Raw genomic sequence first — 72,089 nt, 5'->3', positions numbered from 1 at the left:
ATGGACAGAAAATAACACCAAACGATCCGAAAAAAATACAGACCTTTAAAAACCTTTAAAAATTTGAGTTTTCGGACTATCCATAGAAAAATAAAATCCGGAAACCTCTAAAAGTCCAAATTGATTTAAAAAAAAGACAAGCAGAAGATACAATTATTAAAGAGGTACTAGTTGTCTATAGTTGAGACTGGATATGGTGCTTGTAGAAAAATGAATTTGACCCAGGCTCTTGAGTCTAATGGAATAACCCATTCAGTACTTATACAATTTAGTTCAGTTTTAGTCAGGCCACTGTTTCTTATTTCATACTTTCTTGTATCTGGTAAGGTACCAGAGCAGGGATCCTCAGCCAGTAGCTCATGAGCAACTTGTTGCTCAATTTTTAAAACATACAGCCCCCCTACTGCTTTTTCTACATAAAGAAGAATGAAAGCTCCAATCAAAGGGGAGGGGTGCCAAATGTTGGGGCACTCCCCAAGGATTTTAATGACCGGCTCAGGGTATCAGATAAGTCATTCTTGGGAGGTGCCATAACATTTGGCACTCCCCACCGATTGTAGCTATCATTCTCCTTTAATGGCCACTAAATAATACTGCCCCTGTATAGCTTGACATTGACCAAGCTGGTCTGCATTGTAACAATAATACCGAAGGGAGGCTAATTTTCTTTCATCTTGCTCCAAGGAGGAAAATATAAACAGAACTTTACCTATTGAATTCCACCTTTTGGCATTTTCTAAATATGAATTTGCTTATCTTGCAATTTTCTTGGTGGTCTTACTGATCTACTTGATTTCCTTATGTGGCAATATAATTATTAGTGCTGTGGTATTATTGGTGTCTCATCTGCACACTCCAATGTATTTCTTCCTGTGTAACCTGGCAATCCAAGACCTCATGTGTGTCTCTGCCATACTGCCTAAACTGTTGGTCATTACAGTTACAAGGGACACCACCATTTCATTCGCAGGCTGCATTCTGCAAGGTTTTGTCTTTGGTTCTTGTATTCTGGCAGAGTTCTTCCTACTGACATCCATGGCTTATGATCGCTACGTTGCCATCTGTAAAGCCCTGCAGTATCCTCTCATTGTGACCAAGAGCATATGTTTGCTAATGTCCAGCATTTCCTGGCTTATTGCCACCCTGAACTCTTTGATATTTGCCTGGTTAGTCTCTAATTTGCTGTTCTATTCTTCCCAAGAAGTCAATCATTTCTTCTGTGAGATGAAATCGGTGTTGATACATTCCCATAGTGACACTGGAAATATCAAGGCTGTTATATTCTGGGAAAGTGTATTATTAGGATTTATTCCATTTATACTGATATTGATCTCTTACATGTACATCATTTCTGCCATATTAAAGATCCACACTTCAGCAGGTAGGCTCAAAACCTTCTCCAGCTGCTCTTCTCATCTCACAATAGTCATTCTATTCTGTGGCACAACCATAAGCTTCTACGTGAGCCCAGAGACTGAGAACTCACAAGAGCAAAAGAAGATTCTTTCTCTGCTATACACTGCTCTGGTTCCAATGCTAAACCCACTTGTGTACAGTCTGAGGAACCAAGATGTTGGTAGAGCCATTAGAACATTCTTTCAAATGAAAGTTTAAAAAGACTAAAAATATCCTTCAACTTTTGGACTAGAAATTCAATATCCTATAATTGTACTTACTGGTTTTATAGTTCACCAGTATATTAACCAATGATAAACTTTTCCTGTGTGATAATTATTGTTGTGCTTATCTTATCTGTAATCTAAAATAAAATAACCTCTAAAATATACAGCCTCTGTATCAGGCCGAGGAAGGAGGTGGCTGCCTAAAAAAATTGCTGGGACCTCAATTAAGACAGGTAAAGGTCAAGATCATAAAAGAAGAGAGCCATAGAGTTAAAACTGGGCTGGGGATGAGAAGAGAAGGAAAGAGAGGAGAAAAAGGGTAAACAAAAAAAGCAGAGGTTAGGGGTGAAAAGTGGAATGTAGCATGGAGAATGCCTGGAGAAATTAGCAAGAGGGAATAGCAGAGCAGCTAATGATGTAATTTAAGAAAAATGACAAAAAATAAAGGAGGAATGTGTTAGGTGACAAAAAGAGGAAAGAAGAAAGACAAAAGTGATGGAAGAAATATTATGGGGACAATTTGTTAGAGAAGCTTGTAAGACAAGGAAATGTAGAAGGAAAAAAAGGACAGTAGGACAGAGAAGCAAAGAGACAATAAGAAAAAGGCAGACGGTAAAAGAAAAGGTTCAAGCCAAAACAACAACAGAAGGGAATCAAAGAAGAGTTAACTACACTCCAAATTAACTTTTATGCTGCTAATAAAGCCACTTTATTTCTGTGGGAAGATGTAAATCTGTTTCACTAATTTTTCAACTTTTTGTAAGATCGGAAATGTTTGGTTTGAGGTGGAGAGGTTCTTGAACCACAGGCCCAAAATACAGGTAAAACCTTCACCCAGTTTTCCCTATTACACATAAATCAAAGTGATGCTAAACTCCATCCAACCCCTTCTTAAAGCTATCTAATGTATCAGCCTGTACCACTGATTCAGGGAGAGAATTTCACAACTTCACAGCTCACTGTAAAAAACTCCTTTAGAATATTTAGCCGGAACTTTCTTCTAAACGGAATGGGTGACCCCGTGTCAGCAGGAAAGACCTACTGGTAAATACAGCATTAGAGAAATTATGATATGATCCCCTTATATATTCATACATAGTTATCATATCACCCCTTAAGCGCCACTTCTCCAGCGTGAACATCCCCAATTTGGCCAGTCTTTCCTCATAGCTAAGATTTTCAATACCTTTTACCAGCTTAGTTGCCCTTCTCTGTACCCTCTCTAATACAACAATGTCCTGTTTAAAAAAAAGTAAGGATGTTTTTATAAAAATAGGATTTGGGTTTCATTTGAAAATAACTTTTATAATACAGCTTTTCATGCCTGGGGGACAGATCCCCTTTAAGACACCTACTCCTACTTTACTGTACCTCCCTCACCAGAAAAAGATCTCATTCAAGAAAAGCAAAGCTCCTGACACTTGCAGAAATTATTTGGCTGGTACAGCGGCTATTAGTAGAGAGTGCAGACTGCAGCTTATAATACAAATACGGTTAAACCTTTAAGATTCATAAATGATGCAACCAGCAATAAGTAACGGAGCCACACAGTGAATAGATCTCAAACATATATTTACATGCTTCAAGGGTAAACTTAATGCCCAAATGGTCCAATGTGTACTTCTAAATCACAAAAAGTGGAATCAACATAATAAATGGGTATGTTAACCATATCTCCTATGGCCTAGATCAGTAGTTTCATTATTCCTCATATTTTTGTTGAAAATCTTTGAAAAATAACTTGAAAAATGTTACTACTGTACCTACTCTTTAACTACATGTTAATAATAATAATAGTATGACAAATGTAAATTGCTGATTATATTTGAAATTAGCTGAAATTGTTGCTCATTGACAAAATGCAAAAAAAGATTTCTTTGTGCAAAAAAAGTTTTCTTAATCGTGTTTTTAGCGACCCCACCTGCCAGTGGGAAAATGATTGTGAATGGTATCATTTGCAGCAGGTCACAATGCATGTGTAACCCTTTTCGACACCCCTTTGTCAGTGTTACACTCCACGTGTGGCGCTTACCTGATGACACAGGATAAACCTGAGCCACTCCGCAGTGGTATGGGGAGAGACTGGTACTTGGTACATACTAGCGCAGTGCCTCCACCTAGTGGGACCGGGAATGAACCTACGGGTGGCCCCACTAGGAATACAGTAATAACACACACAGTATTGGTTAAACTGAATAACGGTTTAACTAAAATAAATGGCCAACTAGTACATGCTGCACTCCTAACTGGTGGCAACAGGGCCTCACTAATTAACTTGCTAGCGCAATTTGTCTAGCTAACTAACAAAGCAAAGTCCTTTAATGCCTTTTAAAGGAATTATTCAGTGTAAAAATAAAAACTCGGTAAATAGATAGGCTGTGCAAAATAAAAAATGTTTCTAATATAGTTAGCCAAAAATGTAATGTATAAAGACTGGAGTGATTTGATGTATAACATGTCAGTCTGAACACTACTTCCTGCTTTTCAGCTCTCTTGGTTTACACTGGTTGGCTACCAGGCAGTAACCAATCGGAGACTTGGGGGGGCCACATGGGTCATTTCTGTTGCTTTTGAATCTGAGCTGAATGCTGAGGATCAATTACAAACTTACTGAACAGAAATGTACCATGTGGCCCCAAGTCGCTGACTAAAGGTGGCCATACACGGATAGATCCGCTCGTTTGGCGATGTCGCCAAACGAGCGGATCTCCCTCCGATATGCCCACCTTGAGGTGGGCAATATCGGGCTGATCCGATCATGGGCCCTAGGGCCCAACGATCGGATCCTTCACGTTCGCAAACGGGCGGTCGGATCGCGGGACCGCATCAACGAACAGATGCGGCCGCGATCCGACGGGATTTTTAACCCCATCCGATCGAGATCTGGCCGACTTTCGGCCAGATCTCGATCGGGGAAGCCCGTCGGGGGCCCCCATACACGGGCCAATAAGCTGCCGACTCGGTCTGTCGGCAGCTTTTATCGGCCCGTGTATGGCCACCTTTACTCAGAGTTAGAGAGCTGAAAAGCAGGAAGTTGGATTCTGGCTGTTTTATTAGACATCTGTTCACTCCAGCCTTTATATATTACATTTTTGGCTAACTAACTATATTAGAAACATTTTTTATTTTGCACAGCCTATCTATTTACACAGTTTTTATTTTCACACTGAACTGTTCCTTTAATATAAACAGTCTGTTTATCTTCAGCGCTCTTTAGGGTACTGTTCCTTTAAACAGGATACTCACACAAATCCTCTTTAGAGCTCTCTTCAGCACAGTCAGTCATACAGTGCAACTACCAGTTCCTTTGGATGCTCAGATAGGAATCTCCTGCTGTTTGTTCCTCCAGTCTGGATTCCTTTCACTCTCTCTGTCTCTCCAGGCACAGTATGTGGCTTCCCTGTGACAACCTGATCCAAATGAATTCTTTTGGTGCAGCCTCTCAGCTCTCTGGGCCCACCAGCAGCACTCTGGCCTCTTTCTCTGTTCACCATGAGGCTCTCTATGCCAGGCTCTCTTCTTTTGCCAGTCTCTGTGACTTCCTCTTCCTGCCAGTCATTCACTAGCTGCTGTGTCACTTCCTACTGCACTGAATAGCTGGTTGCTAGGTAACAGCTTACAGGACACAGACACAGACTCTGTGCTTCTGCCATTACAGGGATAAGAGCAAGGGGTTTGCACTAATTCCCTACACATGTATAAAACATCTTACTCTCAGTTCTTTAGGGTCAGGGCACACAGGCAGATTCGGGGAGATTAGTCGCACGGCAACAAATCTTAGTTTCATAGGGGCAACTAATCTCACCGAACTGCCTCCTCTGCCTTCCCGCTGGCTAAAATGAAAATAGCTGGCGGGATGGCACTCGGAGCGATTCGTTTTCCGAAGTCGCCCGAAATTGCCACACGAGGAAACTTCGGACGACTTTGGTAAACGAATCGCTCTGAGTGCCATCCCGCCAGCGATTTTCATTTTAGCCAGCGGGAAGGCAGGGCAGGCAGTCAGGGGGGGATTAGTCTACCCGAAGAAGAGGAGATTTGTCGCCGGGTGACTAATCTCTCGAAATCTGCCTGTGTGCCCTGACCCTTATTGTTGGATTCTCTGATTTCCCAAGACAGTGGCTTCCCTTGCTTTTATTTTTCCTCTCGGTTTATCTTTTGACTCTACCTGGAAACATTACTCTTATCATTCTGATATGGCAGAGCCCTTCATATTGACAATCAAATCCACCAAAGGAAAGTATAAGGCCTTCTCCACTTGTGCCTCCCACCTCACCGCGGTGTGCGTTTTCTATATTTTACTCTTTGATTTGTACCTGAGGCCAAAATCAGCAATTTTACTGAATGAGGGCAAAATACTAACAGTTCTTTATGTCTACATTATTCCTCTGTTAAATCCTGTCATTTACAGCTTCCGAAATAACAATGTTGTAGGGGCCCTGAGAAAATTATTCATGAAGGTAATGCAAAAATAATAGGTCTTTTTATAAAATTGATCAACAAAAAAATGTGCAATGTTGTATATATTTATGGGAGTCATTATCCAGAAACCCTTTATCCAAAAAGCTCTGCATTACGTAAAAGGATGTCTCCCAAAGACTCCATTTTATGCAAAAATACAAATTTCTTAAAAATGATTTCCTTTTTCTCTGTAATAATCAGTAGCAGTACCTTGTACTTGAACCAACACTAAGATATAATTAATCCTTATTGGAGGCAAAACAATCCTATTGGGTTTATTTCATGTTTAAATGATTTTTTAGTAGACTTAGGGGCAGATTTATCAAGGGTCAAATTTCGAGTTCATGGGAGTTATTTAAACTCAAATTAAATTTTTACAATTCCCCATTCGAATTTCGCAGTTTTGGCCATGATAAACTCAAAAATTTGAATTCAAAATTTTAAATTCGACCCTTGATAAATATGCCCCATAAAGTAAGAAGATTAAAATTACGGAAAGATCCATTATCCGGAAGATCCTAGATCCGAGCATTCTGGGTAACAGCTCCCATACCTTTATTAAGAAAATATTTTATCCTGTAGCTCCTGTTACATATGAAATATATGTCCCCTTATAAGCAACTTCTCAATTGGTCTTTATTCTTTATTTTTTTTTTAGTTTTTCAATGATTTGCCTTCTTCCTTTTGAATCTTTCCAGCTTTCAAATGGGGGTCACTGACCCCATCTAAAACAAATTGCTCTGTAAGGCTACACATTTATTGTTATTGCTTTTTATTACTCATCTCTCTATGCAGGCCTCTCCTATTCATATTCCAGTCTCTCATTCAAATCAGTGCATGGTTGCTCGGGTAATTTGAACCGTAGCAACCAGATTGCTGAAATGCAAGCCCAGAACTGCTGAATAAAAAAATTAAATAACTCAAAAAAACACAAATATTAGAAAATGAAAACCAAATGTAATTTGACTCAGAATATCACTCTCTACATCATACTTAAAGTTAATTCAAAGGTGAACAACCCGTTTAACTTTTAGGTGTAGATGCTTGCATATGCTGGAGACAGATTGTAGTAGAACTATACTTCTCAGGTATATTTCATTAAATGGGGCCAATGGTAACAAAATCCACATAGGAGTCTTGAGAGAATTATGCAGGAGATCAAGATATAATAGTTAGGCATATGCTCCAATACAGCTTCTAGCATTCAGGAATCTGCCCCACAGGGTCAATCAATGATCAAGGTCTGTACACTTGTTCCCTACTCTGGGTAATAGTGCACCCAGGATTCCAATTCTTACTAATCTACTCTGTGGAGGTTCAGACTGCTTGTCTAGCTAGCCCTACTTCTGTCTAGTTAGCCCTATTCTGTCACACCTAGGGGTTATTTATCAAAGGTCGAGTTGTGTTTTTCCCAAAAAAAACCTAGTTTTCAAGGGTAAAAAAAAAACCTAGGGTTTAAAAAAAAAACTTGAATTCTTCGAGATTATGTCCAAAGCTGCAAAAAGTTTTGATTCAAAAATACCCCATCTAAAACCTGTTGGGGTCATGTAGAAGTCAATGGCAGAGGTCCATTGAACCATTTGAAGATTTTACTAACCTTCATGATTTTAGTGGTTTGCGCTCCAAAACTTGATCAATTCGAGCTATTCAGGATTTTTCTCGCAGTAACTCAATCAATTAGAGTATTCGAGTTTTTCCCCCTGATTGCATTCATTTGAGTTTTTAACATTCAAGTTTTTTTCATAAATAAGCAAACATTTGAGTTGTGAGTTTATTCAAGGTAGGAAAAACATCACAAACTCGACCTTTGATAAATAACATCCCTAGTGTGACCTATACTTTGTTATAGGTCACACTATATCCTAACACTTACTAGGTTCTACTCTGGACCCACCTGCCTGCTCAGGTGAAATCCCTAAGAAATAGACCCAGAGCACATGTGTGCTCCAGCTTATACACTATAGAACAGTGGCACCCTCTGGACAGCTATGGAATTGCAAAGCTCACACTTTGACACAGGAAGGGGAACTCATTTCCCAACTACTCTAAGGACCCCCTTTAACTGTCTAGAAATAGACTAATCCCCTTCAGTCAGGGGATTACCTGACTAAAGGGCAACTATTTTACCAGTGCCCTACACCATCACTAGAAGATAAATGTAATACCTACAGTAATATTTGTGTTTTAACACTTTGTAGCATATACTACTGTAGTTGAGCTTTATTTATACCATTTATACATTTCCAAATGAGGGACAAGTAGTAAAGTAAAGTTAATGGTGTTTAATTCATGTTTCTGCCACGTGATGTGTTCCGAGGCGTACTTTCTGGCTCCTCATGTATTAATTCTCTTATCTATCCCTTTGTTTGGGGTACACTGAATTCATTCAAAATAAAACAAGCAGTGTTTTTCATGCATTCTTTGCTGTAAAGTAACAGTTACACAAGCAAAATGTTCACATGTAGAATATATCCCCTTCTCTCTCCTAATTGCAACAAGAATGTTACGGAGAAACATACCCACATGTATCATTTCAAACTGTGGGGTCTATTTATATAGTGTTGAGCTGGAGAAATTATCAGAATATTGCCAGTTTTTCCAGTTCTGAGTCTGTTCTGACTCCCAGCACAACTTGAACTTAACCAAAAAAGAACTACATTAACTCTGCCTGGTTGGGGTTAACAGTACAGGTAAGGGACCTGTTATCCAGAAAGTTTGTAATTTGGAATCCTACAAAATCATTAAAACATAAATTAATCATTAATTAAACCCTAGGATTGTTCTCTAATAAGGATTAATTTTGTCTTAGTTGGGATCTAGTATGAGGTACAGAGCGATAATTTCTGAAAATTTGAATTATTTGATTAAAATTAAGTCAATGAACAATGGCCTTCCCATAATAAGGAGCTTTCGGAACAACAGGTTAACAATTACAGAATGCCATACCTGTATTTGTTTCCTAAATAAGGACAGCAATAGCGCCACCTGCTGATCATTTTGGCCAATTGTCTACATTCAGGAAAAAAAGAAAAGAAAAGAAACATAGTGATCTAGACATAACCATTTTCTTTAACATCTTATTATTAAAGGGGAATTCCACAATAACATAAATTAAGCTTTTTGAAAAGTAAACATGATTTCAAAGCAACTTTGCAATACACATCAATTAAAAAATATGCAGACTGTTCATAACTTATAATGGTTTGGAACAGTTTCCTAATCCTAGCCCCCTGCTCTCCTGCTGATCTGTCTGACTACTTTGCTTAGCTGGCTGACTACTGGTACTTTGTATCAGCAGTCATCTGTCCTTAGCCTGCATCCTCCATACCCCACAATTGCCTGCACACGTGATTTTAATAAGGAACAGAACATCCCAGTGCAATGCATTGTGGGTTATGTAGTTCCTGCATGTTGTCTGTAAGCTGTGGAGAAGTTGTGAGAATTTGTTAGTCCCTCCTAATGCAGAAAGAGAAGAACTGTCAAACAGCTGGATTTTAGCATAGAAAATGGCATCTATTCATACTTTTTGAAAAGTATGGGTAAATTAGGGGTTTCTGTGTTATGTGGGCCTCTTTATCAAATTTTGGTTTGAAAGCTGGAGTTCCCCTTTAAAGTTTTAAAAGTGAAACAGGATTTAGGGCTCAGCTTTGTACATTGCACAGGATTACTGAATAGGTTGCCTCTTTCTGACTGAACTATAATAATTCTTAAAGGGGTTATATTGCTACTTTTTATTACTCCTCTTTCCATTCAGGCCTCTTCTATTCATATTCCAGTCTCTAATTAAAATCAATGCAAGGTTGCTAGGGGAATTTGGACCCTAGCGACCAGACTGCAGAAATTACAAACTGGAGAGCTGCTGAATAGGGATGTAGCAAACTGTTCGCCGGCGAACTAGTTCGCGCGAACTTCGACTGTTCGCGTCCGCCGCAATTTCGCGAACGTCGCGCGACGTTCACCAATAGGCGTTCGCGTCAAAATCGTTCGACCATTCGACCATTCGATCGCTAAAATCGAACGATTCCTTCGATCGTTCGAATCGAACGATTTTCGGATGTTCGAAGTTCGCAAACTGTTCGCATTTTTTGCCGGTGTTCGCGAACGGCGTTCGCGAACACATACTCGGCGGTTCGCTACATCCCTACTGCTGAATAAAAAGCTAAATAACTCAAAAACCACAAATAAAAAATTAAAACCAATCGCAAATTGTCTCAGAATATCACACTGTACATCATACAAAAAGTTAATTCCAAAGGTGACGATCCCTTTAATGGTAACAGAAACCCCTGGGGAATCTGCATTACAGGTCTAGGATCTGTTATCCGTAAACACGTTATCCAGAAAGTTCTGAATTACGGAAAGCCTGTCTCCCATCGACTCCATTTTATCCAAATAAACTAAATTTTTAAAATGATTTCCTTTTTCTCTGTAATAATAAAACACTGTGTACTTGATCCCAACTAAGATATAATTAATCCTTATTGGAAGCAAAACCAGCCTATTGGGTTTATTTAATGTTTAATTTTCTAGTAGACCTAAGGTATGAAGATTTAAATTATCCAAATTCCGTTATCCGGAAAACCTTAGGCCCGAGTTCTGGATAACAGGTCCCATACCTGTACTATATATTCTCCAAAAGACGCTGAGGCCATACTGCTTGAAACAGTTTAGGGATAAACAACTCCTATGCTAAAAACGCAATGACACCTTTCCTATAAAATTGTGTATTCTGCTTTAAGGGGGTTATTTACTAAACTCCAAATACTAAAATCACAAAAAAATTGTGAGATAAAATCGGACTTTGATAAATAATGTTCTTTTAATATTCTTGGTATCTGTGATTTTTTATTTCTCTTGTTTTAATAAACAATTCAAGATATCTACCAGCAGATGGGGCTGAGTTGCCTGGTAAATGATTGATTACAAATGTCACTGCGATACACAGAACGTACAGCCAGAGAGCACACAATGACCATGATACCAAATAACAGCACAACCCAGTCTCAGTCTGTATCAGGCTTTAGCTGAAGAAATCTGACATTACATTCAACTTAGAAGAGTGATTAGAATACGCAGCGCACACCTGGCTTTAATAGGAGAATACTTATTTCTGTGATTGGTAGTAACATATTTTTATATATTTATACATTTTATATTATATTTTTATATATTTTCTTATTTTTAACATCGCTGAGATAATGTCCTTCTCCATTGTGTAAACTGCACCAACTTATTCCTATAAAGTCACAGACAGGCAGGGTTGATGTGCTGAAATGGGAAGGGGTTGATGCCAGAACATCTCCAAAAAGGAGGGGCCCTGCTGTAAGTATAACCCCACACCTGGGGGCAGGTTTCTTGGCCCGAACCCTCCTGATCTGTGTGTAAATCTGTGTTTCCAGTAGGTTTGGCCAGGCCTGCCCATAGCTATAAAGACGACAGAGCAGACAGATAAAGTAATCCAGTAGCAACCAGAGGGAATTGAATAACAGATGCAAACTTTTCCTCAGTTCTAGTAACCTATAGCAACCAGTCTGCCGTTAAAGGACAGGGAAAGTTAAACTAAAGAAGTAGCTAAAAAGGTTGTACATTATGTTTTGGGCTTCTGTACCAGCCCAGGGCAACCACAGCCCTTTAGCAGTAAAGATCTGTGTCCAAAGATGCCCCAGTAGCTCCCCATCTTCTTTTCTGCTGATTCACTGCACATGCTCTGTGCTGCTGTCACTTACTGAGCTTAGGGACCCACTCACAATATACAGTACACATAGAATAGAAATGTCACAATATAAGGCTGATTAGTAATTAATACAGATAATTACTACATGGCAGCACAGAAACCAGTGCAATTAGCATTAGAATTTAATAATCAGCCCTGTAGCATCAGCTTATATTACAGACCAACCTCATTTTCTGCTGGATAATTAGTGACGAGCCCTAAGTTTAGCTTCTCAACAGCTGCTCAGAGCCCACTGAGCATGTGAGTGTCACAGACACTTTCCAAGATGGTGACCCCCTGTGACAAGTTTGAAGTCCTGGATCATTGCTGCTATTGACAAGCTGAAACTATAGGCTGGTCCAATAAATTCAGTATATAAAATATGCCATTTTTAGATCCATTCTGTTTAATTCTCCTCTAAAATATATTGATGATGTTGTAAGAACAATGAGAAACCTACCAATTTTCTTTATTTTAGATGGAAGGCCTATACTTGATGCATCTTCCTAAAACCTAGGTTATATATATATATATATATATAATATATATATATATATATATATATATATATATATATATATATATATATATATATATATATATATATATATGTATATATATATATATATATATACACCTGATGCAACAGGTCTCACTGGGGTGGGTTAGGGGGTCCGGGGCCCATTTTGAAAAAATGAAGTGCTGCATATTTTTTCCCACTGGCCATGGAAGATTTTTCCCTGACGATTAATTTCCTTTTTCTGTCATTGCCCTTAGGGTCACCACCATTGGACTCTGGAGCAGAGGGGGTACTCTGAATCGTGTCACTATTTGGAAGTCTGGTGGCAGATTCTGGGTTTGGCAGATGCCAGGAGAACACCAGCTGCCTGAATGTCAACGGTCCAATTTGGTGTAGGATGAATATTGATCTGACTGGGACTATTAGTGGTTAGAGCGAGGGCCCCTGGTTCCAGAGGAAACAAACATTAAAGGAGATTTAAACTTTTCAGTTGCTTAATATCTAAAACTTAATGTGCTTACATACCTAAGATTTGCTGTATTTAGGGGTCCAGAGTCTCACTCTCCCACCTGGGATGTTGATTTATGAAAATTTCAGCAAAAACTCTTAAGGTGGCCATACACGGGCAGATTACTGCTGCCGATATCAGTCCTTTAGACCCATTCGGCAGCTTATCTGCCCATGTGGGGACTCCCGATCGGGCAAGTTTGATTGTATTTTCTGCCATCCAGAACCGAATCGGCTAGTTGATGCAGTCCTGCGACCCGTCGGCGCCCATTCACATAATTGTAATCCAATCGTTCAGCCCCAGGGCAGAATGTTCGGATTCACCCGATATCGCCCAGCCGTTAGTGGGCATATCGGGTTAAGATCCGCTTGTTTGGTGAGTGTATGGCCACCTTAAGTCCCACCATTTGTTCCACTTGCTGCTGGCTAGAGTGCAGGGGCGTCACTCGGCAAACTACCCTGTAGAATAGGAACCAATCAGCAGCTACGCTGACCTGAACCTGAATCCCAACTCTGCTTGTGTGACTGCAGGGCTGTGATTGGCTGCCCCCTCCGACTGTGCTTCTGGCAGGGACCATTAAGACACACCCATCCCTCATTTGAAACACAGGGAGGAATTGTAGCAAATCTGTAGGGAGCGTCAATAAAGGGGCCATTTTTGAAGATATTTTTTAGTAAAACCAGCACCATATATTATCCATTATTGACTAAAATATTAAGGGTTTTTCACTTATCTCATACGTCTCCTTTAAGGCTGCAGCTTCAGCACAATAATGGCCCATGGATTAAGTGAGGGCCATAAAGAATGGGTTTGCTGAGATGTGAGAGGAAGAACCTGACTGTCCTGCGCAGAGCTCTGACCTCAACCCAACTGAAAGACTATGAATTGAATTGCAAATCCAACTGACCTTATCACCCACCATTACTTTTGTTCTTTATGCAAACTCCAAGGCACCCAGGAATAGCACCAATATACCTGGGTGCCTTGGAATTTGCATAAAGATTATGACTGGGTCTTGGCAACTCCCATCCAATTGAGCACCAGGTGAGATTTCATTGCTGAGTGCCATACAGAATTACAAGTCCACTACTTTTGCCCATATAATGTATTTTCTGCCAAGTGTCGGACTGGGACACCAGGGGTCGACCAAAAAAAACTTAGACCAGGGGCCCACTCTCAGCGCTGTTATTCTTCCTCTCCTCACTCAACCTCTATTTGCCTATTCTGTTTTCTTTACATACTATAATCTATTATTCCATCTATTTAGCCTCTTTGTTCTCATAGAAATAGAAAATGACCATGAAATAGGCCAAATATTTAGCAGCACAAGGGCCCACTGACACCTGGGCACACCGGGAGTTTTCCTGGTATCCTGGTGGGCCAGTCCAACACTGTTTCTGCCATTGAATTCCTTGCAATCACGTGAACTTCAAGCAAAATACTTTCATTTTTTTTTTAATTTGTGTAAACCTGACCACTTTTTGGTCCACAGAGTATTCTGAAAACCGCTGAGATGTGATTTAGGGCTACTGAGTCACTGTAAACAAAGTAAAAAGGATGATATGGGGTGTACACATAGGGAACTATAGCAGGGAGACTGCTGTGATCGTGTTTCAGTGTATCTGTAACTAATGGGCAATATTTATTGTTACCAAGGATTCCCCTGGAACTACACTAGGGTCACTGTTACCCTATTATTTTTATGTATCTGTATACCCCTGAATGGTCTCAGGTAATGTAGCACAGTCCTAAATCACAGAACCTGGAAAGAGGATTGGACAGAACACAACAGCATAGGAAACCTGGTGGATTAGGAGTGTGTGTGACTCTGGGTGTGGTCAGGCCAGATCAAGGGAGGGGCCTAAAAAGTCCAGCTTTTTGGTTTTGTGCTGTTGCTAGGTATTTATCTGTAACCTTGTTATGAGCCTGTGGGTCTCTTAGTGAGTGCCCTAAATATTAGGCACCCCCAAGTGATTGTATTGACTTACCTGAAGCCCCAGGCCGGTGCTCCTATCAGCAGAAAACGGCACCGGCACAGGGTTATACCAGTGAGCACCACGGAGCGGTTCTCTTACGGCTTCTTCTTTCTTCTCACGGCTGCGCATGCGCAGTAGAGCGAAAAGCTGAACTTTAACTAAAAAGGCGGCTATTTCATTCAACTTCGCATTCGTTTGCCCCTGGAAATTTGAAGAAAGACGAAGCCGGAAGAGGATGGCTCCGTGGTGCTCACTGGTATAACCCCGGGCCGGTGCAGTTTTTTTGCTGATAGGAGCACCAGCCCGGGGTTTCAGGTAAGTCAATACATTCACTTGGGGGTGCCTAACATTTGGCACTCCCAAGTGGAAGAAGACTTTCCTTCTCCTTTAATATTAGTCATGGGGAAGCTCAAGCTGTGTAATCATGCAGAATTGATGGGGGGGAACAATTTAGGGCACTCACTAAGAGACCTACAGGCTCATAACAAGGTTACAGATAAATACCTAGCAACGGCACAAAACCAAAAAGCTGGACTTTTTAAGCCCCTCCCCTGATCTGGCCTGACCACACCCAGAGTCACACACACACTCTCCTAATCCACCAGGCAGGCAGCCAGTGAGAGAAATGAGCACATTGGTTGAAAGCACAATAGTTTATTAGTGGATCCTGTGAAAAGAAATCAGAACACAACGTGTTTACAGGGAAAAGACACCAGACTTCCGCTGTAGGACATCAGAGAGAGCACATTTTCTTTCTAGATACATTTATTAGCATCAGCACAACATCTCCTGCACTCAGGAACACAACCACAAATCCCACAATGGGTTAAAAACAGATTGCATGGAACATCTACCTTGTGACGTCAGCACCCGGATCCCCTCTCCAAATCCTTCACCTCAGTAAACTGCAATGTTTGGAGCCGCCAGCCATACTGTTCTCACCTGCACATGGAACGGTGTTTCTTAGCCTTGGTCAATCATTCCCCAGTTCAAGGGAAACTTTACCATTACATTTAGTACCTTATGAACCAGACATGAGCTAAGTGTGGGCATTCAGCTGCTGCTGTACTACCGCTCACAGTATACAAAGCAACGGGAGAGTATATCAGAGTATATCAGTTTTGAGCGTCTTAAAATTACGCTTTCTAGTTCATATTAAAAGTTACATTTAAGGTCAACTTCCCCTTGAAGGCAGCATGACCTGCAGAAAAAGCTCTGCAACCACTGGTAAAGATGTCAACCCACAGACGATGACAGTTAGAAAATAGGGCACAATGTGGCAGGACAAGTGCTCAGGCTGAAGTTGTCTCGCGGACAGTTAGACAATTCTACAAGTAGAAGCGAGGGACTGATTGTTATAGGAATGGCCAGTTGTATAATGTCATAGTCCCACCTGTCTTCAGGGCAGGTCTGTGGTGTTGTCATTGCCATTTCCAACCGATGCGAGATGCTCCGCTAGCGTGTTACGGTCACAGCCACTGAATGACCTGGAGACAGCTGGACAATGCCCAATGCACGGTGCCTACTCCTAAATGTCTGTGTCTTTCTCTGGGAACCATTGTGATGCCTTTTCTTTCACGTCTTTAATTCATTACTAAATCCTAATCCATCCATTCCGATTCCTAGCCCTAATATCCTAATCACAATCTGCTTTATCCAGTTTAAGTGAGCAGTACCTAATCCGGTCTTCCACTCTGGTGCTAGACTCATCAACATTGCTCTGTTGGGCAAAAGGGGTGCCAGGGGATCCAGACAGAGAGGGGGAGGGGTTGGCAATAATGAACGGAGAGAAGGGGCACTGGGAAATATAGACCATGGGGGGGGGTCTTCAGTTCAGCGCAGTGAAATTCAGATTGCGTGTGTGTGATGTATACTTACATATATCACACACACACAGCAAACGATACACACAAAATACCCTTTGTATGTACTGCTCTGAATGTATAAGTGTGGGTTTTACCATGAGCACATAGTAACAGGCACACTTATACTATAAACACTAGAAAGTGGTGTTTATTCCTCTTGTGAAGTCTGTTGCAAAGTAGTCATCCCCATAGCTATAGAAAATGTGGAGAACTGGTAACCCTTCGGAATGATTCAAAGAAAGGAGAGGCTGGGGGGCAGTGTTAAATTAGTCTGGGATTAGCCGAGGCTGGTGATGTTGGCACGGCCCCCGGGGGGAGCAACGATACGTTGAGTAGTGCGACGAGGGATGTTGTCATCAACCTGGGCCCCTGGAAAAAGGAGTAAACAGTGAATTAATCAACAAAACCAATCACTGATTGAGGATAAGGATGAGTTATATTTACTGGGCACTGTACAGGTATAGGATCCCTTATCCGGAAACCAGATATCCAGAAAGCTCCGAATTACGGAATGGCTGTCTCCCATAGACTCCATTTTATACAAATAATCCAAATTTTTAAAAATGATTTCCTTTTTCTCTGTAATAATAAAACAGTATCTTGTACTTCATCCCAACTAAGATATAATTAATCCTTATTGGAAGCAAAACCAGCCTATTGGGTTTATTTAATGTTTAAATTAATTTCTAGTAGACCCAAATTACGGAAAGATCCGTTATCCGGAAAACCCCAGGTCCCGAGCATTCTGGATAACAGGTCCCATACCTGTATAATGTATTTTCCTGCTTTCTATCAAGTACGTCACAAAGGGACTTGTACCTGACAGGCTGAATCCAGATTGGTGCAGGTTCCGTATGGGTTGTGCTGGCTGTTTGGCTGGCGATGTCTTGGCAGAAGATGCTGGCGTTACAGCTTTGGGGGTAACGGAAACTTCACAGACAGGACCATCATACAGGCCACGGGGGACTCCTCGTAGCTCAGCAAGCTGGAAATATACAGTGTTATACATGGGTCAGACTGATCTGTAATTTACTGTTATTAAAGGGACTCTGTCATGCTTTTTATGATGTCGTTTTTATTTCTAAATTACACTGCAAATAATTCACTCTACAATATAAAATTGTATTCCTTAACCAGCAAATGTATTTTTTTTAGTTATAATAGTGGTGTGTCATTTTGTCTGGTCATGTGCTTTTAGAAAGAACCAGCACTTTAGGATGGAACTGCTTTCTGGCAGGCTGTTTCTCCTACTCAATGTAACTGAATGTGTCTCAGTGGGACCTGGATTTTACTACTGAGTGTTGTTCTTATATCTACCAGGCAGCTGTTATCTTGTGTTAGGGAGCTGTTATCTGGTTACCTTCCCATTGTTCTGTTGTTAGGCCTCTTCTTCAGGCGACTAATCTCCCTGAACTGCCTCCTTGCCATCTAGAATCGAAATCACCTGTAGGATGGCACTCGGAGAGCTTTGTTTTCCAAAGTCGCCCAAAGTTGCCTGACAAGGAACATTAGGGTGACTTCGGAAAACGAATCGCTCCGAGTGCCATCCCGCTGGCAATTTAGATTCTAGCCGGCGGGGAGGCAGTTCAGGGAGATTAGTTGCCCGAAGTAGAGGTGATTTGTCACCAGACGACTAATCTCCCCTAATCTCCATGTGTGTCTCTGTCCTAAAGAGTGACTGAAGTTTATCAGTCACATGACTGGGGGCAGCTTGGAAACTGACAATATGTCTAGCCCCATGTCAGATTTTAAAATAAAATATAAAAAAAATCTGCTTGCTCTTTTGAAAAATGGATTTCAGTGCAGAATTCTGCTGGAGCAGTACTATTAACTGATGCATTTTGAAAAAACATTTTTTCTCCCATGACAGTATCCCTTTAAGATTCTTCATGCAATGACATTGCAGCCCTTGGTCCTAATATGTTCCTTCTTCCCCCTTGTCTCACCCTGCTCCTGGCCTTGATCCTCTTGTACACGTAGTCTGGGAATGGTTTCCTTGGAATGTATCGCCCTGATCCCTCAGTAGCATGGAGGGTTCCCTCCTCGAGTACAATCTTTCCTTGGCTGATTACAACCAGGGGACTCCCGCGGCACTCCATGCCTTCAAAGATATTATACTCCACGTTCTGCATTGACACACAGAGCACAAGACAAATGTCAGTCAATCCAAACTACTAAGCCTAATATAGTTAGTTGTCCTGCCATAGAGACCGAAGAGTTACAGATCTTTTCCCGTCCTTCAGAAAGTGTGGGCCAGTTCAGCAAGCTCTTCCAGCACTTACACTATTGTGCGTCTTGGCTGAGATTGTCCTCAAGTTGTCTGGGTCCCAGATCACCAGGTCAGCATCGGATCCCACAGCAATGCGTCCTTTGCGCGGATACAGGTTGAAGATCTTTGCAGCATTTGTACTGGTGACAGCCACAAACTGGTTTTCATCCATCTTTCCAGTCACCTAAGTATAGGGCAAGAGCAGTGTAAGTACCACATTCTCTACCAAATACCACATTCTCCTCTAAGTGCCACCCTCCCCTAAGTGCCATGGCTATAGACCACACATTAAGCTCCTGACCTGGTCCCACAGGGGACACTATATCAATTCATTGGGTCTGAAGAGCATTATGGCAAGATCTGTGGTACAAATATATTTGTATTACAACTATATGAATATGACAATATTTTCATCACTTAAACTGTAAGCTCTAGGGCAGTGATCTCCAACCAGCAGCTCGTGAACAACATGTTGATCTCCAATAACTTGGATGTTGCTCCCAGTGGCCTCAAAGCAGGTGCTTATTTTTGAATTATTTTTAAATTATTTTTGAGGCAAGTTTTGGTTTCATAAAAACCAGGTGCACTGCCAAACAGAGCCTCAATGTAGGTTGACAATCCACATAGGTGTTACCAAATGGCCAATCACAGCACGTATTTAGCACCCCAAGAACATTTTTCATGCTTGTGTTGCTCCCCAACTACTTTTATTTCTGAATGTTGCTCAGGGGTTCAAAAGGTTGGAGATCCCTGCTCTAGGGGGTAGGGACTTTCTTCTGGGCCTGTTTTTATTTATAGCCATGTCTGGTCTCACCATCCATACTATTCATGTCAAAATGTCATATAACTTCACACATACGTTTAACCTTAATATGAAGTAAGGTTGGCCAGACTATCTGTTGGAGAACTTAAATCGAAAAGAAGGGGTCTGAATTTTCATTATACAGGCATGTGATCCGTTATCTGGAAAACTGCTATCCAGAAAGCTCCGATCTACAGGAAGGCCATCTCGTGTAGACTCCATTTTAAGCAGATTTTTTTTAAATGATTTTCTTTTTTGATAATAAAACAATTAAGATATAATGAATCCTTATTGGAAGCAAAACCAGCCTATTGGGTTTATTTAATGTTTAAATGTTTTTTAGTAGACAAAGTATGGAAAAATTATGGGAATTCCCAGGGCCCAAGCATTCTGGATAACAGGTCCCATACCTGTATGTATCTCTCCAAATGTTGGTAGAACATGGCTAGTTGCTTATTAATATAGCAGCTGAGGCTAACAATAAGTCACAGTAATCCATGTTATTTAAACCATGACCCCCAAATTCATCTTGCCACTCTAACGCACCACAGCTCGGTCCCACACAATGCTCATCCTTTCTTCAGCTCCATTCGTTCCCTCTGGGATTAGCACAAAATTGTCTTTTCCAACAGCTTTCTGAGCTGTGTTAAAGGTGCAGTGTGCACTGCCGCACACCTGCAGGTCACCACTAGGAGAAAGAGACAGGAAAACCAATTTATTCTTTCCGTGTGTGCGGTATCATTTCTCCCAGCAGTAGGTGTCACTGGCTTGGAAGCTGCTTTTCTTTTTAGTAAACACCCTGCGCACACCGTTGGAGTTCTTATTACACCCATCAGTAACATGACTTGGTACAGTCAACTACTTACCAGGACAGCAAAGAGTTTAGAAAATCTGGGGTGCTGGGATCTGGGCTGAGAGGTGGAGAGGTAACAAACGCTGCAGCTTTCGCCCAGTTTTTGCTCCAATAGTGTGAACCATCTGTTCCCAGACTGGCTGTGATTGGTTCTCCGTAAACCACCGCACCTACAGGAATAACTGTGCTTTAGCTGGGGGCCTTATAATCATACCTTGAATGCATTCATTGTTTGCTCTTTTTTATCTAAAAGGGATGCATATCATTTCATTTTACGATGCAAAAACGTGGAGAGCTCAACCTGATCCCAACACACTTGTTGTCAGTGTAGGGTGCTAATCCGGAAGACCCTTCCCTCGCATAAGGGTCAGTGGGTAAATGCAAAAGCCTCAAGGCTTGATAAAGGACCCGGAGGGGTCCGAAACGTTGCCCCTTTGTGATGTATACTTTGGGCTTCAAATAAATCACTGTATGGACACAATCACAATTTACAGGTGTGCATCCGAATTTCTTTTGCATTTATAATTTCATTTTAATGAGTGTCAAGAGTTGGAATTCTGATTTCTTCCAAACCCAAAGTCTGTCATTCACCTTTCTTCCTGGCCTGAGCGATGACCTCAGCAGAACTCTTGCTCATCACCTTGGTGACATACAAGGGGCAGTTGGTCTGGTTGGAGATGGTGATAGAACGATTCACAGCCTCTGCTTCCACCTGCACATGGAATAAAGACCAATAACTTCATGTACTGAAATCACAGCATCATTTCACAAGTTATTCTGGTCCTGGAAAGCCAAAACAAGCTTACTTCTTCTGGTCGGCTCAAAACATGTCCTTCTGGGCCAGTGATTCCTTGTTCCAGAATCCTAAGTTGCTCCTGAAATACACATTATATACATTTATAAAATTAGGAGCCAGAATTCCATCTGCTCCTGAGCATCTACTCAATAATCTACAAGGGGCAAATGATATAACTAAAACAGTTTACTGCTGCCCATTGTAGACAAGGTGTCGCACAATACAGCATGATCAAAGACAAGCTAATGCACAAAGGGTTAAAGATAGCCAACCGGAAACTTAAATATTTACTGTGCTTTTAAGGTGCCCCAGGGCTGGGAGATAAATGTAATAAGAACACAAAGGTACCTGCAGGTCTAGTAACCTCCAGCACCCAATTAGATGTTTGCTTTAAAACAGTAACTGCTGCAAGTTGATTGGTTGCTAATAGAGCTGGAACAAATTCTGCACCTTTTATTACATCATACACCTGATAGTGACACTTACTGACTGCATGTCATCAAACACCTGAGAAAAAAGGAAGTAAAAACAATTGTTTCCACGTTTTCCTTCCCCACCCCTAGTTTGCATATGCAAATTAGGATTTGGGTTCGGTATTTGGCCGAATCTTTCACAAAGGATTCAGTGCATCCCTACTAATATGTGCTGCTTATTGTGGGGCCCAAAAACAGTGGACAGCTGCACCCTATGTCTAAATGTCCGTCTAAATAACTGGAATCCAAATTACTCAGTCACCAGCCTTACAACAGCAATAACTTGTGAATTTTAATATAATATACAGTGTATATATATATATATATATATATATATATATATATATATATATATACATATATATATATATATATATATATATATATATATTTACATATAAATACTTTCCTTGATGACTGGGTACTAAGGGTTACTGCACTGGTTCAAACTTTCCCAAAATTACTAAATGCCAGGAATTTAGGGTACAAGTTCTGAACCCAATAAAACACATACCTCTGCAATAACATCCCCATTTTCCGCATGGACCTCTGCAATGGCACCAATGTCACGGATCACACTGAATACCTCGTAAATCTGGAAATAAGCAGAAAGAGTTGAGTTTTGTCATAAAACTGGTATTACTCCATATAATAGTATCTGTAATGTCTAGCTCCTTAGGTTAAATCTCTCCCTCTGTTGCTGGACTACACTCTCCATGCCATTGTAGAGCTGAATTGCCTGTTTAAAGGGGTGGCTCACCTTTACGTTAACTTTTAGTATGTTGTAGAATGGCTAATTGTAAGCTACTTTTCATTTGGTCTTCATTATTTATTTGTTATCATTTTTGATTTATGTGCATTCTTCTTTTGACTCTTTCCAGCTTTCAAATGGGGGTCACTGACCTCATCAAAATAAAACTGCTCTGTAAGGCTACACATTTATTGTTAGTGCTACTTTTTATTTCTCGTCTCTTTATTCGGGCTCTCTCCTATTTATAATCCAGTGCTTGGTTGCTAGGGTAATTTGGACCTTAGCAACCTGATTGCTGAAATTGCAAACTAAATAAAATGCTAAATAATTCAAAAACCACAAATAATAAAAAATAAAAACCAATTACAAGTTGTCTCAGAATATCACTCTCTCTGTATCATACTAAAAGTTATTGTAAAGGTGAACAACCTGTTAGTGGCTATTTGCCTCCCTGGCAAAACTGTCACCTGGGCTGCCAGACCAGATACAGCAACATTAAACTTTAACCTTAAATTTTGGGAAAACTTTAAAAAATAAAAGAACAATCTAAAAACAAATGAACTGAAAAAAGTGTTTAGAAGGTGAACAACCACTTTAACAATATTTATAACCTCTGCACATGCTGTTTGGCAGGGGGAAGCTATTATTCTTGCGTTCATATATATACCCACCGGTGGCGAGCATTCATTTAAATAAAGAATGTGCAGAGCAGAAGAGTGCAGCTGCTTTACGTGTAAAGGATGTGACAGCTGCTATGGGAACAAACTGTCGTCTCCTTGCAGCCTGCACCTGCGCCACAATTCCCATGGTGCACTAAAACGCCAGCCTTTCTGGTTGGAAAGCTATGTCCGTCTCTCTCAGTCAATCCCCCAAGGCTGATGGGAAAGGGAGTCAAGGAGACAATATATAGATTCCTCTATCACAGCATTTAAAGGAGAAGGAAAGCTACCAAAGCAGTTTATGGCCAATAGATTAGCCACAATAGTGCAAGCTATAACACTATATTTTTTCTGCAGAATGCTTTACCATACCTGAGTAAACAGCTCTAGAAGTTCTCTCTGTTTGTTTAGGATAGCAGCTGCCATATTAGCTTGGTGTGGCATCACTTTCTGCCTGAGCCTCATAGCTCTATGCTCAGATTACAGCAGGGAGGGGGAGATAGGAGCAAACTGAGCATGCTCAAGCCCTGCCCTGGAGGGTTCAGCTGAAAACAGGAAGTCTGATACAGAAGCCCATGAGTACACAATAAAAGGAAAGAAATGTGGTGTTTCTTTTGACAGAGGACTTACAGCAGCATTACTTTGAGGGCTTACTGGTATATATATATAGACCTTTCTGATAAAGCTTACTTAAATTTAGCCTTTCCTTCTCCTTTAATGCCTCCTCAAGCAAGGTGTTAAATACAGGGCTTGCCCCTCAACACCCCGCACCTTCCACTTGGTAAGCAAATCTCCACCCAGACCTAGAGCTTGCACCTATGACTTGTGAATGATATAATGAATAATGTGTCCCAAGGCTAAAAGAAAAAGTTTATAGTCAGTATAATAATTGAATCCAATATAACAAGACTTATTGTTCAGTATATAAATAAAACCTGGTAAATAGATAGGATGTGCAAAATAAAAAATGTATCTAAAAAAAATGTATAAAGGCTGGAGTGGTTGGATGTCTAACATAATAGCCAGAACACTACTTCCTGCTTTTTTAGCTCTCTTGGTTTACACTGACTAGTTACCCTGGTTACCAGGTAGTAACCAATCAGAGACTTGAGGGGGGCAGATGGGTCATAAAGCAGGAAGTAGTGCTCTGTTATGTTATGTTAGACACCCAGTCACTCCAGCCTTTATACATTACATTTTTGGCTAACTAACTATATTAGAAACATTTTTTTATTTTGCACAGCCGGTCTATTTACCCAGTTTTTATTTTCACACTGAACTGTTCCTTTAAAAGCAAAAACAAGTAGATGGCATATTTTGTTATGGAATTCAGGATTTAGCTTTAGCAACTCTGAACCCAAATCCATATTTTTACCAGGTGTGCCCTTAATGTTACTTCTAGGCACGGATTTCTCTGTCCATAATCAGAGGGTCCAAACACTCCTCCTACTATAAATACAGAACAGAAAGTGTGCAATATTACCTGTGAGTCGGTGAGCTGGTATTGGTCCTTATAGGCCATGTAAACCAGGAAGGAGTTCACTCCTACAAGAAAAACAGATAAGAATGAGGAACATTATACAATTCAGCTCTATGCCTAAACAGAAATATACATTCCCTGGTGCCTCATTAGTTGTGTACAGGTCGAGTTTCCCTCTACCCACACCCAACCCAAACCCCTGCCAACCTAAATTTGCCTGTGCCCGACCTACCCCAACGTCACAAAAGGGGCGGGGCAGGCGCAAGTCTATAAATTCAAGAAAAGGAAGCAGTGTGAGGTCACCAGCAGGTAGAGCGGAAGGGAGCACTCAACCCGAAGATTTTTTTGCAGTAGCCAGCCTAAACCCGCCCGACCCACAGGTAGAACATTAGAAGAATATATAAGCATACAAGGGGATGGGACAGATGGCAGGTTGCAATTCAGAAACCCCTGGTATCTAAGGGCAATGCATAAAAATGCCTAACCTGGTGTGAGGAGCATAAAAGCTGATTCCCTGAGCTTTGGAAAAATGTGTTATATAAAAAGTTATTTTCCTTATTTATCCGAAGAATACCTTCCATCTAAAGTCTCCATTGACAGATGTTTAGCGTGTTGGTGGATCCATAATTAGGGGGCATATTTATCAAGGGTCGAATTTAGTCAAAATTAGAATTCAAAAAGACCAACTGAAATGGGACGAATAGGTCTGTTTTCGATCTAATAGGTCCCTATTCGGCAGCATTCGGATCAAAGGAATAGCGCATTCGATCGAATTAGATTCGAAGTTTTTCCCCAAAAAAACTTTGATTTTTCAAAGTCCACCAATTGACTCCAAATAGGTTCTAGGAGGTCCCCCATAGGCTAAAACAACAATTCGGCAGGTTTAAGATGGCGAATGGTCGAAGTAGAATTTTTAAAAAGACAGTACATGATAAATTTCGATATTCTAATTTTCTAATTTATTTCAAATTCGAATCGCATTTGTACTATTCCATACTCGAAATACACAAAAAATAGCTCAAAATTCGAACATTTTTCATTCGATAATTCACCTCGACCTTTGATAAATCTGCCCCTAGGTCTCATGATTGTTCTCCATGGTCGTTTATCAGTCAAGGAATACAAGGAATAAAAGGCTTAACTTGATGGACGTGTGTCTTTTTTAACCTAACTTACTATGTAAGGCCATTTTACCGAACAGGTGCACCTTATTGTAGAAAAATACTATCCCCTCGTTATGTTCACATATTGAGAGATTAAACTCCCCTATATATGCAACTGGCATGCAGTCAATATTAGTTAGGAAGAATGGGAACCCCCAGGTGATAATGCAACTGAAGCAGAAATACGCCCAACTGTTCTTTTCATAATAGAATAGGCGGGTATATTTCAATATTCTGTTCCATAATTCTTTGCTACTTAGCAGCTCCTCACCATGATCCTTTACAAGAGCCTCCATCTCCTCTTGAACACCCTTGTGCCATTCAGTGATATCTACATGCAAGGAGTAGTCACAGCACGATTTGGCATCTGCCCATTCCCGCCACTGATCAAAGGCGCTGAGCAGGCTGGAGCCAGGTTCGGGCACAACGTGATCAACTGTCAGCATCAAAGGAAAAAAAAGAAAGATGAATCAGGCCATAGGGTTCCATTGATCCAACACATTCTCACGGAAGAGGTTTGGGCAGGGAGACAGCAAAAGAATGCTCACTTCTGATTGGATGCAGATGTATTACAGGCTAATTTTCAAGTTACAGAATTAATCAACAAAATATAATGAAATATTTACATTTAGCCAAATCACACTGATCCGGCTTCCAAACCAAAATTTGATAAAGAGGCCCACATAACACATAAACCCCAAAAGTATTAAAAAAAATGCCATTTTCTATGCTGAAATCCAGCTGGTTAACAGTTCTCCTCATTCTGCATCATTTTAAATCCTGGCAGGGAAGGACGGACTTAAACACTGATGTTACAAATTGTAACAACTTCTCCACAGCTTACAGACAGCATGCAGGAACTACATAACCCACAATGCATTGCTCTGTGATGTTCCGTTCCTTATTGAAATCACTTGTGCAGGGAATTGTGGGGTTTGGATGATGCAGGCTGAGGACAGATGATACAAAGTAACAGTAGTCAGCCAGCTCAGCAAAGTAGTCAGACAGATGAGCAGGAGAGCGGGGGGCTAGGCTTAGGGAACTGTTCCAAACCATTAAAAATCAGGAAAATTCTGCATAGTTTTTAATTGATGTATATTGCAAAGTTGCCTGAAATTATGTTTACTTCTCAAAAAGCTTAAGTTAAGTTTTGTGGAGTTCCCCTTCAAGGGATGCAGAAAGGACTGGTGATACTTGTGGGGGAATGATGGGAAGCATTAAAGGGGTTGTTCACCTTTAAATCAACTTTTAGTATGATGTAGAGAATGATATTCCGAGACAATTTGCAATTGGTTTTCATTATTTATTATTTGTGGTTTTTGAGTTATTTAGCTTTAAATTCAGCAGCTCACCAGTTTGTAATTACAGCAATATGGGTCCACATTACCCTAGCAACCATGAATTGATTTGAATAAGAGACTGGAATATGAATAGGAGAGGCCTGAATAGAAAGAGAAGTAATAAAAAGTAGCAATAACTGTTAATTTGTAGCCTTACAGAGCACTTGTTTTTTAGATGGGGGTCAGTGACCCCCATCTGAAAGCTGAAAAGAGTATTAAGAAGAATGCAAATAATGTAAAAACTATAAAAATTGACAACCAATTTAAAAGTTGCTTAGAATTAGCCGTTCTATAACATACTCATTTTAGTAAGTTAATTTAAAGGTGAACCTCCCTTTAACATACTGAATGAAGTACAGTCTGCATAAACTGTCCCTCAAGGGACCTGTTTTTGATGCCAACCCCCCATCTATCTGCCCCTTCTTACTGATCATAGTGGTGCCCCCTGCCAGTGCTGCCTTGGTTCCCTGGAGGAAATCATCAGAAGACACCATGCCGTTGCACGGTTTTTGGAAGCAAGTATGGACGTCAATTCCGCCCGGAACCACCATCCTGCCATGAGCTTCGATGGTCTTCACTCCTCCCGGCACAATCAGATTTTCACCGATCTGCCTAGAACAGAACCCCACATATATATAGGTGAGAAACACGGTCCCCAAACACACAGAGATCTTATACAACTGAGGGGATATCATGCAGAGAGAAAGAGTCAGCATAAGTTTACCATGGAGGGTACAATGGCAATTTTCCAATGATCATACAGACAACTAATCAGTCGAACATTCTACATCAATCTAAAAAATGTAGATTGAATATTATCTTGGAAAAGCTACACACAGAAGTCACCATCCTGTTAAAGGGGAATCAATGTAATCTTAGCCAAGTCAAGTCATTCACATTAATTTTCTATTTTTAATGGTTTATGAGATATTTGCAGTTTTAGACTGCTAGGCTTTCAGCTCAGCAGCTCCCTATGTACCGCCTGCTTATTCAGATAACCCTCTGAAAGCAAACTGCCGTGTCTGAAAGCCTGGTAGTAGCCGTCCAAAACTAACTATCTCATAATAATCATAGCAAGCTTTCAGAATGTTTCAGTTCCTTTTTGTGTAGTTCTAAGAAAATATTGCATCTATGTGCTTGATTTCTTTTTAGAGTTTAGATTCCCTTTAATAAAAAAATAAACAGTCTTTATTTCCAGCACTTGATGTTTGAGATTCGTGCAATTACCGATCCAAATCCTAATTTGCATTTCCTTGTTTTGTGACAAAAAGTCACGTGATTTCCCTCCCGCCCCTAATTTGCATATGCAAATTGGGATTTGGTTCGGCTGGGCAGAAGGATTCGGCCGAATCCTGACAAAAAAAAGGCAGAATTCCTGAATGGAATCCTGGATTCCGCGCATCCCTAGTTTGAGATCTTAGATCTTGGGGACTTTTTGCATGTTTTTATTTATTTATTTTTTTAAATTAACATTGCACTGATATACGTCACAAAGCATGTATCTCCCAAGTAATAAATCAAACTACAGAATGGGTCCCGGGGCTGACAGATTTGTGCTGGCAAGATATACAGACTGATGGAATGCCTGAGGAGTGCCTGCTGGAATGCAGGGTGAGCAGTTCTGCAGCAATACCGAAGGAGGGAGTAAGAGCAATTTAATCATTCGATTTCCAGCCAGATATGTTACTGTGTCTCTGTGCCCATGCCTGCATCTCTAGTTCTGTAATAATTAACTACTGGTTTATGGGTTTTGCTGTACAAATCACACATTTTGGCAATGTTCTGAATTCCTCTGTACTTTCTGTTGTTCTCTAACTGAAGATAACTTGTAGTGTACAGATTGCACTGGCAGTGCAGTGGTAGTTCAGCAAGCACATCCGCAGCAGTGATTCAGCACTCACAGGACTTGCTTAAAAATCCTTTTTATTTTGCAAAATCAACTGAATCAAACGCATCAGTTTTACTTGTGCACGGCGACAGCAAATCATATTTTCACTGCTTTACAACGCTCATTCTTAGGTGTTACTGTTGCTTTAAATTTGCCCGTGTATGGCTATCATAAAGCTGGCCAAACATGTGCAGATATAATTGTATGAGACAATGTACAACGGGCTCCAAATTATCATCCCGACAAGGAAACTTCGGAAAACGCAATCTAGGGTTGCCACCTTTTCTGGAAAAAAATACTGGCCTTCTTATTTATTTACCTTTTTTCCCTATTAATAACATTGGGATTAACCATAATTTTTACCGGCCAGGTGGCAACCCTAGTACCATCCTGCCGGCAATTTACATTCTAGCCGGCTGAAGGCAGTTCGAGGAGATTAGTCGCCCGGGCGACTAATCTCCCTGAATCTGAGCGTGTGCCCTGACCCTGAACGGGCAGAACAATGTCTGATTTTTCCTACTTTAATCCTACAGTTTAAAGGAACAGCACAGTGTGAAAATAAAAACTGGGTAAATAGATAGGCTGTGCAAAATATAAAATGTTTCTGATATAGTTTGTTAGCCAGAAATGTAATGTATAAAGGCTGGAGTGACTGGATGTATAACATAATAGCCAGAACACTACTTCTTGCTTTTCAGCTCCCTAACTCTGAGTTAGTCAGCGACTTGAAGGGGGGCCACATGGTACATTTCTGTTCAGTGAGTTTGCAATTGATCCTCAGCATTCAGCTCAGATTCAAAAGCAACAGATATGATCCATGTGCCCCCCCCCCCAAGTCTCTGATTGGTTACTGCCTGGTAACCAGGGTAATCACTCAGTGTAAACCAAGAGAGCTGAAAAGCAGGAAGTAGTGTTCTGGCTATTATGTTTCACATCCAGTCACTCCAGTCTTTATATATTACATTTCTGGCTAACTCACTATTATTAGAAACATTTTTTATTTTGCACAGCCTATCTATTTACCCAGTTTTTATACTGAACAATTCCTTTAAATCTGAATGTTAGTTTTAGATCGATATCGCCGTATGACAAATAAAATCATGAGCGCTGCAGGACGTAACAGAGGTAGACTTGTGAAATAAGTTGCATTCTCTCTTTTTCCTTGTCATTTAAGGCAGATAGTCCATGCGGTGTAAGTTATTGGAAAAGCACCTAAAAACTCCACTTCCACAATTTACCAGCCCAAAAATGCCCAAGTACTCCTGCCAGGAGAAAGTGCCACATTTTGGTTTCGGAGTTTAGCAGGTTGTTCTATTCAGCTCTCACTGATAACAGCCTTCCTTCAGCAGAACTGAATGTAACCCTGTAATTGCTAAATGCCAGTGATAATCCTCTTTCTTTTCTTCCCTGAAGGATTAAGACAGGTGTTCTTCTGAGCTGACTCATATACCCTGCTTGGTTACACAACCATTCAGGTGCACACTTTGGGGCAGATTTATCAAGGGTTTGAAGTGAATTCCAGGGAATTTTCGAAGTAAAAAAATTCGAAATTCGAAGTAATTTTTTGGATACTTCGACCATCTAATAGGATACTACGACTTCAAATTTGATTCGAAGTAAAATAGTTTGAATATATGATAATCGAAGTACTATCTCTTTAAAAAAAAATTTGACTTCAATAGTTCGCAAAATGAAACCTGCCGAAGTGCTATGTTAGCCTATGGGGACTTTCTAAGGCATTTTTCTATGTCTTTACACATCAAAGTAAAATCGTTCGATCGTACGGTAAAATCGTTTGAATCGTTCGATTTTACTTCGATCGTTCGATGGCTAAATTAGGTGAAAAATCTTTCGACTTCGACATTCAAAGTATTTTAATTCGATGGTCGAATTTCGAAGTATTTTTTACTTCGAAATTCGACCCTTGATAAATCTGCTCCATAATGTTGACAATTAACATTCTTCTATTTACAATTTAATCCAATCCCAGCATCCCCTAACAGCCTATAATCCTGACTATAAGCATACAAGCCACTGGGAGTGGAAGTGCCATGCCCCCCCCAGTGGGTTCTGTATGACATAAGCAAATAGAGGGCGAACCATTAATGTGTATGTAGTGTTTGTGTTCCTGAGGGGTAACTTCTAATGTATCTGCCCTGTGCTTCTCGCTGTGTGGCTGCAGCTGGATTCTCTGCATGTGACAGCTGTCGGTGCAATAAGTGTGACACTCCTCTCTCATTATATCTGTGCATAATACACATATGAACTTTGCTATCACTTTGCAAATATGTAATGCCGCATGCTGGTCACACAAACAACTTAATTCTTATTGAGCAGAGCTGATTTATACCTTAATGAATATCTATAACAAAATATTAGAATGTTAACCAAGTCGCAAACAAAGGTGTATTCCAAGTAAAGAGGTAGTTCAATGCCAGGCAAAGATATTGCACTGTTGGAAACATCTATTTGTGCATGCATGTGTGAGGAATATATGCTGGGGAGATATATATATATATATATATATATATATATATATACTCCATCTGCTTGTCAGTTCTTAGGTCAGTAGGTGCAGGTGGGGAATAAGCACATATGGCATACTACACTGGAATAAGTATATGGTATACATATATTCCCCCAGGGACACTGCCTCGCAGATCTGACCTTCTTTCTAAGCTACAATGCCAGGTAAATATTCACTAGACCTTCAGCCACGTCAATAAGGAGCCTGCAAAAAAAGCAAAACCAGTGCAGCTACTTCTCCCTGAGAACGATACTTCTTCAGCCAATTTGTAGTAACCTTTTCTGTGTCACATTCATTTATAAAATAAAAACATTAGTACAGGTATGGGATCTCTCATCCAGAAACCTGATATTCAGAGAGCTCCAAAATACAGGAGCCATAGAGTTTGTTTTATGAAAATATAATTTTTTAATTACCGGTATGAGACATATAATTCAGAATGGTATGAGACTTATTATCTAGAATGGTATGAGACCTATTATCCAGAATGCTTGGGGCCTGGGGTTTTTTCGTATAAGGGGTCTTTCAGTACTTCGGGTCCCCATACTTAGGGGCAGATTTACATAGGGTCGAATACCGAGGGTTAATTAACCCTCGATACTCGACTGCCGAATGTAAATCCTTCGACTTTGAATATCGAAGTTGAAGGATTTACCGCAAATAGTTTGATCGAACGCAAATAGTTTGATCTAATCTAGAAAACCCAGGTCCTAAGGATTCCAGATTATAGATCGAATGCCTGTACGGGATACATACATCAAGAGGAGGGAACTGGGGAAACCAAACATGAATGTTGCTGGTCTTATTATTTTATTGTACTGGTTTGGCATTTGCATTACTATTTATTATGCTGCTACCATAGGGGCTTATTCCCACATACAAACTGGGTGTCAGGCTCTGCTTTATATGTAAAGTCTAATGAACTGCAGCACACTGATAAGGTGAATAAACTTTGCATCAGGGTGAATTTATTGGCTCAAACGAAAAGTATACAAAGGAAGGTGACATTATAGGGCCTTACTTGGCCCTTTATCAAGGCTCTGCTTTATATTGCACTGCCCAACACCCAGCTCAATGCCCACATTGAAGGAACCATACTCCTGATGTACTTACTTGATCAATCCATCCTCCATGTAAATGTCAGCATGAAATGACTGGTCATCGTTAACGATTTTTCCACCTTTAATGAGTAGCCGATCGCTCTGAAAGATAAGGTAAGGCATTTGTTCCATTACTGGTTCCATTACTGCCTATAAAACAGTTCACTGAAATGCAATTCCTAAATCCCTTTGACAGCTGAAGGCTAACAGTGGACAGTGTTGCTGAGCAAAAACTGAAATAATTAAAAACAAAAACATATATCTATATAATCCATCCAAAAGTCGGCACTCTCAAAAATCAAAATAACTTGCCTGGGTTCAGTATCAAAAATCAAAGTAATAGTCCACCGCACTCACAGGTCTTAAGTATTTTTTTTTAAATTTAATTTATTATCATATTGGCGGCTGACGTTTCGGACTAGACCAAAACGTCAGCCGCCAATATGATAATAAATTAAATTTTTAAAAAAATATTTAAGACCTGTGAGTGCGGTTTCTATCCGATGGATATATATATATATATATATATATATATATATATATATATATATATATATATATATATATATATATATATATATATATGGAATAATGTACACTGTATTGTAATGTATTGTAAAATATAAACACAGTGGAGATCCATTACAATATAAAAGTAAGAAGTAAAGGCTGAATGCTTTTATAAAGGCCTTATTTTACAACACGATGTACATTATTTTTTATACTAAATCACGTGACAGAAATGACATCACTAAGTACCGATTATAACTGGTGACATCACTAATCACCATTTCTAAGGATATACAGTAGTTTACAGGGTAATTATGGTTTTTAAAAGAGGAATACATCTCTTGCACTACAGCCAAATAGTCCCAGATGATGTGCATCATTATACCAAATTAAAATCAACAGTAAAGTGTTTGTAGGACAGAGAGTACACCACTAAAAAATTCTCTGTATCCGTTTATTTTGCCATTTAGTCGCAAACAGAAAACCCAGATGCCCAAACTGCATAACCATGTGCTAGGCTGACTGAAAACGCCAACGGTATGTCCCATTTGCACCAAGTGTGCTTATTAACCACCATCTCTAGGCATAGTCGAATGAGCAATAGCCTCATTAGGCATCGGATACTATTGAGACTAGGGATGCACCGAATCCACTATTTTGGATTCGGCCAAACCCCCGAATCATTTGCGAAAGATTCGGCAAATACCGAACCGAATCCGAGGGGTGGGAAGGGGAAAACATTATTTACTTCCTTGTTTTCTGACAAAAAGTCATGCGATTTCCCTCCTCGCCCCTAATTTGCATATGCAAATTAGGATTCTGATTCGGTTCAGCTGGGCAGAAGGATTCAGTCGAATCCGAATCATGCTGAAAAAGGCAGAATCCTGGCCGAATCCCGAACCGAATCCTGGATTCGGTGCATCCCTAATTGAGACCCACATGTATGAAGCGGTTCTTTGCTTTTATCACATAGATTTTAGGATATTCATGTTTCTTGTGTATTGTATACCTATAAAAAGATAGAAAGTCAATAAGGTGCTAGTATAGTACAGTACGTGTATTGTTCCTATTCAGTTCAATGAAGTGTGTTTGGCTCTTGGCCTGGGTGTTTATCAGCATCACAGCAGCATTGGTACATTGTTATTGCAGGAGACAGTCACACACACATCTTTAATCCATTCACGACAAAGCATACTCTGAATTACAAGCATTCCACAAAGTGCAGCACTCTTATGGCTAGACTAAATTGGGTGTCACCCAAAAAACCCTGTGGCCCACAGCACTCCCCACTGATAGCAATAAGAAATGGTCCACGGCCAGTGGTAGGTGTTTTGATCGCTATAAAACTTGATAAAGCCTTGTCAAATGCCTCTTCTAGCTAAAGTGTTTGCTAGCCAGAGCTGATGTACACTTCCACATGTATAGCAGCTCCATGAAATGTAAACTCTGCTAATCTAAATGATGCTTTAGCGCCTTCATTTCCCACAGGATTCCTCCCCACCTGAGCCAGTCCAAACACCAGTGCATTGCTGCACAGTAAGGATTTCCAGTCAGCATACATATGAGGGTGGTAAAAACTGATATATTTTTAGTATTAAGTGTGACAGTCAATTATTAGGCCTCCGTGTACTGTAGAACGAGTGTCATTACTGGACACAGGCAATGAGCCTCCACTCACTAGCATTGTCCCTTAGCCACAAAGACTCGTTTTAGTTGTTAATGAAGGAAACAAATACAGGGAAATAAGAAAGGGAGATTTGTCAGGAATGTGGCTAATGACCCTAAATAGAATTAGCCTATTGGTTCCTTGGATTTCTCACAGCACCTCAGAGCATCAAAAGAAATCCCACCGTTTTTTTACTGTAAATGTGGGAGAAAATACAGAAACCAAGCAATGTTTTTCACTTATATGTATCCATCTGTGATCCCTTCATATGTGTTTTATCAACATCCCCCCACCCCCACATACATTCAGCTTGGTCTAGTCCAGTAACAGCCAATCAGACGTTTGTTACTACTGCTACCAGCTCCAAGCTAGAAAGGCTAAATGCTGATTGGTTGCTAAGGAGGCTCAACGTCACTGCTACTGCATGAACACAAAATGGAGACCTGACAGCTGTAAAAAAAAAACACTGCTCTTTATTTTTCTCCTCCTGTCTCCATTATGTGATGATGCAATAGCAGTGATGTTGACACTCCTGACAATCTCATGCAATATCAGGGTGCAAAACTAGTCTACAAAAGTGCCCAACTAAACCAACTATTGTTTACTATTTGCCCATGTCCACTCGCAGTACATTTATATAATCCATTTCTGTGACATGGCCATACTGAAGATAAACGGACAGGTTTCAGTACATTTCCCCTGATTTTATTGATGCAAAATCCTTTGGGGAAACAGCAGGTTTACGTATACCTTCCACTGAAATCTGCATATCTGCAAACAAAGTGACTCATGGGCCGTCTGCACAAAGAATCCTTGAGAATGACAATAGATAGGACTATACGAGAATGGCCACTGGCTGTAATTGGACTTCTGACATTTTGACAAAATGGGGTACAATTCAAAGCAAACTATCTTTAGACTAAAACAAATGTATTACAAAACAAACCCCTACAGGCATTTTTTCAACTGTAATTTCTCTGAAATTACACTCCCTATCACAGTGCACCCCAAGTTTAGAATTTTGTGTAAGGGTTGGTGGTAGGGTTAACTCATAGCCCATATTTTATCTGCCTGACCAGTAAAACTGATGCTTGTTATCATTAAAACAACAGGAACACCTACAAATTAAAAGTAATTGTACTGTTGCTCTGCACTATTGTTGTGCGGGCCGACCCGATACCCGCAGGTCGGATCGACCTCGCAGTGCTCCTCGCGGGTGGCCACCTTCAAATGCCGGCATCCGACTTCCGGTTTAATAGTCTCGTGTCTGCTCGCCCCGCCCCTTTTGTGACGTCAGTGTGACGTCATCGGCGGGTCGGCGCTGGTCTATAAAATAGAAATGTTGCATTTTTACACAAAATGTGGCAACCCTATTTGGTGGTGGCAGTTATGTTTGGCTCAGGTCTCAGCAGCAATTAAAGGAAAACTATACCCCCAAAATGAATACTTAAGCAACAGATAGTTTATATCAAATAAAGTGGCATATGAAAGAATCTTACCAAGCAGGAATATATATTTGAGTAAAAACTGGCCTTTTACATCTCTTGCCTTGAACCACAATTTTGTGATGGTCTGTGTGCTGCCTCAGAGATCACCTGACCAGAAATACTACAGCTCTAACTGTAACAGGAAGAAGTGTGGAAGCAAAAGACAGAACGCTGTCTGTTAATTGGTTCATGAGACCTAACATGTATGGTTTGTTTGTGTGCACAGTGAATCGTACGATCCCAGGAGGTGGCCCTTATTTTTTAAAATGGAAGTTTTCTATTTAGGATTACCCAATGGCACATACTACTAAAAAAGGTATATTGTTATGAAAATGGTTTATTAACATGAAGCAGGATTTTACATATGAGCTGTTTTATGCAGTATTTTTTTATGGAGACCAACATTGTTTGGGGGGTATAGTTTTCCTTTAACGAGAAAAGGCATGGGCTCTGGAGAGTGGCTTGTGGTCCTGACCCAATTTGAATCCACTATGCATCTCTATGGAAATTATGTGGTTGGGGAGGCAGCATTACAGACTTTTCCCTGCCTGAAGGGATTAGTTCCCCTTGAAACTTCTTATCCAACAGCTTTTGGGTTGTTTTGAAAATTTTCTGCTTTGAAATGTATCCCATACTTCTGCCCGTGAATTTACAGAATGCTGAAGGATTCTCACACACGCCAATGCTAAACAGAGACAGACTATTACAATTATACAAATGGAATTATCTATTTAGAGACAGCAGTTGAGGGGCTCATCTACTAAAGAGCACTAGTGCAGTTACCCACAGCAACTGATCAGAAATTAGTTTTGATCAATATACTGCAAGTTAGAAAATGAAAGCAACTATTTATTTGGTGAATATAGGAAACTGCACTGTTACTGCACATATGTTATTACATCATCCCCCTCCCCAGGGTTCTGGTACTAGTAAGTGAAACCAATGCCAAGATGATATTTGGGCCTTGGTCTGAAGGATTCACAGTGTGCTGTACAGTCAGAGTTGCCAGGGCCTAGCCGGGGTGTGGGCTTCCTGCAGGACAGCCAGAGCCGGGCAAAGAGAAGGGACACTGTGTGCCAGCTCTTCAAAAGCAACAGTATTTTGTGTGTGAGTCACATGTGGAACATTAACCCACTGTCTGGTTGCCCCTAGATACCAACACACAAACAAAAGAATGAGGGACTAAGCCGGTTTGGGAATACTGAGTAGGATACATCTAATAATTTCAGGGGGAGCCTTCCCAGGGATGGGATTTTGGTTTTATTGTCTCAGAACTGGTGCCCATCCCTATGAACTTAGAAATGCATGTACAAGACACCGGAGCACAAATGCATAAGGCATATAACATGTACCCCACTATTAAAACAGATTTCTGCTAATTATTAGAAATATACATAATTATAAGCAATTTTCCATTAAACATTTTAACGGGTTTAAAATTAGTTAAAAAATGTACAGTAGAACGTTTTTCAGGGGACCAGGAAAATAATGGTGTAAAATTCGGAAAGGAGGGAAATGCATTATGCGTTCTACATTGGTTGGATCCAAAAAAAACACAATGTAAAATGGGGGAAAACTTGAAATCAGAGGATGTAAAATTGAGGTTTCATTTTAATTGCTATTGCAAGTGGTATCTATCTGCAAATGTATATTCTCTGCTGCAGCGGCCCCCCTTTTTTGCCTCAGGCATCGGTGTAAAGCAGTAATTATTTTCCAAGGACCAGGGGGCATCAACTGCGAGCATCTCTTAAATTTCGAACATGCAGCATCAAATTCGGCCATGCCACATCAAATTTTGTGCATGAAGTGTCAAATTCGGGCGTGTGGTTCAAGTTTGTCCGCGGCCAGGTGGTTGGGGACCCCTACTCTGCTGGGTCTGACTCTTGAAACAATGTAGCTGAAGTCTCCCCAATAGGCCTCTGTCTATAGTTCCACTTTATTTTCATCAAATGCTTTTTGTTAAAGGGGTGGTTTACCTTTAAGTAAACTTCTAGTATGTAATAGAATGGCCAGTTCTAGGCAACTTTTCCATTGGTTATCATTATTTATTTATTATAGTTTTATAATTATTTGCCTTTTTCTTCTGACTCTTTCCAGCTTTCAAATGGGCGTCGCTGACCTCCATCTAAAAAGCAACGGCTCTGTAAGGCTACACATTTATGGTTAGTGATAATTTATATTTCTCATCTTTCTAGTAAGGTCCTCTGCTATTCATATTCAAATCAATGTGTGGTTGCTACGGTAACATGGAACCTAGCAACCAGATTGCTGACATTGCAAACTGGAGAGCTGCTGAATAAAAAGATAAATAACTCAAAAACCACAGGTAATAAAAAATGAAAACCAATTGCAAATTGTCTCAGAATATCACTCTCTGCATCATACTTAAAAGTTGATGAAGGTGAACAACCCCTTTAACAGCCCTCTGTAAATCCCAATCAGCTGCATAAATACTACCCTTCTGGCTGGACTCCCAACAGAACCATCTGCACAGATCAGTGTTTGAAAGGAGCAACGCAGTGGAATGCACAATACACATAAGCACTGAGTTAAACTAACATCGGACTGCCAAGACCTCCATATGAGGCTATGTGGACTTGTGGTACCACTAGAATAGGCATGTCCAATGCCAAGTTACTAACACTGAAAACAATTGATGATGGGTCTGAAGATGCCCTTTCTGGTTGAAGCTTGAAATTGGTAGGTAATTTATCCATATGGTAAGACCATCCTATATGCCTTTGTTGCACATATTAAAGGGGACCTGTCGCCCTAAGAAATAATTCCAAATTATTTTTTATCAGGCTAGTTGAGCAAAATAAAACTTATTTACACTACATTTATTATTTAAATTTTGTTTCCTTCAGTCTTGGAATTACACAATCACAGCACAAAGGTAGGAGCCATTTTGTGGACACTGTTATTTAGACAAGTTGTGTAAAACCCTGAAATCTTGTGTCTGCGCCCAAATGGGGGACCTAATTACCTCAGGCATAGAGGCGGGGCAGGTAATATTTGATTGACAGCTCAGATATTTAAACACATTTAAACCAGGTATGGATGCTTTAGTGAAAAAAATTATGTGGGGTCCATGTTTAATTTGCAAAGACTTTTATTATACAGCTTTTTATGTGTAGGTGACAGGTCCACTTTAATGGATGCTGACATGAGTAAATTAGAATGTGCCATATGGGGGTGATTTCTCCATATGCTCCTAAAAAAAATCTCCACCGCCTCCAATTCAGCATACAAAGTACATACCCCACTCATATTAGACACTATTCTTCCATGACAGGGCCAACATTTTACCTTAAAAAATGCCAGAGAGCACCAACCAAACATTCACTAGCACTTCTTTGGGCGGAAAAATATAAGATAATTAACACTCCAGCAGTGACCATAGTCTGTGTGCAGCAGCTACAAGAAGGTCTAGGAGCACTGTTAGAGCAAGCAGCTATTTGGCCCGTGGCATAGGAAAATAAACACAATCACAATAATATTCCAAACAGATTTTAGGAACCGGCCAGAATTCCCAAGGAGCTCTGGAAATTCCAGTAGAACAAAGCAGCCAATGTTCTAGTTATATAAGTTCTAGATCTGGAATGTCCAGCCTGAAGCCTCCCTGCTGTTGTCAAAATTCAGTTCCGACTTTTTGATAATCATCCGTGTTCTAGAATAATTCTACAGTAATCAAGCAAAACCCTGGGACACATGGTGGATTTTGAATGCCAATAGCTCAGCTAAGATTCAGAATGGGAAACTGCCATTATTTTGCAATACACCATGAATACTACATTACCCTTTTAATGGTTATATTTTCTGTTTGGGTAGATGGGAAGTCTGCCTGAGGGCTCACTCACAATCTACAAATACAACGCATTACTTTCAATGACTGAAACCACACCTCAGGCTATTATTAAATAAAGGCATATTTTATTTGTAACATTCGTGGCCTCGTTATGGACAATACCTATGGGAATAATCGCAATCTGTTCCAATGCAGTGGTTTTAAATGTTTAATAGTCTCAAGACCTCATCTGAGCTCCAACATTTGGAAAGCAAATAAGAATTTACCCCAAATCTGAATCACGTGTGACCCCCTTACAGTCACTGCTTTGGGCTACCTGGGTTGGGGAGCATTAGAAAAATACAAGTGCATAGGTATTCTACAATCTTCCCTTTTGTTCAGATTCTCATATGCCTCCTGCACTGCCAGTTCCAACAGCCGGCACGCCAACAAACAGAACGTGATATACTACAAACAACCAGAACCCACACTGATTATTGACGGATTCCCAGCGCAAACAGACTGCTTCTTACTACAGAACCAATGAACTGTAATTAAAAGCACTTCATAGAGCTGCGAGACCCCCCTCCCATTGCTCATTGGGAATCAAGGCACATAGCTACAGCCAGCGGCAAACTGCTTTATTCTAACTCCCTATTAGAAACTATTTTTATCTTATAATTCTAATTGTGCACGGCATAAAATCTGCCAGTTTAGGGGGAAATGTATGCATGTTTCTCCTTTAAATCAACCTTTTGTATGATTTAGAGTGTGATATTCTGAGACAATATGCACTTGGTTTTCATTTTTTATTTGTGGTTTTTGAGTTATTTTGCTTTCTATCCAGCAGCTTTTCAGTTTGCAGTTTCAGCAGTCTGGCTGCTAGGGTCCAAATCGCCCTAGCAACCATACAATGATTTAAATAAGAGACTGGAATATGAATAGGAGAGGCCTCAATAGAAAGATTAATAATAAAACTAGCAACAGCAATAAATGTGTAGCCTTACAGAGCATTTGTTTTTTTAGATGGGGGTCAGTGACCCCCATTTGAAAGCTGGAAAGAGTCAGAAGAAAAAGGAAAAAAATATATATAAAAAAATAAATGAAGACCAATTGAAAAGTTAATTAGAACTGGCCATCCTCTAACATACTAAAATTTAACTCAAAGAAGAACCACATCTTTTAAAGGGTGCCATACAAGGCACCAACCTTTTAAAGAAGCTGTCTGTACCCTATTTTAAAGGTAAGAGACCCTGTATCTGATACACTAGTAAATCAGTTTAAAGTATGCAGGATAAAAAAAGTATTTCTATAGCAGAGGTCTCCATTCTCCTCATCAGAGAAATTAGTATTGCCTTTCTAAAAATGTTAATATTAATACACAGGTAGATTTTCTGTCCAACATGTTCTATCAGAGTCTGGGCAAACTTATGACAAGTGTGAGTAGTCGTTCTAAGTCTGGCATGTCAGTACTGTTCTCTTGCACACGTCAAATACATAAAGGAAAGGCTCTATCATAAAGTATATTTACTGTCTGCACTGTAGCAGCAACACCTGCTCTGCTTCAGTTTGCTGTATAATCTAACGGCTATAAATATATATTATTTGTGTATTACCTCACAGCTTTACAACCACCTTATCAAACAACAATCCCCACCATTTGGGAAGTGCCTTATGACTTTTCAGACTCATAAAACCTACAGGCTGCTATTGCTTTCATGTGGCATTCTGCACTGAGATCAATGGAACCAATCCTCTCAGCAGATAACAGTCACATGCTCAAAACGGGCATGGCGGTGGGGATCGGTGGAAGAAAGGCAAAATATTTGAAGTTACACTCATACTGTAGGGTGAAATTACATTTTTATTAGTGATGTGCGGGTCGAGAAAAACTCGACCCACGCGAGGCTTCCCCCCTCTATTTATAGACCCCCAAGTGTGAGCCTACAAAACAGGAAGCAGTCTCAGGTCCTCAAGAGGAACAGCTAGTTCGGCCTGAACCCGCCCGAGCCCTGGGTAAACCCACACATCACTGATTTGCATCTATTCTAGTCCTATATAATAAAGTTGAAGTGTCTCTGCGTCCAGTCCCTGTGTCCGTGGGATTGCGCTACTGCGCATGTGCCCCATGGACCGTCTCTGGCGAATTTTTAAGTTGAAGTGTCTCTGCGTCCAGTGCGTTACCACAACAAAATGGCGCCCAAGCCCACCATAAGGCGACGAACTCAGTTCTACCATCACAATTCAAAAATAAACAGCCGGCACTAAATAGGGCGGCGCTACGTGCAACACACCCTGCCCACATCAACGGCCAGAGCATTAAACCCGCCACGCCAACAGCGCCCACCCACTGCCTCTTCCATGAACTATGGAGGCTGAACCCCATCTCCATCTCCTGATTGGTCGAAATGTCTTGAAGGGTGGCGCTCACAGTAATAGGTGGGGACGTAGTAAATCATTGTGTCAGGACCATGCGTGTCCATACCTACTTACGAAGCTGCAGTTGACGGCCCGCGCAGGTTGGGAGGTGGAGAGTATAGAATTTGTAAGCATAAAGTAGCCAATGAGAGCGGAGGACGCTTTTGGAGGCGGGGAATAGGGGGTTAGAGACTGTAGTTGCTCGGTGAGAGATTGTGAACATCCAGTCACTGCACTTCCTTCCCTGAACGGTCTCTGGCGAATTTTTTTTAGATAATAAAGTTGAAGTGTCTCTGCGTCCAGTCCCTGTGTCCGTGGGATTGCGCTACTGCGCATGTGCCCCACGGACCGTCTCTGGCGAATTTTTATTAGACTAGAACAATTCTGTTTTTATAAATGTTTGACTACATATGTTCTAGCGCCCGTTAATTTAACGGGCTTAATGTCTAGTTAAGTATAAAGTGGAACTTCCACTGTATGATGAGCTTTCCAAACAAGCAGATCTTTTCTAACATTATGCAACTTACCAGGCTGATCTGAACTTGACAGGCCTTAAGAACTAATTTAAAAGCAAGCCAGTACAGGTACGGGATCCATTATCCAGAAATCTGTTATCCAGAAAGCTTGAGTTACGGAAAGGTTGCCTCCCACAGGCTCCATTTTAGCCAAATAATCCAAATTTTTAAAAAATATAATAATAAAATATTACCTTGCACTTGATCCAAACTGATATATAATTATTCCTTTTTGGACGCAAAGCCAGCCTATTGGGTTTATTTAATGTTTACATGATTTTCTAGTAGATTTATGGTATGAAGAACGAAATTACGGAAAGATCCATTATCTGGAAAACCCCAGGTCCCGAGCATTCTGGATAAGAGGTCCCATACCTGTCTATCTAATTCTGTTTCCACTCACTAACAAGCAGCCTGGCTTACCAGCCTATTACTGCCAGTGGCTGCAATAATGATCTTCTATCCTTTCAAAAATGCCACCTGTATATATACATACAGTGTGTGTGTATGTATATATATATATATATATATAGATATATATATATATATATATATAATCCATGGAGGAGCCGGCACTCTCGTCACTATGTGCAAACGTGACTGGGTGCAGTGTCCAAATTAAGTACATTTAACTCACAGAAAGGACTGCACTCTCAGGACTTACTTGAAAATAAAAAATGTTTTATTAAAAGTCTTTTAATAAAACATTTTTTATTTTCAAGTAAGTCCTGAGAGTGCAGACCATTCTGTGAGTTATATATATATATATATATATAATGCACAGTGATGTCTGAATAAAAACACTATTGTTTGATTAAATTGGAGTGCTGGTCCATCTTCGACTGTTCTACAATACTCATTTGACCAAGCACCCGTTAAGAGATTGAAGTGGTCAGAGTGCAGGTACTTTTGGACATATTTTATATATATATATATATATATATATATATATATATATATATATATATATATATATATATATATATATATATATATATATATATATATATAATGTCCATATAGTGAGCGCACTCTTTCCGGATTTAAGATATAGAGATGGGTGCGTTGGACAAATCTTGTAATACATCAAACAGAATGGAATGCACAACCATTAGTATGCAGAAACCTGGGTGTTAGTCAGAGAAGTATGTAGACAAAATGCAGGGATTGACAGCACTCCGAAGAAATACATCAAGTCAATAGTTCAAATTAAAGTGTAGATTTATTGGACCAATAAATCTCCACTTTCATTTGAACTATTGACTTGATATATTTCCTCGGAGTGCTGTCAATCCCTGCATTTTATATATATATATATACTGTCCAAATAGGTAATGTGCACACTGGGATCCTTTGTACAATTTAAAATATAAATTTTATAAAATACAATAGACTCTTTTAACATGTATTTAATACAATTTATATATAATTATATTTTTCCTTACCTTTTTGATTTTATATATATATATATATATATATATATATATATATATATATATATATATATATATATATATATATATATATATATATAATGCAGAAGGATCCCTCTGGAATTATCCCCAAGAGTTCAAATTCACTCAATAACAAATAAGTGGCTATTGCATCGGTTAAGGCTAAGGGCACACTAGGCGATAGCGCCGCGATTTGACTCGCGGCGACTTTTCGCCGCGACTTTTAATCCGCAATCGCTGGGGAAACTTTGGCGCTGGCGTCTATGGGGAATCGCGTCAAATCGCCAGCGTAAAAACACACGCGGCGATCTTTTTTCTATTGTCGCTCGAAATCGCCTAGCGAGGCGATTTCGAGCGACAATAGAAAAAAGATCGCCGCGTGTGTTTTTACGCTCGCGATTCCCCATAGACGCCAGCGCAAAAGTTTCCACAGCGATTGCGGATTAAAAGTCGCGGCGAAAAGTCGCCGCGAGTCAAATCGCGGCGCTATCGCCTAGTGTGCCCTTAGCCTTAGCTCACATGGTTATTTGTTAACAGCAGAGGCTGGATTGTATTCCACCCAGCATGTCGCAATACATCGGCAATAACTTTCCCTGCTGGCCTAAGTGACAAAATAAACAGATTTCATTCCAGACTGTTAAAACATGAACCTGATATGTTTTCTAATCTCAGAACCTGTGGAACGGTTCATTCCTACTGTTCCATTGGTTGGGGCCAACAGGAAAGGGTGTTTAGCTCCTTTTTAATTTCAATATAAATGTTTCTTTTAATGCTGACCTTCTAAATCCCTGATCTCATAAACTGTAATGTGTTTATTAAGACCTTTTTTTGTTACAGCAACCAAAAGTCTGACAAACTTGCTTTTTACAGAGAGGGTCATTTACTAAAGCTGGGCTCATTTACTAACAATGCAATGGGGGGATTGAGCCCTGAGCAGTAACCCATAGCAACCCATTCTCATTTAGCTTTATCAGTCGGCTAAGGAACAATAATGAAAGGGAATGTCTGCTTGGTCTCTAAGAGTTACTGCACAATCTCTGTAAATCCCTGCATGATATGTGCTATATAATTATATCATTTAAAATATATTTATAATAATTATTAAGCAGTGGTCCCCAAAATATGAGGCTGGCTGAAGGACTGGCTGGGGGAGGAGGGTTTATCTTGAAGGGCAATTAGGATGAGATTTGGGGAGAATGACTGCTTGCTCACCTACTGTATATAGTCTCACAATCTAAGCATGATGTGAGTGGAATTTAGGATATTTTTTGGTTGGACCTATGGCTTATAAAGAGGGGGCCTCACTGCAGGTTTAACCACCAAGGGAGGCAAAAAAAAGTAGGGATGCACCGAATCAGGATTTGGTTCGGGATTCTGCCTGACCGAACCGAATCCTAATTTGCATATGCAAATAAGGGACAGGGAGGGAAATCGCATGACTTTTTGTCACAAAACAAGGAAGTAAAAAATGTTTACCCTTTCCATCCCTAATTTACATATGCAATGATTCGGTATTCGGCCTAATCTTTCGATTTGGCTGAATCCAAAATAGTGATTCGATGCATCCCTAAAAAAAAGTCCAGCAAGCTCTGCAATACCGGTGTATTGGGGCTAGGAGGTGCACCCTAATAAAAACACAGGCTGCCACTGTAATGTTCCTGTGGATATATCATGTTCATATGCAGCAAATAGATATGTACAGAACTGAGACCAACTCATAATTGGGTTGCTGGGATTCTGCTCATAAAGATGCGGCTGCAGCACCGAGGGAAGACGAGTCTCTCATCCTTCCAGCTCCCATCAGGTGGCAGCAGTTGCCATGGAAACAAGACTTCAATGCATTGTATCAAGAGTCCTGTCCTAAACTGTTCCCAATCTAATGCCCTGTTGCTCACACCCTTCCACCCCTCCCCTAATCCAGATACAATGGCAGTGTGTGTGTGTGTGTCCGTTATCAGTGTAAGTGTCCGTCTACTAGACAGGGTACCCAATGTGTATTTAGCACTGACTGACTGACTGACTGACTGACTGACTGACTGACTGACTGACTGACGTGCAGGGAACAGTTGCAGCTTTCTGTGATAGGCCAGAAGGATGTCGATGTGTCTCAGACTAATTGGGTGTGTGTTTCAGAGCAAGGAGCAGTGTGTGTCAGTGATAGGGTGGCAGCTGGGTGTCCAAAGATAGGGTTGTACACAGACAAAGCACTGTGTCCCTGCTACAGGATGGACATCACATCAATAACAATGTACATATATATTTATATAGAGCACTCTGAACAAAGCAGCTGATATAGATGGAGCAAGTACATCTTGATCATGAGGGCTGCACAATGGAGAGATGCTTTATGGCGTGTGTGAGCTGTAGAGCAGTGAGTGCCTGACACAGACAGAACAATGCCCTTGGGTGTAAGCTGATTTATGGGGGGTCTGTGACAAAAATAGTGGGTGCCTGGGACTGTATAACAGGATAGAGAGAGCTGCACACAGATAAAACAAGTGGGGGTCATTTGTAAACACTGGGCAAATGTGCACTGGGGCAGTAACCCATAGCAACCAATCAGTGATTAGCTTTTTTCAATTGCAGGTAGAACACTGAAAGCAATCATCTGTCATGGGTTTCTGCCAAGGAGCAAATTTGCCGGTGTTTATAAATGAGCCCCAGTGTGTGCTTGGGAGATGGGCAAAGCAAAGTGTATTTGTGAATGCTGGGTGCAGCACTATGGGTGTATAGGCACACACATACCATAGGCACGCATATAGCATAGGCACGCATATACCATAACACACATATACCATAGGCACACACATACCATAGGCATACACATACCATAGGCACGCATATAGCATAGGCACACATACCATAGGCACGCATATAGCATAGGCACGCATATAGCATAGGCACGCATATAGCATAGGCACGCATATACCATAGGCACGCATATAGCATAGGCACACATACCATAGGCACGCATATAGCATAGGCACACACATACCATAGGCACGCATACAGCATAGGCACGCATATACCATAGGCACACACATACCATAGGCACACACATACCATAGACAAGCATATACCATAGGCACACATATACCATAGGAACGCATATACCATAGGCACACATATAGCATAGGCACGCATATAGCATAGGCACGCAGATACTATGGGCACACACATACCATAGGCACGCAGATACTATGGGCACGCAGATGCCATAGGCTTGCATATACCATAGGCATAAAGATACCATAGGCACGCATATACCACAGGCATGCAGATATTAGGCACACATATTTTAGACACACAGATATTATAGGCACGCATATACCATAGGTATGCAGATATAAGGCACACATATACCATAAACATGCATATACCATAGGCACAAAGATATTAGGCAAGCATACACCATAGGCACGCAGATATCATGTGAACACAGATACCATAAGCACGCAGATATTATAAGAACACAGATATTATAGGCACGCAGATGGCATAACACTGTATGCTGGGGATATGATGGCAGAGGCAGGTACAGCAATGTGAGGCATAGCAGTGTGTGTCAGTGCCATTCCTCATTTGTCTGTTCCCACCTCCCGTGTGTATGTACATTTGTGTCTCACTAACCCCATCTGTTCCTCTGCAGAAAAGAAAGATCAACCATTTCATGGGAAATGACACGGAATTCTCTTGCTACACACTGCGCTGTAGAGAAGAGCTTGGCACACATTTATACAACTGTTACGTAACAATCAGCAGCGACAGCGGACAGTAAAAATGGAGGCTACTCTCACGCGCAATAGCGGCGGAGCGTTCGTGCCTGATTTAAATGAAGAAACAGCAATTAGTGTTAATAACACAGCAAGTGACACACAGGGGCGGATGGGAGCTGATACATGTTGCTACTGCTGGCAATGGTTTTTATTGTTTCCAGTGGGGGCAGAATGGATGTGTGGCCCCACGGAGAACAACAACAACAACAACAACAAAAAAGCTGTTTCTGGCCAGATACATAGATCAGCTTCTCTGCATGGAGCCCAGACAACTGGTCCAGCCACATAAGCCCCTACTATAGGCTTGGCACACTACTATACACGGGCATCACCCATGCAATTATCCTGTATTACCCTACACACATTCCCAATATGATCTGAAATCTCCAACTGCTTGCCCACCCCATACTGTAGAACTACAACTCCCAGAATCCCCTGACAGCCACATGTTGGACACAGCTGTCATAACCTGACACATCCATTGAATATAAATATATATATATATATTATATATATATATATATATATATATATATATATAGGAGAGCTGGGTTATATATATATATATATATATATATATATATATACACTGTAACCTCTAGTGACATAAGAGCTCTGCCTGGTGCACATCAGCTGCAGTACATCCTCCTCCTCCCACTACACTACATACTACTACATATACTACTTACACTACTACTACTAGTACAACACGCTTCCCTATATTGTGCCTAATCAGGACATTTTCCTAATCAACAACACTTTACGGGGAGAAGGGTTCCCCTAAATAGTGGTACGTCACAAGGACACACCTACAGCTGAGCATCAGCCACAGACTCCCCAGCAGCACCGTTAGCACCCGAGCTGTACCCCACCATCCCCGCCCCCATAATCCCCGGGGGACACGTGACTGAGCTCGGGCGCAGGTTACAGGACTGGCAGAGCCCGAGCAAGTGCAGCAAATCTGACACTTCGGCTCCTACTCACCGTGATGCGGGGAATGTTCTTCTTGCCCTGGTAACCTGACATGTCTGGCTACAGTTGCTGGGCCCGGGGGCGGCGACGGACACTGGAAGAGATTGAGGAGCGAGGGGAGATTAGGAGGAGGTGGCGGTGGAGGAGGATGAAGAGGATGCGCTGCCCCCGATCTTCCTCTGCTCAGGCTGCAATAAAGGACTTGCACCAGGAGGCAGTGCGCAGGCGCGGAGCCACTCCCTGTCCTCATCCGAGGCAATAGCTCCTCTCGCAGGTCATTGGTTGGGAGGGAACCGTTATGCAAACGAGGCGTCTGCTTAGTGGGCGTAACTACTGTAGAGATGGAACGACTGCAATGCAGTGAGACCGAGATTGATGCGCTGCACTCCAGTTCCCATTCCTACCCCTCTCATTCATTCATTCATTCATGTATCCTCCCTCACTTCTGTTCCCATTCCTACCCCTCTTATTCATTCATGTATCCTTCCTCACTCCAGTGCCCATTCCTACTCCTCTCATTCATTCATGTATCCTCCCTCACTTCTGTTCCCATTCCTACCCCTCTTATTCATTCATGTATCCTCCCTCACTTCTGTTCCCATTCCTACCCCTCTTATTCATTCATGTATCCTCCCTCACTTCTGTTCCCATTCCTCCCCCTCTCAGTCATTCATTCATTCATCCTCCCTCACTCCAGGTCCCATTCTTACCCCTTCCATTAATTCATTTATCCTCCCTCACTTCTGTTCCCATTCCTACCCCTCTCAGTCATTCATTCATTTATCCTCCCTCACTCCAGTGCCCATTCCTACCTCTCTCATTCATTCATCCTCACTCCCTCCAGTGCCCATTATTCCTACCTCTCATTTTCCCCCTGCCAGTGCTGCTGTTATGCACTGCTTCCTACACTACCCACTGATACTATGCCCTCCACTGCTGCTCTCCCAGATTGCTTCTTAATATACTCTAAGTCACTATGTATTGGGGCTGTTTGTACTTGCAATACCAGCAGTCTGGACTCGGATTCAAAATTGAGGTAATCAGAGGCCCAAACAGCCCTTCACCAGCCCAATAAATAATGAGTGTCTATGGTATCTTACAGCAGCCCCTCTGACATTTGCCAGAATCCACAGATTGCCAGTCCAGGCCCGAATGCCAGGGATTATTTTGAATCCCAGGCCTGCCAGTACCTACAGACACATTGCCCTCCAGTGCTGCTGCTGACCCAGATTTAAAAGCCCACATTGATTCCTTGTTCTCCAGCCTTTGCAGAGATCAGTCGCTAAATCATACAGCATTAGTTTGTTTTGGGTACTGACCCAGACTGATTCCTAGCCCAAATAGTTTGGAAGAACAGCTCCAACTCCTTGCCCCCCAGGACAAGCCCACATTGGTATTTACACAGTCAATCTGCTGTATTACAGCACCAGCCCAGTTTTTTCCTGTTAGTCCACCAGAAACATATTTCAGTACAAGGCACAATTCAACCCTTGCCTTCCAGTACCAGCCCCGATTTAAAGCTAGTGGTTAGTGGACCTCCAATAAAGCCCCCAATACCGATTCATTATGGTCTCATCCAGTGGCAGTTTTATTCCATGCATTCCAATGCCAACTCAGATTGATTCCTAGCCCACAATGTGTTGCCCTTTGATGATGGCAGCTGGCACTGATCTCTTGTTCTCCAGGGCCTGTCAAATCTATGCCCAGTACTCCTGTGTTTGCCCCATGTGATTGGCCGCACTGGAATCCAGTACTAAAGTGATAATAGAATGATGTATATAACACTATTAGTATCCTGTAGGATTGGTGGGTAAAATGCATTACACTGATGCTCTGACTATACCTTCTTATGCAGATCAGAATTTTCCATTATGTTTTTTTCCCAGGAGGGAGTTAAAACCCTGAATACTTGTTCCAGGACACTGACGCTGAGAAGCACCATTGCTTGTATGGTAATTGTATGCTTTGGGCTTTGAGTCTGGGGCAACTGATGGCCATTACCATGTCATTGGGAAGAAACCAGCAGGGCACAGGAAGAATTTTGACTAACAATACAAGCAGCACAATGTTTTTGGTCTATCCTACGCTGCCTCCCCTATAACCTCTTTATATATGCTTCTTTTATTTTTATAATCCCCAAACAAGAAGTCAGAAGGGGGAGAGGCCTGTCCAACTCAGCGGCACGTTCTGACAAAACTGTGCCCCCCAAAACCAGAGCATAAATGGAAATCTGCTTAAGGGGGTGCTTCATCTTTCAGTTAACTTTTATTATGTTATAGTATGTTATGGAATGGCTAACAGTGATGGCAAAAATTCACGAAACATTAAAAATTTGGCAAAATGCATAGGCGACAATTTTGAAGTGTATGGGGCATCTTCACAAAAATTCAAGAAACATTAAAAATTTGGCAAAATGCTTAGGCGACAATTTTGGGGTTTATGGGGCGTCATGTTCGCATCGAAACTTGGCAAAAAATTTCACTCATCGCTAATGTCTAATTCTAAGCAACTTTTCACTTGGTCTTCATTATTTATTCTTTATAGTTTTTTAATTATTTGCCTTGATTTTCTGACTTAGAAAATTGGGATCACTGACCCCATCTAAAAAAACAAATGATCCGTAAGGCTACAAATGTATTGTTATTGCTGCTTTTTATTACTCATCGTTCTATTCAGACCCTCTCCTTTTTATATTCCAATCTCTTATTCAAATCAATGACTCTACTGACATTTCATTTACACATGGGCAGAAGGGGGAAATTGCCCAGAGCCCACCTAATTGGGGGAGGGGTGGCGATCAGCTGTTGTTTTTTTTCAAGCACAACAATGGAAGACAAAAACACATTACAAATGCACAAAATGATAGATTGGAATTTATTATTGCAATTGTAAAAATATCAATATATAAATAAATAAATAAATAAATAATAGCCGCCAGGAGAAGCAGCGCAGAGAATCGATCTGCCAGACAGATAAGACTTTTAATAGCAATTACATTTACCCATAACTTTCAAATCATTGAAATGAATGTTTATTGGAAAGTCATTTAGAATTACATTTTCTTTCATTATACAAATTGCCCTGATTTCTCATTATTTGGGTGACTTTCCCCTCTAATAGCCGAGCTGAGTCGCGCATATCCATGTGAGTTGTACGTGTTGCACTTAGTTGAAGTGGTCAGTATAGAATAGGCTTCATTCCCAAAGGCTTTATTGCTGGGCAGGCAGAAGAATCTAGTCAGTTCGTGTTTTGGATCTAAAGAAGGCAGCGAGTAGAATCACGGGCAGCACTGCCCTCGGGACAAAAGAGAGGGTTTGGCACAAAATGTGTCTCCCCTTAGCTGGTCTGGACTGGGATTCAAAACAGGCCCTGGCATCTCAAGTACACAGAGGCCAAACAGCCCCCCACCAGCCCAGTAAATAGTGACTGTCTATGGCCCCTCTGGCATTTACCAGAATCCACAGATTGCCAGTCCAGGGCCTGCTCCTCAGCTCAGTACTCGTATTAAAGTCTACAGCTCCCGCAAAACTTGGTACAAAAGTAAAGGGCAGGGATGGTTTTAGGGAGCAGCAGAGAGACCATTTGTTATGGGCCCCTATAGCCTCGCATGGGACCCCTTTGCAAGATAATGCTATGGGTACCACTATATTATATTGGGACATTATAAATAGGGATGTACCAAATCTAGGATTCGGCCTAGGGTTGCCACCTGTCAGTTTGACCTGGACAGCCCGGTTTTCCGGAGGGCTGTCCGGGTCAAAACTGGAAAATGCTAAATTAGGAAAACCGCGCACTAACACTGACACAGATATTGGGCAATTGCCAACCACCACATCATAGCACTGCCCACCGACGCGCCCATGCGACCTCACTGTCCTGCCCATAACATCATCGTCCCGGCCCTGTGATGTCATTGGACCGGCCCCCACTGGAGCTCACGGTGGGGAAAGGTGGCAATCATCATATTGTTTGTAGGGTAGGTACTCAAAGAGCAAGTAAAAAAAAGTGTGGATTACAGCCTTACGCGTTTCGTGTTCTCACAACACTTAATCAAAGGCTGGGGAAGGTGGCAACCCATTCGGCCGAATCCTTGTGCCTGGCTGAACTGAATCCTAATTTGTCACAAAAAAAGGAAGTAATTTGCACCTGCAAATTTGGTTTGGTTCGGTCGAATCATAAACGAAGGATTCGGCCAAATCCCACATAGTGGATTCAGTGCATCCTTAATTATAAAGGATAACTGTGGGAGGGAGCCTCCAGGGAAATGACAGCAATAGCAGAGAAGGGAGAATATCTACAGCTAAATGGCACATATGGCTGGCCAAGCCAATAAGACTGCAGTTTTAATCATTTTGTCTGTTTGTCTGCACAAAGGAACAACAGAATGGCATCCATCTAGACTCAGCTGAGCCCCCAGGAAAAATAGGTTTCAGGAAAACCTCATCAGTCAGTGTGCCCTTAACACTCCCCTGCCAGGTGTGAGCCCCCCAATTCCCCTGTGTGATTTCCTGTATAGTAGTTGCACCACTAGGCCCATCCCATGTCTGCCCACTTATAGCTGATACTAAAAACCAATGACCATTGTACAGGCTCCTTTACACTAACAATCCACAATACTACATAAGCACCACCTGCCCCTAGAAATATGAACTCTATACCCTGTACAGGTATGAAATCCGTTATTCAGAGAGCTCCGAATTACAGGAAGGCCTTCTCCCATCGATTCCATTTTATTCAAATAATTTGCATATTTAAAAATTATTACCTTTTTCATTGTAATAATAAAACAGTACATTGTACTTGATCCCAACTGAGATATAATTAATCCTTATTGGAAGAAAAAACAGCCTATTGGGTTTATTATCATGTTTACCGGATTTTTTTTAGCAGACTAAAAGGACCAGTAACATCAAATTGTTTATAAAAAATAAAAAAGCCAGATATATTTAACTTTAAAATCCTAAAGGCTTTATTAATAAATAACTTACTTCCATCGTGCGGAGCTCAATTTCTCCTCCCTGCCTTCTATAGGAGATAGCCAGGGAGGAGAAATTGAGCGCCGCACGATGGATCATCACCCTGACGCCTTTTCTTAAGAGGAGCGCAAGTGGAGTTTAGGTAAGTTATTTACTATTTAAGACTTTGCAATTTTAAAGTTAAATATGTCTTGGTGGTTTTTTTTCGTTACTGGTCTGGTTCCAAGCATTCTGAATAAGAGGTCCCATACCTGTACTACACACTGGAGACCACTGACTGACTGGAGAGTACTTGCTGGGCCTATAGTCAGGCAACCAGAGTTGTTAGAAAACACAATAACTTTATCCAGGATTTCTGCTTCACAACAATAATATTTACTTGTGTAGGAGAGAAATAACCAGTATGATAAACACATCATTATCAATGTTTGGGGTTTGCAGCCCTTAAAAACAAGAGCAATATGTTTCCCTTTAATACGTATTGAATGTGGCTTTGTCCTTGGTAAAGCAGAAAGGAAAGAACATTTCCAGCCCTATATTGCTACAAGCACTCAGCACTTACTGAACCTCTCGTTGCATTCCAGCATTGGTTCCTTATGGGAAGCTCAAGCCCATCTATTGCTCCTCTCTTTTATCAGAGAAAGCCCAAGGTTGGTGCTTTGTGTCCCCAAAGTACAAAGTGTTCACACACACAAGAGTGCAAATCAAAAATAATCCTCCCTTTAAAGGGGAAGTATCCTACACTCCAGTGGGACCCACTTGTTTTATTAACTTTGTCACACTCTACCAAACACAGACAGGAACACTTCCACAGGGCTCGCATCTCCCGCTGACTTCCCTCACGGTACGCTTAGCAATTACATCTGGTCAGGGGGATTACACACTCATGCACCCCTTTAGCATCTCAGCCTGCAGTGTCCCTCAATGGTCCAGTCAGCACTTCCCCCCCATTCCCATGCCTTGCCCTGACGCCACTCAGGACCGCCATCAGAAATCGCAGGGCCCCATACGACAAAATTTCCTGGGCCCCCTTGGCTGCACCGACCGCAAGCCCCACCTACAGGTCTGCCCTCCCCACCCCCACAGGTCCGCCCCCACCACACACTAAAAACAAAAGAAATATTAGTGGCTAGGGTTCCCACATGTTAATAAAAAAAAAAAGATATTGGTGGTCAGGGCCCCCATAAAAAACATTTGTGGCCAGGGCCCCCCATTAAAAAATATTGGCGGCTAGGACCCCCCCCCACATTAAGAGAAAATTGGTGGCCAGGGCCCCTTAAACGTCCATGCCTTCCCGAAGTCAGCAGCTCTCAGAAAGATGGGGGGCCCGGCTAATCAAGTAAGTGTGGTGTGGCAGGGCCCCCCTTACCCTCGGGCCCCCTACAACTCTCCCCCCTGTCCCCTCCTGATGGCTGCCATGACGCCACTCATGCTAGGTGCTTCCCTTGGAAGTCTCACACCCTTCACCGGTTTCCCCTCCGTCTCTACCTTTCCTCTTCAGCCCTGACTATCACTATACCTACTAACTCCTTGTTGGGGCTATAGCTGCCCCATTTTACCCCCTTCCCCCCATGACATCACCTCCCGCCCCCCTGTCCAGTCTCACTAAAGCCTGATGGTGTCAAACATATCCAGAAATGGGACATTCTTCTGCTAAATCATCAGATGGAGCCCTACAACATGACAGTTGAAAAAAAAGAAAGCTGTCCCTATAACTAGATATCTTAGATAAACATTATGTTCCAACAATGGGAGTTGCATGGACTGCAGGAAGTCGTGAAGCTACAGAACTTTCCCAAGGCCTCACTTGGCTACTCCCCTTGGGACTGTATGAGCCAATGTGTGGGAATGGAGCAGCAGATACCGCTTCTGGCTCCCTGCAGATGTGTGTGTGTGTGCTTAATGTATTTACAGACCCAGGAGCTGCCATGTGAGTTGTCTAATAGAGATACAAGTGCAGTGCTGTCAGGTAGAGATCTGCTGGATTGTATCTGGTAGAAGGGCAGTACAGTCTACAGTTATTTGGGCAGGGGCGGATTAATACCTAGACTAACCAAGGCTATAGCATAGGGGCCCGCAGTGCTGACGGAGGAGGCACAAAAATCTGAACATTATTGATTATTTCCAGTAAAATAGTCCAACCAAATCCGCGCAGATTTTTTTCCCCTTACTGATTAATACATTTTTCCGAAAATTTCCTGTGCAGGAAAAACTCCATAAAATCATGAAAAAATTGAATCGTACAAATTTTTCAGATTTGACGCCTGAAAACTCCAATTTTTTGCACAAAACCCAGCGCAGATCAGGATATCTTCAGGACTTCTCCCGTCGACTTCTACATGAACTCGGCAGGTCTGAGTTGGAGCACTTTTTTATTCTGACTTTTAACCCTCTGGGTTTAATAAAGTCCAAAACTTGGATTTGATAGTAAAAAAAACTCGAATTTTTCGAGTTTTTGACATTCTGACTTTAATAAATAACCCCCTTAATGTTATTGCTACTTTTTATTTCTCATCTCTTTATTTGGGCCCTCTCCTATTCATATTCCAGTCTCTTATTCATATTAATGCATGGTTGCTGGGGGAATTTGGGTAATTACAAGTTGTCTAAGAATATCGCTCTCTATATCACACTAATTTTAAAGGTGAACAACCATTTAAGTCTATTTAAAAATCATGTAAACATTAAATAAACCCAATAAGATTGTTTTGCCACCAATAAGGATTAATTATATCTTAGTTGGGATCAAGTACAAGCTAAGGGAGATGGGCTTGCGGTAATACAGAGCTTTCTGGATAACGTTTTTCTGGATAACGGATCCCATACCTGTTTTTTATTTACTCTATTTACTGTCCAACTCAAAGCTCTTTAGTTGTAGTAATAGTAATGATTCAGGCCCTCAAGATTGTCCATATTATCTTCCCATCTTGGATCATGTTAGGCCTTCTCTTGAGTGTCGGTGGCTCTGCACATGCTCAGTGGCTTCTGGGCTGCTGCTGAGAAACTGAGCTTAGGGGTTGTTGGAAAACATTAAAACATTAGCAGAAATTGAGGTTTGTCTGATACAGATGCTGATGCTATAGGGATGGTTACTGAATTCTGATGAAGACTGCACTGGTTTCTAAAATGAATCAATTTTGGTTATTTAGCTTTTTATTCAGCAGCTCTCCGGTTTGCAATTTCAGCACTCTGGTTGCTAAGGTCCAAATTCCCCTAGCAACCACCCATTGATTTGAATAAGAGACAGGAATATGAATAGGAAAGGCCCTGAATAGAAAGATGGGGAATAAAGCAGTAACAATATATTTGTAGTCTTACAGAAAATTAGATTTTTTAGATGGAGTCAGTGACCCCCCATTTGAAAGCTAGAAAGAGTCAGAAGTAAAAGGCAAATAAATATCACCCTTTTAAGCTTTAGTTCTCCTTTAAAGGGGCAGCCAGTACCTCTGTATCTCTAGAGTCTTAGTTACAAAGTCTGTGCCCAACATGAATGAAGGGATAAAAAGAACACTTCCACCGGACTACACTGGGCAGAACATCGAATAAACTTGCCGGAACCCAGGAAACAAGACAGAGATGGAACAAGCTTTCAGCACTTATTGTATAAAGACTCTCTGGCATCTCCTATTGTATTGAGTGTATTTAAAGATTCAGCTTCCCAATAACCATAATCATCTGTCTTGCTTTAAAAGGACCAGTGGCTGTTATCCAAACATAACCACGGGAACAAAACCTGCTCACACTGGAAGAGACACTTTACAGAAAGAAGGGCAAATAGTTTTCAAGCCCGTTTGGCCATTGAATCTTTTTTAAAAAAAAAAAAACTTTTTATTGTGCACGTTTTTGGCCAGTGAAACCTTGAAATGGGCAGTGTAGACTTTTCCTTCTAGATTATATGATACAAACATTAGGCCCAGACGGGACAGAAATCAGCCTGCCGAAATCCATTGACAGATTTCAGCCCCCGAACCGCTAGCCAAAATATTCTTGTCTGCTCAAATCCAGAAGCCTTGTGTTGGCTCCAGTGCGAACAGACTTGGTGGGTTTTAACTTGAAATGCAAAGGCTTCTGGACTGGAGCAGACAAGAAGATTTGGCTAGCGTTAGGGGCCTGAAATAAGACAGTGGATTTTGGCAGGCTGATTTCTGCTCTGTCTGGCCCTAGCCTTATGGTGCCCAGTATAGCATGGCAAAATAAGGAGCCACAAGGGCTGCTGTAAGATGTCATAGACCAGGGATCCCCAGCCTTTTTACACATGAGCTACATTAAGATGTAAAAAGAGTTGGGGAGCAACACAAGCATGAAAAAATCTCTGGGGTGCCAAATAAATGCTGTGATTGGCTGTTTGGTAGCCCCTATGTGGATTGGCAGCCTATAGGAGACTCTGTTTGGTAGTACACCTGCTTTTTATGCAACTAAAACTTGCAGCCAAACCAGTAATTCAAAAATAAGCACCTGCTGTGAGGCCACTGGGTGCAACATTCAGGGGGTTGGTGAGCAACATGTTACTCACGAGCTACTGGTTGGGGATCATAGACAGTCACTATTTATTGGGCCAGTGGGGGGCTGTTTAGGCCTCTGTGTACTTGAAACACCAGGGCCTATTTCAACTCCCAGTCCAGGCCTGAGTATATATATATTTATATATATTTATATAATCATAAGAAAAGGTAAGCGCACTCCTAGGTCTTCATATTAAAAGAAATATTGATTTCATGGTTTTGGCTCATGTCTAGAGTCTTTCTCAAGCTACTACAGGCCCCTATTTAATATCATGACAGTAGGTGTATTCACACTCAATTCACCAATCATAAAAAGCCTCCCAGCATCCCTTACTGTCCACTGCATCACCTCAGATACTTATACAATTTTACAATCAAATGTTATGTCGAAGTACAAAAGACTTCGAAATTCAAATGATTTTTACTTTGAATCAAAGTAAATTCGAAGTCGTAGTATCCTATTCGATGGTCGAAGTATCCAAAAAATTACTTTGAATTTCTAATTTTTTTACTTTGAAAATTCCCTCGAATTCACTTCGACCCTTGATAAATCTGCCCCTAAATGTTAGCAGACTATGTCCCATTTCCAAATAATGTTTAGCTACTGGTTTGATCTATTTCTGATATCTAACAGCTGTACTTATGGCCGATCAATGTCCACCGCCGATCAATGTCCACCCATATGTAAACATGGGACATGTAATCAGATAATGAGAAATAATGTGGTGGACGCAATATGGTGTCGGATCTTAATTTTCTGACCTGTTTGAGTTGACTTAAGAACTCACCTGGTGTCATATAGAGACATGAAATACAATTTGGACACATAGAACAACCTGGTTTCTCAGGAAACAAAACCAAGTTGACCATTGTTTCTGATATCACTTTACCGGATGTGTAGAAAGCAGCACATAACGTAAGTTATGGCCCCTATTATGTGTCATCAAGGGGCCCATTTACTTAGCTCGAGTGAAGGAATAGAGGAAAAAAAATTTTGAATTTCGAATGTTTTTTTTGGATACTTCGACCACCGAATTGGCTACTTCGAACTTCGACTACGACTTCGACTTTGAATCGAACGATTCGAACTAAAAATCGTTTGACTATTCGACCATTCGATAGTCGAAGTACTGTCTCTTTAAAAAAAAACTTTGACCCCATAGTTGGCCACCTAAAAGCTACTAAAGTCAATGTTAGCCTATGGGGAAGGTCCCCATAGGCTTTGCTAGCTTTTTTAGGTTGGAGAAAAATCGCTCGATCGATGGATTAAAATCCTTAGAATCGAACAAACGAACGATCAAACGAATTGCGGTAAATCCTTCGACTTTGATATTCGAAGTCGAAGGATTTCAACTCAGGCAGTCGAATATCGAGGGTTAATTAACCCTCGATATTCGACCTTAAGTAAATTAGCCCCTAAATGTAGTCTTAGGGATAAATTTGGTATTGGTCATTGGGGGAGTTTAATCACAAGAGCCAAGGTACAGAAGGCATCAGCAGAGCATGAATTAGAATATTGGAGGATCCTCTCCACTGAATACTCCCAGGCTTTTCTCAACCAAACGACTACACAAGTGGAGAAATAGAAATTGGACCTGTTACAGTTCAAAAGTGAGAAACTATTACAATCAGCACTGAGTATACAGTACGTGTGGCTCACTGGAGGTAAAGATAATACAGTGAGGCAGAAGCAACTGCCAAGATCCAGGATTGCACATCAGAGTAATACTCTTGATAATACTCAGGGGACTTTAAAGTGAGTTATTTTTTAGCAAACCTGGTGCTGAAGGTTGGACATACCTCACCCTCAATGTACCATAAATCTAAAGAACTCCCTCGCATTCCAGCTCAGCCATAACAGAAATATTTTAACCCAACTGTGTTGCTCCTTTCAAGGGGACGGAAGCACTAGAAAGAACCCAACATCCATACTTTACTGGCCAGGCTGGAAGTAACTGACTCATGTATAACATTGACTCCCTTATTATATAAACTAACTGGTCCCACTCACATACCACCCAACAAGGCTAACTCACATACTATTAAACAGTGGCGTAACGAGATATTACTGGGCCCCACAGCAAATTATTTTTCATGCCACCAAAATGTTTAGAAGTGACTCGTTTTATCAATATAGAAAGCGGTAGGAGCCAAATTCAATTGAGAAAGAGTTGGAGTACTCCCGCAGGTTTGAAAAAAACTTAGAGCAAAAGAAAGAAAATATTGTGATGTGGGGAGTTGCAGTTCCGCAGTGGTCGGACAGCAATCCCCCACCCACTAGCAAACCAGTTCGGGCTCCAACGCAATACTAGTTTTACCAATATTTATGGTCATGGGGCTCCTATACCTCCTGGGCCCCTCTGCTTCCTCTATCTATAGTTACACCCCTGCTATTAAACTATGATTGTATAGTAAATTCATACACATACTCACACATACTACAATTTGTCTTTAATATGTCTACTAGCTGGTCCCACTCACACTCTAGTACACTGATACCAACAAACTCACTACAGAACTAGATTAACTTACATACTACAAAATTCTCATACAACTAAGCTAAACTCACTCAAGTGACTACCGAACTGGGCCTACTCACATGCTATTAAACTATGTTGACTACCTTATAGTAAACTAGGCCTTATCACACACACTAGTGATCCAGACTCACTCACATACTACTAAACTCACTTGCATAAAGTGTCTTCCTCACACAGCCAAGTAAAGCAGTTGACAGGGCAAATCAGTACAGATAGAGGTGGAGGTAAGTGTAAGGGTAAGTTCCATACAAGTTAGAAAGGCATAGAACATTTCCTAATCGAAAGGAAGGCAGTAAAACCATTTGTAGGGAATGCAGCTGAGCGGGTTGGAAATACCTTGGGAGATAGAATAGCTTTTGTGCAAAAGACTAATTGCAGAGAATAGGGAAATCCCTATTGGAAGCTGGAAAAGTGTACAAAAAGCCCAGAAGATTGAAATGTGGTCAATGAAGGCATTAATGAGAGCAACCAGATGTAAAAGTGGTTCTCAAAAAGAGAATTGTAGAAAGTGAGTATAATTGACTAAACAAAGATGAGTGAGAGGAGGTATGGGTAGGTGAGACCACAATTAAATGAGAGGGGCAAGAATAAAATCCCTGATGGAGTTACAGATGAGAATGTTAGAGGGTATAAAGGTAAACCCTACTACTGCCCCACAACCTGGAGATGGAAGTGGGACTACAAGACAATGGCGGAGAGCCAGGTGATCCCAGTCATTAAGCAAAGGATGGGTTAGACCTAGAGCACATGTGGTTGGGGCCACCAAATTCTAAATGTCATCTGGGTAGACAAATTGATGCTAGATGTTATTGCAACTATGTAAAGTAGTCGAACCTGTATTTCTCCAGGCTTCATTAAACTGCCATCCCCAGAACTCCACATCCAGTTACAGGGCTGCAAAATTGATACAGATATTTGTTTGGGGGGGGGGCTTGACCTGTTCTTTTCTGTAGTGGCTTGCAGTTAAGGTGCACAGAAGACTGCAAAATGGCTAGAAAATCTCTGATTTGACAGTGTTGGACTTGACCAACCAGGGCACACTAGAGTGCTAACAAGTGTCCTATAGTCCCATGGCAGAAATAAGAAAGGGCCAATAGGAACTTTCCTAGGCTTTCCTATGGCCATGCCCAACAGAAGATCCTCTTGAATTCTGGCAGGTGAGTCCAACCCTGCTGGTATGTGTCCCTACAGGTTTCTAAAGCAGGGGATGAATACCTGAGGATCACAAACTCATTGGTACCACTGTCATGTGCTCTTGTCTCACCAACAGAAATAAATCTTTGGAAAATGTTTTAATGAAGGCTCAGCATGGAGTTGCCATTTAGCACAAAGGCTTAACTTTATTTGGTCACAATCCAAAGTCTTGACTTAATCTGGAACCCAATAACCAAGAATTATGAAGAAATGTATGTATAATCCCTATAATGTATATAATACGCTGTATATAATACACAGTGAAAAGCATATACTCTTCTACAATGACTGACAAACTATATACAGTATATCCAAGATCAAATACACAGGGACAGACTTCGGAGTGTTTAACCCATTTTCCCAGGCACCACATGGAAAGACACAACCAAATCTACTATAGAAATGGAAATATCAAGTTGAAAAACCATATAGACCGCTTCATGGTAATGAACGGCAATAGGGAACAGGGTAATATATATCTGTCTATAGATATTTATTAGGACTTTACACAATTCATCCTTCTAAACTCCCATCCTATGGAGCTGTTCTGCCTCATGGGTGCATAAATATTTTGGACAAATTAAAAAAAAAAGAGAACTGATTGGACAGCTTGGGAGACCGAGACAAGATATAACTGGCCAGGGGTACACTTACATTGTGGACAAGGGAGGAGACAGACAAAGTTCTCTACTTATAATTGTTATTGCTGCGTGCACACTCTAAACTGTTACAATTTTGCTGCATTAGTTGATACATTTCTCAGCAGCATCTCTGGAGTATTAGCAACTATTGTATCAATTCTAACAGCTGCCTGTAATGAAACCCAGAGACTCTGCTCAGCAGGGACATAGATAAGAAATGTATCAACTAAATGTATCAATTTAGAACAGTTTACAGGGTCGGCGACCCGCCCCCCCCTCCCAGAGCTGAAAAAAAAAATGACACTTTATACTACTATATTAGAAAAACGGTGACACATAGAAAATAGAAAGTAATGGAAAAAGTCGTTATTTTTGGTGCTTTATCTGAAAACAACTAGTCGTTTGAAGGTGAACCACCCCTTTTGTCTGTACCATAAAGTAAGTCCAATCAGCAAGTCTATAGAGTGTGCCTCCAAATGGGTGTGGTATATCAGTCACTATTCACTCATGCCCATGCACAAACACACTCTGCACAGAAAAAGTTGTAAAAAGAGTTGTTTTGCATTATTAGTTACGGTTGGTCCCCCTGCCTCTCAAGTGGAAAGAGTAAAGCCTCTACCCCATATACACAGGCTTGAGTGCTTAATGTTGCCACTGAACACCCTTCTATCCAAATATAAATCACAACTCCAACGCAATACATAAAGCACCCCCATTAGGGATACAATGAAAGAACAATGATTCCTAATGAGCTTGGACCTCCACTGTTGTACCTTCTCCGCTCCAAATCTTTTTATTGGGCTCCCCTGAAACCCCCCTGAAACAAAACTATAAAAAAAAATACTTTTTTTTTATAAACAAAATAATGAATATGAGAATGTTACATATTGCTGAATGCAGCTGTACACACAGCAGTCCACATTGAGAGCTGTCACTAGAACTGCATTGGATTTCCGCTGCCTGCAAAGGGTGGGGTCCAGGGAAACAGCAATAATGAACAAATCAAAGCCACGGGGGGCATCAATAAAAACTGGGATTTATGTATCACTGCAATAGTAGTCCCCCCCCGTGATATTATAGTCAGACCCTCCAGTGAAGAGGACCTGGGTGCTGCTATAGACTAGAGAGCAGACACAAAGGTTCATCTTTACTGATATGTCTCTACAAAACTTTGATGAGTGGGAAGAAGATAGTGGCACCCACACCCACCTGCCTGTCTCACCCACCTTATCATTGAGGTTCTGCAGGGCTTCTTTGCCAGAGGAACACTTGATCTCCACTTTCCTCCCCAAATCTGAAGGTGTCACATCTCTTTGCTGAACAATGACTTTACCAGACCCTCTTCCAGCCGGCAAAGAGCCAAAATCTATAGTCTTGTTCTCAGAAGATCCTTCCACCGGGCAGAACATGCCACAGAATTTCTGCCTGGGCTTGGGACTCCCTGATCCCAGGTTCTTGAAGAAAGCTGGCACTTCTTCCCCATCATTCTCCCGGTTACATTGCTTCTTGTTGTCAGCCATCCCAGACTCCAGAAGATGGACAGGATCTCCAATAGGGAAAAAGAAAAGATCAAAAATGGAGAAAAAAAAGGTAAATGTGCAGAGGAAGGAGTGTAATGAGGTGGGAGGAGGAGGAGGAGAAGGCAGTGCAGGTTAAGGGCAAACAATAGAAGTGGCTGCTGCTCTCATGCTGGGCTCAGTTGCACTCTAATTCTGGCATCTCCAGCACTCTCCAGAGCACTGCCTTCTCTTCAACTTACAGGGCAGGGAGGGGGTTCTGCAGCAGAAAAGGGAGATGGACCCGGAAGTGATGCGACTAAGGCAATTGGCACATAAGATTGATCCGAATTGGTTCTACAAGTTGCAGGAAATCGCTGGGCGACTGCGGATGCGCGATCTGCGCTCTCATTGCCTCCTGTCATTTATTCAGCTGTGTGTGTGTGGGGGGGGGGTTGTTATACAGATACTGAATACATTTAATCACAGGCTCTGCTGCAGGGTAAGAATTGGGGTGGGGGTACATTGTGTCGCACATGGCTTGTGTGTGGGCGCTGGATGGAGAACTGGAGACCTGAAAGAAAGAAAGAGGGTCGGAATATGATGATGTGTCTGATGAATTGGATGGAATTGAGGAGGAGGGGGCAGAGCACGTGTGTGTCGGGCAGGGGAGCAGATCAGGCGCAAAGGAACAAAAGGAGTGAGCGCAGGAGTCAGTTATTATTCCAGACACACAGCGCGGGGGAGCCGAGGATTTGCGCTTTACCTCGGGCGCTGTCCTTTCAGCACCACATTGGGGACGGGAGCCACCGCCCCTCGTGAGAGCAGAGACTAAAGCCACTTTACTCCTTAATCTCCAGCAAAGGCCTCTCCTTATATCACACACAGGGATACTCAGACCGACACACACAGGGCAGCAGAGAAGCCGCTAAACATTACACAGAAGCAACTACAATTCACAGCATTCACCCCCAGCCAGAGACACTGGAGGCAGCGCCCGTCACTCATCAGACAAGCAGGAGGCACAGAATGTGACATTTATGACTCAGCAGTAAAGCAACGTCTGCTATAGGCTTGTGTGATCTGTAGGGAAGGGGTTTTATTGGTGGGGCACATAAATGCTGGTGGTTTTATAGACCATTCATCTGGATACATTCTGCATGGCCAGGGAGGGACCAGTTAAATCCTGAGGGTTGTAGTTCAGGAAAGATCCTGGGGATTATACAGTGACATAATTAGATTATATTGGGCCCCTCAGCAACCAACATATCCAGAGTTTGTCCAGTTTTACCAATATGTTGAAGTTGCTCATCAATTAGGGCCTCATGGGGCCCCTTATACCTCTGCTGGTTCTGCTTCCTCTGTAGTTACTTCTCTGGGATTATAATAAATATCTGATGCAGGTCTGGACTGAGAATTAAAATAGGCCCTGGCATTTCAGGTACACAGAGGCCCAAACAGCCCCACCAGCCCACTAAATAGTGACTTTCTATGGCACCTTATAGCAGTCCCTCTGGCATTTGCCAGAACTCACAGATTGCCAGTCAGGGCCTGACCTGATGCCTTTATTGCTCCTAAATCTTTGTGTCCCATGACACTTACACAGAGTATAGTTGTGAGGTCATTTTTTAACTGGAAAGGCTGCCAAGCCAGGGTGGTCTCATGGGGGTATTAGTTGAGTGTAGACATGGAGGTAATGGGTGAGAGCTACATCATCCTCATTAGGAAAGGGCTGATGCCAGAAGTCAGGAATATTGTCTTCATTATCATTCTCATTAGGAGGGGGACTGGGACTCTCTGCCGAGACTGGCACTTCCATATGGCTTTAGGATCATTCCATATACAAGAACAGGGGGGGGGGAGTTTGCAGAGAGCGATATCCTTTCTGGCACTGGCTGCAAAATACAGTATTCCACTGAGTCTTTATAAATATTACACCAAGTCTTTACAAATATTACACTGAGTCTTTATAAATATTACACTGAGTCTTTATAAATATTACACTGAGTCTTTACAGATTTTACACTGAGTCTTTATAAATATTACACAAAGTCTTTACAGATATTACACTGAGTCTTTACAGATATTACACTGAGTCTTTACAGATATTAAATTATTTGAAACACGTAAGATGGAGCTATAGGCAATAAAGATGTTGAAGAGGCATAAATAATGGAACCTTCCTTGTCCTGCTGTTCCAGTCTATTATCTTGTATGTTGGGGGGGGAGATAAACTCACCCCAGAATGATCAGCAACCAATAGTGTTATGGCTGCAGTTGACCAATGAAACCGAGTTGCAAGTTGGTTGCCATAGGAAACTCATCTCTAATAAAATTGAATATATATTGAAGAGCAGGCATGCTGCCATAGGCCATAGCTATGTTACTGGGCCCCAAAGCAAAGTGTATTTATAGGGGCTGCCACCTCCAAAGCCATCAGCAAGATCATCTGCCTTCCATGCATATTGTGTCCATACCATGTCCACATTAGGCCATCGCTACTCCTGCCCTGCCCTTCCCGGCAGCAGAGGAAAGTTGCTTAGAATAACATTGTTTGGGAGCAATTCTCCTTTAAATTAGACAGTTTTTTACAGTAGGAAAGTAGATTGTTGCCATGGAGATGTAAGGATGTGTTTAACATGCCTGCTATACTACAGGGTTTTTTTTCCAAGTCTTATTAAATCTATGGCTGACGCTTGTGCAGTTTTATAATTCTGCATTCTGCACCATGTCACTATCACCCCCTCTCCCCAGGCCCGGTGCCTTGGGGTTATCCTAGATTCTGCCCTGTCATTCACTCCTCATATCCAGTCACTTATTAAATCATGTCACTTCCACCTAAGGAACATATCCAAAATACGATCATTTATCACCCAAGATGCTGCCAAAATTCTTATTCACTCTCTTGTCATATCACGTCTAGACTACTGTAACTCTCTTTTAATTGGCCTCCCCCTCCAGAGACTGTCACCTCTCCAGTCCATAATGAACACTGCTGCGAGGCTCATACACCTCAGCAACCGCTCCTCCTCTGCCTCGCCATTCTGTCAATCCCTGCACTGGCTTCCGCTACCTTTCAGAATTAAATCCAAACTAATGACCCTCACATTCAAAGCACTTCATAACTCTGCAGGTCTGGACTGGTAATCAAAATAGGCCCTGGCATTCCAAGTACACAGAGGTCCAAGCAGCCCCCCACCAGCCCAATAAATAGTGAGTGTCTATGGCATCTTAGAGCAGCCCCTCTGGCATTTGCCAGAACCCACAGATTGCCAGTCCGGGCCTAGTCTCTGCCCCACCCTACATTTCTAATCTCATCTCTATATACTCACCCAACCGTTCACTACGCTCCTCTACTGTCCTGCTACTCAACTCTTCTCTCATTACCTCCTCACATGCTCACATTCAAGACTTTGCAAGGGCTGCACCCCTCCTCTGGAACTCTCTCCCACGGTCTGTCTGACTTTATCCCAACCTTTCTGCTTTCAAAAGATCTCTTAAAACGCACTTCTTTAGAGAAGCCTACCCTCACTCTGCTTAACTACCAAATACAATACCACATACAGTACTACATCTCTCACCCACTTAATTCTGATCTTGCCCACTCCCACACATTGTGTCTTATTCCCTTCCATTTGGATTGTAAGCTCTTTTGTACAGAGCCTTTTTCACCTCTTGTACTGGTATTGGTTGTGTTGTATGTAACTCCATGTTCTATGTATGTAATGAATGTGATATAGTTGTAGAAACACATTTACTTTACACCACTTGAAATATGCTGGCGCTGAATAAATAAGTGATGATAATATTAATGCATTCTGCACCACCGGCCCATAATTAAGTACTCTAGAGGTATGAAACACATAGGGCCCTAGGAGATGTATGCACATTTTTTGACTTATAAAAACCTATTTTTTAACTGATTTTTTTGACTTGGGGATTCCTCTGAGTGCCAGGATAGCTCCGCTTGTTGTAATATATATCCAGATACCATAGTAGTCTGACAATTACTTATCTCCTTTGCATGTGCCTCACATCAGGGCACATCGGAGATCATTACAAAATCGTGTTAAGGAACCACACCGCTGAAATCTTTGAGTAGATGGATGGATGGACAAAAGTATTTCATTAAGGAACCTCAATGGAACCCCTTGGTTGACTCTACTGATACCCACAAAGTCTCTGTCTGCTGTCTCTGTGGTTTCACCACACATTCTTTACTAAAATTCCAACTGGAAGAAGAAGGACTGACGTTGTTGTGAGACATCATCGTTATTATTATGATATCGCACTACTGGAGGTCCCTTTTATCTCCGTGTTCTTCATTTGTAGACTGTGGGTTGAGTGGATTTGCAAGGAAGACAGATTAATGGAACCTTCTATGGGGACATGTTTTTTATTGTATTCGTATATTACTGATGTGCCACTGGACTATATCTTACTCTTGTTTGTGCCTGAGCAGGAATTGCCATGTTTGTGTGGACATCTAGGCTAGAGCCTCCTGTTTGATGGGGACTTGGACTAAGGGTGGAGGATCTGGGTCTGTTCATTGTGATCCAGGTTGGACTTGAGATGGCTGTGAGGAGGCTGCTGCCATGATGGATGCTGGGAGACTTAGATCTCACTAATGGCAGCCCAGGCAGCTTAATAACAATTGGCTTTTGTAATGCTAATAGCCCAGCATTGTAGAAATGTATTCCCACCAGCACTGAAAGCGCCTTAGCGGGGTGTTTGCAGATTGCTAAAATCGAAATGGCTGCTCAGAGATAATTATTTGGAGGACGTTTGATTCCAGTGAAAGGCCTTTCTGGCAGAGGGTCACTTATTTATGGAGATATCTGCGATGAAATAAAGCTCTCCAGCCTTTTTTCAGTGTTAAACAGAGACCATTGAGCCTCATCGCTCTGTTTATTGCATTTATATTCAGCTATTAGATGGAGATATTATACATATGCTGTGGTTTGTGTGATCTCATTGTGATCACAGTTTGCCTTTGTATTTGTGAATATTATAAGAGGCTTCCCTTGAGCCAATCATTTCCCAGATCTTATTAGCCCTATGCATTATCTTCCCTGTTGAAGTCATTCCTACATCATTTTCCATCACTGACTATTTTTTTCCTTTTTCCTTTAACTATAATTAACTGGCTTATTACTGCAACCCGGCATTTATCTATATTTAATTTCATCTGCCATTACTGTACCCAATCTATCATGAGCAAATCTTCCCTGGGTAAGCAAATGTACAGCTGTAATAAAATAATCTTGCATAATGTATTGGGTAAACGTGGACATGACTTTTTTTTAGATCATCTACAGAACATGATTCAAAGGGACTGAGCTTGGTGCTGATCTCTCATCATTTGATGCCCCCCTAAACTTTGTGAATAAAGCCATTTTAATATGTTTCTGAAAATGCCAGTATCCTGATACCTTCAGGGGCCCCCGCATGTTGCAGGGTCTGCTTCCTCTAGAGCAGTGATGCCCAACCAGCGAGTCTTGAGCAACATGTTACTCACTAACCCCTTTGATGTTGCTCCCAGTGGCCTCAAAGCAGGTGCTTATTTTTGAAGTCCAGCCTACCCAACCTGCAAATACCTTATCCGCAACCCGGACCCATTACCCGCTGACCATCAAGAATCAGGAAGTGCTGTCATTGTAAACTGGAAGTGACATCATTGGAAGTAGACGTGATCAGAAAAAAGAGTAAAAATTGCTATTGAGAAGACCTGCGACCCGCAAACCCGGAGAACCGCCGACCCCCATCTGTACCTGCACCCGGAACTTCTACCCGTAACCCGCAGGGTACCGCAGGTTTTTGCAAGTAACCTGCGGGTACCCGACCCGCTGCAGGACTCTACCCTGAGGACAGCTGCTATAGTGCAGATAGGGAGGAGTATTATAGGTAAGTTACTCTATACCCTAAGTGCCAATCAGTGTGTTATTTATCTTATAGTAGGGTCTGGTGTATGGTGCAACAAGTGGACAGATGATTAGGGTGGTTGGAAGCTGAAGAAGACACAGCAGTCATGGTACAAAATGAGTCAGTAGGATGGTAAAGTCCTCAACAACAACTTGAGGAGTAATGCTGAAGGCTAGGACTGCCCTGAATGTTGCCCTGAACCTTATGTTATGCTATTTGCCTTTTGCTTCTGATGTTTCACCTACTGGGTTACCAAGTGGGGTTGGAAATCTGTAGGCACCACTTTAAAAGCCTGAGGTTTCAAAGTGTTGTTGGTGAACCTCAATATCTGTAGATGTTTCCTGACTTGCCGCAGAATTGAGATGGAAAGCTGAGCTAACTCTGGGGTTAAAAATAGGGTTGCCACCTGGCCGGCATTTTAACAGCCTGGCCGGTAAAAATGATGCCAATGTTATTTATAGGGAAAAACCATAAAAATATAGGAAGGCAGGTATTTTTCCAGAAAAAGTGGCAACCCTTGCTGGAAATCACCAGATTTCTTCTTACCTGATACAGTCCCAACAGACAGTCCCTTGCTGCAAATTAATGAATCTGCCAGTAGAAAAAGTGCATGAAGAGAATTCCCCAACATCACAGCTATCACTGAAAAAAAACATTTTGATGGCTAAGATTGTAATTAAGATAAAGTCTCTCTTTTTCCTTCACAAGTGATGCCCTTGTGTCCTCTGGAATTGTATGGCCCTTTCATTATACATACTGACATCACCCCATAAAAGAAAACTATACCCCCCCAACAATGTAGGTCTTTATATAAATATTTTGCATAAATCAGCTCATATGTAGCTTCATGAAAGAAATCATTTTTATTTTAGTAGTATGTGCCACTGTGTCATCCTTAATAGAAAATTGTCTTAAAGGACAACTATACCTTAAAAATTGATATGGCTAAAAATGCCATATTTTATATACTGAACTTATTGCACCAGCCTAAAGTTTCAGCTTGTCAATAGCAGCAATGATCCAGGACTTCAAACTTGTCACAGGGGGTCACCATCTTGGAAAGTGTCTGTGACACTCACATGCTCAGTGGGCTCTGAGCAGCTGTTGAGAAGCTAAGCTTAGGGGTCATCACTAATTATCCAGCAGAGAATGAGGTTGGTCTGTAATATAAGCTGATGCTACAGGGCTGATTATTCAATTCTGATGCTAATTGCACTGGTTTCTGTGCTGCCATGTAATAATTATCTGTATTAATTACTAATCAGCCTTATACTGTGACATTTCTATTCTATGTGTACTGTATATTGTGAGTGGGTCCCTAAGCTCAGCAAGTCAACAGAAAAGAAGATGGGGAGCTACTGGGGCATCTTTGGAGACACAGATATTTACTGCTAAAGGGCTGTGGTTGCCTTGGGCTGGTACAGAAGCACAAAACATCATGTACAACATTTCTAGCTACTAGTTTAACTT

General features: G+C 41.3%; 1 protein-coding gene across 2 annotated transcripts; it reads right to left on the bottom strand.

Moving 5' to 3' along the window:
* Window positions 1-15,435: 15,435 nt before the first annotated feature.
* dpysl2.L (dihydropyrimidinase like 2 L homeolog) lies at window positions 15,436-64,986 on the bottom strand. Of its 2 annotated transcripts, none has more exons than XM_018250839.2 (14): window positions 64,428-64,986; window positions 32,777-32,865; window positions 27,676-27,860; window positions 26,180-26,344; window positions 24,749-24,810; window positions 22,370-22,450; window positions 21,393-21,461; window positions 21,178-21,298; window positions 20,600-20,756; window positions 20,280-20,421; window positions 18,945-19,115; window positions 18,609-18,788; window positions 17,482-17,647; window positions 15,436-17,031 (listed from the first exon to the last, which is right to left on the bottom strand). In XM_018250839.2, the coding sequence occupies exons 1-14, from the start codon at window positions 64,719-64,721 to the stop codon at window positions 16,940-16,942; spliced, it is 1,974 nt and encodes a 657-aa protein (XP_018106328.1). In that variant the 5' UTR covers window positions 64,722-64,986; the 3' UTR covers window positions 15,436-16,939.
* Window positions 64,987-72,089: the final 7,103 nt, after the last annotated feature.

This window comes from Xenopus laevis, chromosome 3L (genome assembly GCF_017654675.1).
Source record: "Xenopus laevis strain J_2021 chromosome 3L, Xenopus_laevis_v10.1, whole genome shotgun sequence".
Classification (NCBI taxonomy): domain Eukaryota; kingdom Metazoa; phylum Chordata; class Amphibia; order Anura; family Pipidae; genus Xenopus; species Xenopus laevis.
The sequence above is the reverse complement of the archived record's forward strand: the minus strand, read 5'-3'. Positions and strand labels throughout refer to the sequence as shown.

What these genes read in the sequence shown, in the direction of transcription:
- dpysl2.L (XM_018250839.2), bottom strand. Translation starts at nt 64,721, where the DNA reads ATGGCTGACAACAAGAAGCAATGTAACCGGGAGAATGATGGGGAAGAA. An exon ending in ATGGAGGATGGATTGATCAA is followed by an intron (nt 27,861 to 32,776) that starts GTAAGTACATCA and finishes GTTCTGTTCTAG; the next exon opens with GCAGATCGGTGAAAATCTGA. An exon ending in TTTTGAGCCGACCAGAAGAA is followed by an intron (nt 21,299 to 21,392) that starts GTAAGCTTGTTT and finishes TTCCATGTGCAG; the next exon opens with GTGGAAGCAGAGGCTGTGAA.